Genomic DNA, 72,089 nt, shown 5'->3' on the forward strand with positions numbered 1-72,089 from the left:
AAGCTTGTATACTAGTTAGGATTTTACCTAGAAGTGTTTGGCCATCAAAACATGAGATTTTAAAGCATAAAAGAGGGTCTACGGCCCAAGCACATGCTTAGGCCGTAAACACCCTTCTTCCATGTAAAAATGCCCCAAAAACTCATCCAATGCATGTTAGACTTGAGATATGATTTTTAGGAAATGCCATTTCGAGTTTAGGACCATTAAACACCACATTTTGAGGGGTAATTTAGATTTTATGGCCCAAGCATAAGCTAGGACCGTAAACTCCCCCAAACAACACCAAATGAGGGTTTAAACCCCCAAATTGGCCCTAGACCTTCACTATAAAAATTAAGGGATTGAATTAGGAGCCTTGGCATCAATTTTGGAGAGTGAATAAGAGTTCACGGACAAGCCAAGAGGCTTACGGACGTAAACTCCCAAGGAGTGGCCTTTGATCCGTAGACTCCAAGGGAGTAAACTCTTGGACTCCCCTGTAACCCCCTTTTGGTCTTGTACAATCCCCGAGAGCCACTTCCAATCCATAAGACCCCGAATCAATGTTAGGATATGTAAATGTTTTAATAAAAAGCATAAAATGACTAATATCTTGTAAAACACATATCTCATATGATAATAGGGTCCTAAACGGTGTACAAGTCCTTAATTGACACCAAACGCTCAACCGGCACTTCCACCCGATTTAACCGATTTCCTCAATTTCAGGTGAGTTCATACCCCTTTAATGAACCTTTCAAATGTTTTTATATGTTTTACAGGGGGATACAAGTTAAATATACATGTTTATGAAGAATAATCAGATGTGATTCACGGCCTGTAGTTCAAATCACATGTGATTTATCAGTATGCCTTATAAAAGAACTTTGCGTTTTCAAAACTACTTTGAATAAATAAACTATTTTCTAAATGTTTTCTTTGGACAAGATTTTTATTAAATAAATTTTCTTATCAAATGTAACCACACTAATATATTTATATAAGTAAGACTTGAAGGACTTAGGACCGATAGCTCGCCTTATTTCATGTTCTTGTTTGATTGTGGCCTTAGGGTAGTTGTTATCCGTCTAAATGTCATTGATTTCTTAGTTATATATCATGTATATTGGTGTTGGATACAGGTATTTTCATTCCATTCGATGCCTATACTACACAATTGCCAAGAACCATATGCACTAAGTTAACTATAATAGGTATAGTTAAGGCCGCTACTATTCGTTACTGCCACTATATTACATACTATAATACATACTATTACGAGATGATACATGAATAAGAGAACACACTATGAACTATATAAAAGACTACTACACTATAATACAAGGGAAAGCACTAATCAGGAAGATAACACACTAACTCTCTACAAGATACTCTACTCGCTACATACTATGCCCACAGTTTTCCAATAGGAAGACGATGCTACATGTATAAATTTATACGGGGCAGAACCTATTACATCCCGACTGTTAACATCAATCTGAGTTGGGTAAGCCCAGGGATGGCACTACTTCACTACACTTGTATGACCGGGGAAGGTAATGGGGTCCTCTATTACTCCCACTATCAGTCGCATATAAGTAATACACTATATCCACACTAAAATACTAAAACTAAAGTGTAAATTAATATCGCGAAGTAAATAAGTATCTATTACTAATGGGAGTTTGCACCACTAATGCTGACAACAGGCATAACCTTTTTCATAGTTACACGACGAATTGGTAAATTACTAATATACTCTTACAATAAACGGTTTTCAATAATGAAACTTACATGCAACTTAAAGGTTTTCACTCACGATGTACTTTCTGGAAAATATAGGATTTTCTAGGGTTTTTCTACTACTTTCAAACTGTAAATTTTAGCTTTACACACTATACGTTCTAATGCATTTTATACAAAATTCACACTAAATACTTATGAACTCACCAGCTTATTGCTGATACTCGTTTTCAAAATAACTTGTATCATCAGGTCAAAGATACACAGGTACAGGTGTAGCATTTTGGAGAAGATGGAGCATACAAGATCCATCTCTTATTTTTGTATTACTTTTGTTGTCTATTGAAACTTCACAGAACACACTTGTAATTAAACTCACTATGTAATGAAATGGTTGTATGTTCCTTGTTTTTACTATTATGCAATTGTGATGATACTGTGCATGACGTCCTCCACCCTGAAATGTATTTCGCCGTTATCGGTTTTGGGGTGTGATAGATTGCTATCAGAGCATTGTTTATACTGAATCAAGTATATCAACCTATAAAAGATATATGAACTATAAACACTTCGGGACTAAAATGCTCTGACCAAATTATATACTGTTAAGTATCTAAAAGATTTAACTAAGTGTATATATATACACACACCTCTATAAAATACAGAAGTCAGTATCGCACTAGAACAGAACAAAAGTATTAAGCTTGTTGGACAGCAAAAATGGACTTAGAGACATATAGACACATCTGGGGGGATGTAGCCTGATTAACTACATTTTCCTCGGAGTGACTAGCATGTGCCTAAGTTTGGTTGTGGTGTTGCAACAAGTCTAAAATTTACCAACACTACCACAATAACGTTACAATAAGAATACTATAGGAGTATTTTGTGCCTCTAAAATATACATATTTGATAAATAAAAGGGTCGTTACTGGTAGGAAAATAGTTGCTAAGTGGATACACCACAGTTACATGTGACTAGGGCGCTATAGACTCAGAATCTGTAGCCTTTGCTTCATTCCATGTTCTTGTTTGATTGGGGCTCTGAAGTTAGGGTTGCTTATTCGAAGGACTATCTTGCTTCGGTTACATGTAATTGGTATGCACTACGCAAGTATTGGGTTAACTAATAATGATTCATCTTATAAGTATCCTAGATTAGTATGACAATTAACCTATCTTTCCCCCTTTTCTCGCGTAGATATCATGGCTGGTTTCCACCATCCCGGCGACCCATATTATCCAAACCAGGGCAATGAAGGATGGCTCGAGGAGGAGTCAGACGATGATCACCTGATCCCTTTGGATGATCATCATGCCGAAGGCTTCTCAGATAGCTCCAACTCTGAACCAGAAGTTAACAACCTACCTCCTGGAACTTCGAACCCCAACCCCCGTCCGGCATTTTAGGGTCCCACTCCCTTGTGGGAAATATCCCTGAACCAATGGAGCGAGGAGCAGGGCCATCCTTTACCTTACAATGGAGACCGAAGCTTCTACAACATAAGCGAAGGAGGATCAGTGTACCAAGTTCTACCCATCATGGTCCGAAGGATCGCCATGAATGTTGAGCAGGGTCAAGCAGCCATTGGTCGAGTTGTAGAAGTGGATGCCAACTCGAATCTCAACACTGTTCACATCCACCAACTCGAAGAAGCCATGGACAGGACAAGGAGGACCAATGAGGCTCCGCAACATCAGCTAGCTGCATCCCGAGCTGAAGTTAGGGAACTCCGAGCACGTCAAAGGATGCATGATCGACAACTCCAGGAAGTTATGCGTCAACTAGCGGATCTGAGGGTTCGCCCAACAAGTAACCATCGCCAGTAGAAGACGTCTATTTACCTCACTCTTTTGTCTAAAGGACTAGTCTTTCCTCTTTATGATTCCATAGATCTGTTGTCTGTAAACATTCCTAGCTTTAAAAGTACTCCAACTAGACCTCTAAACTTCCAACATTTTCCATACGGTTGGATGTAAGACCTACTGTTAGGTCAATTTTCATGAACTCGTATTACATCATTAATACCAGTAATTGGCAGTTAACTACTCTATTATTATAACTCTCATTCTGATCTTGGATTATGTTGATTTAATCCATGAAACACTCTATTCATATTCGCAATCGACTCCTACTATTGTTGTCATTTCTATGATCTTCCAGTGAAAGATGCCTCCACGAAAGCATCCAAGCAGAGGAAGACCAGCAACTCAAACCCCTCCTCTACCTCCTCCTCCTCTGCAGTTCGATCCAGTGCTGTTCAAAATGGTTGTAACTGTAGTTGTGACAGCAGCCATGGCTCAAGTGAACTCTGGTGATGCGAGTGGTGGCAACTCTATATTTGGCGAAGTCCATCAATGAGTGCAGGGATGAACTTATAAGGACTTCATGAACTGTAAACCTACCTTCTTCGATGGTACCGTAGGAATTCTGGCATTGTCTCAATGGTTCGAAAGAATCGCAACTGTCTTTGAAATGTGCTCTTGCCCTAAAGAGAGCAAAATCAAATTCGCAACTGACATGGTGGAACGGCCATGTCAGTGCACTCTCCTTGGTAACAGCCAATTCCATAGGCTGGGACACTCTAAAAGATCTCATGAGATGGGAGTACTGCCCTAGGGGCGAAATTCAGAAACTTGAGGAGGAACTCTGGAACCTCAAGATGAAAGGGACCGACATAATAGCTTACACGGCCAGGTTCTGCGACTTGGCGGATATGGGTCCCAACATGATCCCATCCGAAAGCAAAAAGATCGAATGATACATTTGGGGTCTAATGCCCCCGTATCGAGGAAACGTTCTAGCCTCACGCCCTACCACCTTCGACAACGCCAAGGAATTGGCCCAAATTTTAATCAATCACGAAGTCTCTTCCACTCCAACAACAGAAACCACAACTCCCACTGCACCACCCGACTCATCTGACAGAAAGAGGAAACGATGGGATAAGAAGAAGGGCAAGAAAACTCAAACCTCCTCCAGGGATCAGCAAATTGTGGCGGTCCATGCTGCCACTACTCCAGCCACTCCCGCACCGCCAAAAGCTTATAGTGGGAATCTGCCCAAATGTCCAAAGTGTCCTTACCACCACAACGGCCCCTGCCGTGAATTGCAGTGTTCCAACTGCGGTCGGAAGGGCCATACGGTGCGATTCTACAGGGCCGCTCCCAAACCTATTTTGCAAGTTCCCGGTTCGGGAGTGACCCCGACGTGTTACGGCTGCGGTGAAGCTGGTCACTTCAAGAAAAACTGTCCGAAGGCTACAAATGTTGGGGGAACCGAAAGACTACTCGCTATTGGTCACAATGAAGCAGTGGCAGATCCCACAATAGTCACGGGTACGTTCCTTCTCAACAACTCTTATACCTATGTCTTATTCGATAGTGGTGCAGAAAGAAGCTTCGTAAACCCAAAACTTTAAACACTTACTCAAACAATCCCCTCAACCACTAAAAGAAACATTCTTCATAGAAATGGCTAACGGGAAGACCGAAAGCTCTAACGAAATCTATATAGGTTGTACCCTCACGTTAGACGATCACTCGTTTCCAATCGATCTCATACCAATCTCAATCAAGAGTTTCGATGTCATTGTTGGTATGGACTGGTTGAGTCTTCTTCGCGCTGATATCCTATGTTTCAACAAAGCCATTCACCTGAAACTTCTGAATCACGAAACTCTAATGATCTATGGTGAGAAACCCGGTACGAGCCTTCGTATCATCTCCAGTATACAGGCTCGGAAATACTTACGTAAGGAATATCGCGCCTTTCTTGCTCACATCGACGACATAAGTCAGAAAGTGAAAAATCCAAAAGACATCCCCATTGTATGCGATTTCCCTGACGTCTTTCCAGAGGATCTTCCTGGTCTACCTCCCAAGCGTCAGGTTGAGTTCAGAATCGACCTAGTCTGAGGAGCTACCCCCGTAGCTAAGTCGCCCTATCATTTAGCGCCTGCCGAGATGCAAGAACTATCCAGTCAACTTAACGAGCTGCTCAGCAAGGGCTTTATAAGACCAAGCTTCTCACCTTGCGGAGCTCCGGTCTTGTTCGTAAAGAAGAAGGACTGATCGTTCCGTATGTGCATCGATTATAGGGAACTCAACAAACTCAAGGTCAAAAATCGCTACCCTCTCCCTCGTATCGACGACCTATTCGACCAACTGCAAGGAGCGAGTTACTTCTCCAAGATTGATCTTAGGTCCAGGTATCACCAGTTATGGGTACTTGAGGAAGACGTTCTGAAGATAGCCTTTCGAACCCGTTACGGGCACTACGAGTTTGTGGTGATGCCCTTTGGACTGACTAACACCCCTGCATTATTTATGGACTTGATGAATAGGGTATGTCGTCCATATCTAGATCAGTTCGTCATCGTCTTTATTGACGATATACTCGTCTATTCTCAGAGCGAGAAAGAACATAGGGATCATTTGCGACGAGTCCTGGAAACCCTACGATCAGAGAATTTATATGCGAAGTTCTCTAAGTGTGAATTTTGGATTCGAAGAGTTGAATTCTTAGGACACGTGGTTAGTGAAGACGGTATCCACGTGGATCCCTCCAAAATTAAAGCTATTGAGAACTGGTCAGCACCAAAGACGCCTACAGAAATTCATCAATTTTTAGGCCTCGCTGGCTACTACCGCAGATTCATCCAAAACTTCTCTCGGATTGCGAAACCTCTCACCATGTTGACACAGAAGTGCGTATCATTCAATTGGGAAGAGAAACAAGAGAAGGCATTCCAGACTCTAAAGCGAGCCCTATGCACCACACCGGTATTATCCCTTCCCAAAGGAACGGAAGATTTTGTTGTATACTGCGATGCATCAAATGAGGGGCTCGGTTGTGTCTTGATGCAACGAGGTAAGGTCATCACCTATGCCTCAAGATAGCTAAAGACGCCTGAGGTGAACTACACTACTCACGACCTCGAGTTGGGAGCGGTCGTCTTCGAACTAAAGATCTGGAGACACTACTTGTATGGGACAAGGAACATGGTTTACACTGATCATAAAAGCCTCCAACACATACTGAACCAGAAAGAGCTCAATATGAGGCAACGCCGATGGGTCGAGCTACTCAACGATTACGATTGCGAAATTCGATATCAGCCGCGAAAAGCCAATGTAGTAGCAGACGCACTGAGTAGAAAAGAGTCTTCTGGCCAAAGATTCAAGTCACTAACAATGACTATCCATTCACATCTATCTGCACAGATTAAGGCGGCTCAGCTAGAAGCCTTAAAGCCTGAGAATGTTACGGGTGAATCCCTACGTGGGATGGATAAGAACTTGGAGGTTAAGGGTGACGGAGCCTACTATCTCATGGACCGGATCTGGACTCCACGCCAAGGAGGTTGTAGAGATTTGGTCATGAAGGAAGCACACAACACTCGATACTCTGTCCACCCAGGTTCGAATAAGATGTATCTGGATCTCAAAAAGCTATACTGGTGGCCTAACATGAAAGCAGACATTGCTACCTTCGTGAGTAAGTTCCTTACTTGCGCGAAGGTCAAGGTCGAATACCAGAAGCCATCGGGTCTCCTCCAACAACCGGAGATACCAGAATGAAAGTGGGAGCGGATCACAATGGATTTCATAACCAAACTACCCAAGACCGCGGGTGGCTTGGATTCCATTTGGGTCATCGTCTACAGATTGACCAAGTCTGCACACTTCCTACCCATTAAGGAAACAGACAAGATGGAGAAACTCACAAGAACATACATTAAGGAAATAGTACGACTACATGGCGTCCCTATATCTATTATCTCAGATAGAGATAGTAGGTTTACCTCAAGATTTTGGCAATCACTACAAAAGGCACTAGGGACGAGGTTGGATATGAGTACAGCCTACCATCCGCAGACTGACGGACAAAGTGAGAGAATGATCCAAACCTTAGAAGATATGTTGCGAGCTTGCGTGATTGACTTCGGTAAATCGTGGGATACACACCTACCCATTGTGGAGTTTTCCTACAATAATAGTTATCATACGAGCATCAAGGCAGCTCCATTCGAAGCCCTCTACGGCCAGAAGTGCAGATCCCCTCTATGCTGGGCTGAGGTGGGTGACACTCAGTTAGCTAGAGGACGAGTTCCTGATAGCGCTCTCACTAGTCCGGAGATCATTCAAGAAATGACCGAGAAGATAGTACAGATTCGCGAACGATTAAAATCCGCTAGAGATCGACAGAAAAGCTACGCTGACAAACGAAGAAAACCCTTGGAATTCCAGGTGGGAGACCGAGTCCTTTTGAAGGTCTCACCCTGGAAGGGCACTATATGCTTCGGAAAGCGTGGTAAGCTAAACCCAAGGTACATAGGGCCTTTTGAGATTCTCGCTAGAATCGGCCCTGTAGCTTACAAACTCAACCTACCCCACGAACTAGGTAACATACATCCTACCTTCCACGTCTCAAACTTGATGAAATGCCTGTTCGATGAGACTCTGGTTATTCCGCTTGACGATATAGAGGTCAATGAGAGCCTCAATTTCGTGGAAGAGCCTGAGGAGATTGTGGATCAGGAAGTAAAACGAACGAAACAAAGCCGCATCCCAATTGTGAAGGTTCGGTGGAACGCCAAGCAGGGACCGGAATTCACTTGGGAGCGCGAGGATCAAATGAAACTCAAATATCCCCATCTTTTCGCATAGTAGTTCTGTAATAACTTGACTGTTGGAATTCTAAATTTCGGGACGAAATTCCCCTAACGGGGGGATGATCTGACAACCCAACGTTAATTCCGTTATATAATTCCGTTTCCACTAACGGAATATGTCATTTATAAAAGTTTCGTAATTTGGAGTTGTGAAATAAATGATTATTTAAGTATTTATTTATAATTCATGTCATTATCATTTTAGTGAAAATAAATATAATTCGTTAATGTTAGTTACATTTAACGAAACAAAGTTATAGTATTTTTCAACCACTTAACGCGGGTAAAATTTTTAAACCCCTTTAAACTTGAGCATTGGGTAGTCGTGTACCAGTTGAAATACTCGATGCCTATAAAAGGAAGTGTAACACCCCTTTGAACTCTTTTACCACCCAAACACACTCTCTCTCACTACTTTCTCTCTCTAAACCCGATTTCGACTCCAAAACCGCAATTTCCGTCTTCCAAACGTAAGGCTTTCCTCCCTAACTTGTTCTAAACTTGCATCAATGCATATCTAGCTGAAAAATCGTATGAATGAGGGGTAAACAAGGAGTTTACGGCCTAAGAAGCTCCTTAGGCCGTAAACACCCAAAACATGGCCAAATGCCCAAATTTTCCTTCCTTTAAGCTTGTATACTAGTTAGGGATTTTACCTAGAAGTGTTTGGCCATCAAAACATGAGATTTTAAAGCATAAAAGAAGGTTTACGGCCCAAGCACATGCTTAGGCCGTAAACACCCTTCTTCCAGGTAAAAATGCCCCCAAAACTCATCCAATGCATGTTAGACTTGAGATATAATTTTTAGGAAATGCCATTTCGAATTTAGGACCATTAAACACCACATTTTGAGGGGTAATTTAGAGTTTACGACCCAAGCATAAACGGTGTACAAGTCCTTAATTAACACCAAACGCTCAACCGACACTTCCACCCGATTTACTCGATTTCAAGTGAGTTCATACCCCTTTAATGAACCTTTCAAATGTTTTTATATGTTTTAGGGGGGATACAAGTCAAATATACATGTTTACGAAGAATAATCACATGTGATTCACTACCTGTAGTTCAAATCACATGTGATTTATCACTATGCCTTATAAAAGAACTTTGCGTTTTCAAAACTACTTTGAATAAATAAACTATTTTCTAAATGTTTTCTTTGGACAAGATTTTTATTAAATAAATTTTCTTATAAAATGTAACCACACTAATATATTTATATAAGTAAGACTTGAAGGACTTAGGACCGATAGCTCGCCTTATTTCATGTTCTTGTTTGATTGTGGCCTTAGGGTAGTTGTTATCCGTCCGAATGTCGTTGATTTCTTAGTTATATATCATGTATATTGGTGTTGGATACAAGTATTTTCATTCCATTCGATCCCTATACTACACAATTGCCAAGAACCATATGCACTAAGTTAACTATAATAGGTATAGTTAAGGCCGCTACTATTCGTTACTGCCACTATTTTACATACTATAATACATACTATTACGAGACGATACATGAATAAGAGAACACACTATGAACTATATAAAAGACTACTACACTATAATACAAGGGAAAGCACTAATCAGGAAGATAACACACTAACTCTCTATAAGATACTCTACTCGCTACATACTATGCCCACAGTTTTCCGATAGGAAGACGACGCTACATGTATAGATTTATACGAGGCAGACCCTATTACATCCCGACTGTTAACTTCAATCTGAGCTGGGTAAGCCTAGGGATGGCACTACTTCACTACACTGTGGGTAAGCCTAGCTATTATGGGGTCCTCTATTACTCCCACTATCAGTCGCATACAAGTAATACATTATATCCACACTAAAATACTAAAACTAAAGTGTAAATTAATATCGCGAAGTAAATAAGTATCTATTACTAATGGGAGTTTGCACCACTAATGCTGACAACAGGCATAACCTTTTTCATAGTTACACTACGAATTGGTAAATTACTAATATACTCTTACAATAAACGGTTTTCAATAATGAAACTTACATGCAACTTAAAGGTTTTCACTCACGATGTACTTTCTGGAAAATATAGGATTTTCTAGGGTTTTTCTACTACTTTCAAACTGTAAATTTTAGCTTTACACACTATACGTTCTAATGCATTTTATACAAAATTCACACTAAATACTTATGAACTCACCAGCTTATTGTTGATACTCGTTTTCAAAATAACTTGTATCCTCAGGTCAAAGATACACATCTACAGGTGCAACATTATGGAGAAGATGGAGCATACAAGATCCATCTCTTATTTTTGTATTACTTTTGGTGTCTATTGAAACTTCACAGAACACACTTGTAATTAAACTCACTATGTAATGAAATGGTTGTATGTTCCTTGTTTTTACTATTATGCAATTGTGATGATACTGTGCATGATGTCCTCCACCCTGAAACGTATTCCGCCGTTATTGGTTTTGGGGTGTGACAGTAACACCTGGAAATTTAGGAGAAAATTTGGGTATAAATCACGTTTTTGGGGATTAAACACGGCGTGTTGGAGGTACCAACCTGGCATGTCCAGATAAGAAGAGGCACAGGTTTCATTTTGGGCAACACGATATGTTACTTCTTGAAACACGGTGTGTCGATGGCTAGAATTAAACCCTAACCTTCTGGGTTTGGCTCCCTATTTAAAGGAATGTGGAGGCTAGGGTGTTTTCACCCTCAACCCCCATCGGCCCCTCAAGACTTGAAAGAAACCATAATCATCCTTCGCTCCGCTTTTTGAGTTATTTTGGTGTTTTCAAAACTAAATAAGGAAGAAGGTGGAGGAAGGAAGCAAAGATCCAGCAAGCAAGCCCCCATTCTTTAGTGTGACACTCTTCTAGACATTTTTAAGTATCCAAGAATCACTTTTTATCATTCAAAGTCGTTAGATCTTCCATTTTTTCCCTTTTGCTTCTTGTCCGTGAATGTTGGAATGGTTAGATCTCATAAAGTTTGCAACTTTATGAATCTCTAGGTCAAGGTGACCTAGTAGTATCTTGGATCTAGTCTATAATCAATTTTTGATGCCATGCACAGAGATTAGGCCATAAATCCTCATTTTAACCAAATATGGGTTTAAGACATGCATTGGACATGTATGTCTAAAAAGCACCAACCTTTGGGATGGTTTAGGTGTTTGAATCACTTTTGGAAGGATAGACTTTAGAATTTAAGGATTAAGTGTGCATTGGTTAAGCCCTTGCATTATTAACCTTTATGGTTTGGGGTTTGGACCTTTATGGTAGTCCCCAATGGATAAAGCTAGAAACTTTCTCCTTCTTAATCACATCTTGGTCTAGATCTGAGCTTTTGAGCTCTTGGAGTTGAAGAGGCGGCTGAATGTATCAAGTTGTTGGAACTCAGTCGAACAAGGCATGTTTGCAAGTCAACACGGTGTGTTGGTTGAGGTTTTCCTAACTGTTTGGATGCCGGAAGAACACAGTGTGGCCAAGGGAACACGACATGTTGGATCAACATGGACTGTTAACCTTAATCGTTGACTTTGACCAAGTTTCACCTTGAGGGTATTTTGCGATTTTTATGGAATTGGTCACTTCATGGAAACAGGTATCAGTTAGAGAGTTGTGATTCAAAGTCAGCCCTCATCAGTTATGTTCAGTCTACGAGGTGAGTTCTCTTCATTGTACTTTCGGTTCAAAGGTACAATGGTTGGCCCATTGGTTTGATAACCTGATATTTGTTGATATGATGAGTATGGAATAGATATGCATGATAGTTCTGATATGCTAGTTTGGTAGGTCGATAGGACTACCTACGATACCATCTGGTATGATTATTTGTATCTGTTATATGTTGACATATTATGTTGGGTTGAGGTTGTACTGCTTCGTGACGTAGCCAACAAATATTCACATACCTTTAAAATTAGTGTGTACTACTTGTCTGGTAGGTCGATAGGACAACCTACGATACTAATAAAGGTATGTGAATGTATGACAAACAAATTTGTTTTATTGTAATTGTAAAATTTGGTTGACATAATAATACAAATCTTTTAATTTTCAATTTAATATGATTAATCTGTATAAAATATACTATTAAATGCAAATACTATTTTTTTTTATTATTGGTAGACTTTAAAATAATTATTATAATATAATTATTAGTTAATTTACTTATTATGTTCAATTTAAAACAAAAAAAATATTAAATAAATTTAAAAAATGTATTTAAATATTATTTTTTAAAATAGTTAAAAAAATTTTAAATATTATATTATAAAATATGTATTTATCTATCATATTTTGCATTTGAAACCTCCATGACATTTCAATTTCAACTTAATATAAGTAATCTATTAATTTAAAATATATGATTAAATACAAAACATTATCATATTATTTATAGACTTTAAAATGATTATTATAGTATAGTTATTTGTTAATTTAAATATTATATTAAATACAAAACATAAACAAACATATTAAATAAACTTAAAAATACATTCAAATACTATATCTCAAAATAGTTAAAAAAATTTAATATTAGAAAAATAATTGAGTAGTCAAATTATTAAAAAAATGATAAAATTAGATTTTATTATAATTCATCTTTTTCCAAATAATTGATTTTAGTTAGTTACTAGGAAAAATTACATTACCTAAACTTACAAACAATAGTTCATACATGATCCAAATTTAAAAAAAAATAATAATAATAAAAAAAAATAAATAAATAAATTAAATCAATATATATGTAATTTCTAAACTAAGCAATTATGATGTTAAATTGCAATACTAAATTAAAAACCAGTTTATTTAAATACAAATCACGGATAGATGCTAATGAATTATATAATTCTTATTATAGATATATATTTTATAATAAGTAACAAAATAATTAAAAAATGATTTATAAATGTTCTGTAAGAATCGTTATTATAGCCAATATCTTATTATTTACGATACGTATATATAAAAGATTTAAGTATTCAATTTTATTTTATGCGACTGCGAATATTAACCAAATTTTAATATATATTATCAAAATGTTTATATGGAAAGCAAGTTCTTAGTTGGTATGGGGAATAAACAATTTGTCTTTTGCTTTGGGGGTTTCTCTTGTCTTTGTCTTTCCTGCTGTGTAGATGGACCACGAATACATTTTATTGTTTTCATTTTTTTATGTTTTTTAGTTGGAAAAATGTTCGTGTATATATATATATATATATATATATATATATATATATATATATATATATATATATATATATATATATATATATATATATATATCCGCGCAGTGCGACGGGCGGCTGGCGAGAAGAGATGAATAATTTTGTTTTCCCATTTAGTTTTGTATCAGTGAATAATTTCTTTCTACAATTGCTTTCTTTTTCGAAAAATAACATTACAAAAAAACACACAATTTATCAAAATTGTCATTTACCATTTAAATATATTTTTAATAGTTGTAAATACTTGTATGGTATTTTGGAAAATAATTTCCTTTACGGTTTAGGGTTTTCTGTCTTATGTTTATTGTATGGTCAACGTTAGTGATATAGTTCTTAGTAGATATAGTTCTTAGTAGTGTGATCGTAGGTTGGACATTCACTATGAAGATGACGATTAATAGTTTTCCATCGATGAACATTTTTTTTTCAAAAACATGTCATATTAAACAGATTGTACAATACATCAATAAATAGTAGTTTTGAGAGAGTTGATAGTTAAAATGAGACTATGATTTAGGATTTTGCTGTTGTTGGATTTATAATTTTCGTCAAAGTTAGTATTCCAAACTAGAAAACATCATATTTGGATCAAAACTTTTCTAGTATATACTAAATTTTTGTTTATATGAATGTACGTAAGAGTAATATCATTTAAATATATCTTTAATTAACTAAACAAAAATTTAATTCATGAAAGTGGCAAATCAAACACAAATCAATTTTAAGGATTCTAGTATAAACAAAAACATAATCACTAGAAGAGAATCACAAATCAAACATCAAATCACATGCTTAAAGTCAAGCAATGAACATGTTTTGAACAAGAACTAGAAACTAGGGTTTCTTTGCCACACATGGCTAAGAACAAATCAAACAAGTATAAAGATTGAGTTGGAATGTTTAATGCTTACAAAAATGAAATCAAAAGTGTTTGCAATGATTAGGCCTTCTCAAAAGCTCCTAAAATTATCCCAAAATCACCCAAGATCCCCTTAGTTGCTCCAGAAACCATCTCTTCTAAAAATGATGTATTCACCTATTTTAGTTAATGTTCACGTGCATGCCATAAGGCCATACTTTTTTAGCATGACCATGCCTTTTTCCCATGTATTTTTGGCATGGCCATTTGTCTTGACCATGTGTTTTTGGCATGACCCATGCTTTTTGCTAAAACTCCAACAAGTATTCAATGTTGGCTCCATTTTCAGTCTAGCTTCACCATGAGTCATGTTGCTTAACTATAAGATGATAAAGGACAAACACGACCCGTGTTGGTATGACAAGAACCGCGTTTCAAACGTAGCCCTTTGTTATGATGACAATGCAACAATGACTTAGGTTATCTCTTCATGCTTTCCTCCATGGAATGACCGGCTCATCTTCTCTTCATGCTCCAAAGCTCCAAGCATCCAAGCTCCATGTACCATAATGCCTACAATATAAATCAAAAATGGTGAAGTACCAGGTATTCTTAATGAAATATGCAGTTACCCAAATAATTAACTAAATACAAGAATTGTGAAGTAGAATGCTATGAAAGAACGAAAATAATCATGCAAAATAGGTGCATAAAATGCACCTATCATGAATGGACAAGGGTTTAGGTAAGAAATTAAAGAATATAGGAACACCCATTGACTAGTAGAGTAAAAAATGAAATAACAACCTTGATTATCAATATGTTATGAGGATAAACAAATGAACAAAACACTGAAAATCACATACATTGTATAATACCCCGAACCGCCCAGCCATTGGATTTGGTAAGGGGACCTGAAAGGTTTACCCTTGATTTGATAGTGAACGCGAGAGGAGAGAGATCTTGTTGTAGGCAGCAGCATTGTGGTGGTAAATTAATTAGAAAACAGAGGAAAAGGAGAAGATTAATACCTCCACTAAAATCAAGTCCAATAGTCGCATGTTTGGCAAGAAGAAATGATAATATATTTGTCGATATCTAGTCTTACAGTTACATGTCGACAAGAAGAATTGGATGTCGGATAGGGTTCGATTTTGCAGGGAGAAGGACTGATGGACGAGAAGTGGTAGCCTTTCCAACGAAGAAAACTTGGATGTCAGTTTGAGGTTATTAAGGTTTCGGGGGGGGGGGGGGGGGGGGGGGGGGGGGGGGGAAGAGGTCGTGGGCTTTTCAGACAAGAGATGGTAAGGAGGTGAGAGGTCTTCAAGATAAAAGTGTGGGGTAATGGGGTTTTAGGTAATATTAATTTTTATATATTAAATAATAATAATATAAATATACTAATGATAAAAGAAAAGTTTAAATAAATAATAATCGTATAAAGGTCATTTAATGCATGTTAGAGACTACAAGTGGAAGAATAATGTACCATAAAGATCCTCCAATTTAAAAAATAAATAAATAAATAAATAAATAAGTTAAGTACCAAACACATAAATTACCCCAAACCAATTATTATTACAACATATAAACTAAACAAAATAAAAAATAATAAAATAAAATAAAAAACTCTTTATCTGTTTTCTCTCCTCCTTCTCCTCCCCCCCCCCCCCCCCCCCCATGTGATATTTGTGGTGACCATTAACTTTCACCCTTGATAATAACTAGTAGGAATTACATGCGCCTTTGGCGCCGGGGTGGATCAAGTTTGCTTAAATATTCATAAATTTCTATTTTGTCACTTTTCACTGATAACACGGTTTCAATTTAAAAATGGCGGTGTGTTAACAAATTATAATTTAAAAATATATTAATTATGACATTATACTTCCAATTTTCTTCTTATTAGTGTATTTATACTTTTAAAGATCTATTGAATTATAGCATTGAAACTAATTTTGTATTTAATGACAATGGTATGAGTATTGATCAAAATTTTGAAGGTACAATGTTGAAATAGGAAGAATGGAAAGCATCATGTTCTTCCTTGTCAGAGCTCTCTGAATACATTCCATAGAAAAAAAAACGTACTAGCATGTTGCAGCATATCCATGTGGTAGTATTAAAACCTTGTAAAAAGAAAAGAAAAATAGGCTAAAAATTATGGAACTTCATTGTCGTTCATAGTTCTAGTGAAGTTGATGCATAAGTGTGCATTCAACATCTAAAAAGAAAAACTCTTTCAAACAATACAAATTTGGAAGTTACAAAAAAGAAATAATGTCCAAGAAAAACTAAAAATTAATATCACATGGTTTCCTTGGTTCTTACCTGGAGACTCGAGCAGTTGTACATCCGTGTCATGGAGATCATGGTCACAAGGCCAACTACTTTTGTTATATTATCTATTTATGCAAAAGTTGGTAACCAAGTTTAGAGTCAGTTTATGACATAAAACCTAAAAGTAAAGCTGACCAAAATATAATATATCTAATAGTTTCTATTCAGTTTTAGAAAATGTACCATGGAACTCATGTGAAAATGCTAATTTGGTACACAATGTATGTTCATTTCCACCAACAATCTGAAACAAAGTAGTGATATAAATACGATTATGAGGATACAAACAACATTCTTTTCCAATGGGTATCTTCAAGCAAACAAAATTAAACTCCTTAAATTCTTAAAATTCAAATAAACAAACATGTTATGATAAGAGAATGCAAACTTTGAAAGCTAAATTTGCAAATGGATGAAAAATTTTAGTTAGTGGAGAAATATGGCTGAAATTGATAAGAATACTTTACCATTTATTGATTTCAAACCCAGATTTCAAATAGGCATTTTATCGAACACCCGGTGAGCTTCCTCCATTTCTTCAAATTTGTCTAATAATCATGAACACACATAGTTGTTCCTGATTTCTCATCCCGTCAAACACCTACAAATATGAATCAAAATCCATGTAAAGAAATGATGGTTTTTGCAGGTGAAAGATTAAACGGGAAGTTCTTATTGAGGGAGATAACAGATGTCATACATGTGGTCGAATTTAAATAGAAATATGAAAAAGATGATGAGAGACATAGCAATACGATAATCAAAAAATGGATTCTCACGTCTCAGAATATATTTTCCTTGCTTAAAAACAACTTGATTAACTAAGATATGCAATCAACTAATCGATTGTTGATAACAATAATAAATTGAAAGATTAAGTAAATTAGATGTAATAGTTTAGAAATTGAAACACCTAGAGATGTGTATTAAACCCATTTCAACTTTTCAAGATGGAGCATAGCTATTTGGGGAAGAAATAAGTAGAAATCACATTTCAGCAGCCACCTCGTGGAACGCCGCAATTACACTCTTAGGGGACCAGCAATGTCGATGTTGAGCCGCTTCACTTGTTGCAACACTTAACCTCTACCTCAACCATTATTGATTCCTTATGTGAGTGAATGCGACACAAAGAAACACAGACATACCAACAACATCGGAGGCAACTCCTTGAAAAAGCCGCTAATTTTTTGAAAGCTAGAAAAGAAATAAATGAATAATTGAAAACGAATATTAAATTGATTCCTAGAGAAAAAATGGAAACTGATAAGAGAAGCAGTAGACGAAACATGGAAACAATAAGCAAACAGGAAACCGGTGACGCTGTCGACGCCCTGCTCCAAAGAACCACCGTCTTCACTATTTGCAACGTAACAGATCCGGATGGGAACTGAAGGGTTTCGAGGGAGAGAGCCAGTGGATAATGGATTTAATCCATATGTATGGTGGTGAAGCAGATGATTGGATGAGAAAAATGGTGGAGGAAGTAGACGTAAACCACATGTATTGTAGGGACCAAAATGTAAACTTTTAAAATACGTGTGCCCAAAATCTGAAGGTCAAAAAGAATAGTAAAAATGCTAAAGGAAGTAAGCGTAAAATTCAAAAAAGGGAGTGGCAATTGTGGTAAATCGGCAGAAAGCTATGGCCAAATTCCAAATTACAATACGTTCATGTGTCCCCAACCCTTTTAAGAATATATATATATATATATATATATATATATATATATATATATATATATATATATATATATATATATATATATATATATATATATATATATATATATTTGTGTGTGTGCGCGCGTGTATAACTCTATAACCTTCTTTTGGCATATCGAAAAATAATCTCACATCTAAGCACAATTTTATTTCAAATAAAATTTTTTCTTTAAGAACTTTATCACCAAGTCGACGCTTGTAGGTAATTCTTCTTTAGATTCTCAATTCTTCATCGTCATATCTGGCCTTTTCTGAAAGTCTAAATAATTGTTTGAAATTCATGTTGTCATATTTAACTACATACAAAACACATTCCATTGGTTTAGAGACAAATAACATCTTTGAAACACAATGAATACCTTCAAAGTAAGTATCTTGTTGAGGCTAATTTGATTTTGCAACCTTATACATCCCGGTAACTTCAACATCATGTTACATAAGTAATCACTATATATATATATATATATATATATATATATAGGAGTAGGATCAAATGAGAACACCTAAAAGGTTGAGGACGCGATAACAAATCTGGACCATCTATGTTTTAAGATGTGTGGCTATAATTAATTGTTATTTTTCTAACTATTAATAAATTTAAATTTTAAATTTTAAATTAAAAAAATTATAAAGGCTATTAAGGTAAATAAACATTACCCTAATTTTGTAAACTCCTATAATTACTCTATGTCTCTTTATTTGGTTGACCTAATCTCATAGAATTAGTCATCTCACTGCCTCATCTCATAGAACATATCAGAGCCGAAGGAGGCCATAGAATCAGCAGAGAAACATTTTAAACGATCTCTCTCTCTCTCTATCTCTCTCTCTCTCTCTCTCTCTCTCTCTCTCTCTCTCCATTGAATCGCGCCGGTAGTCGGAGGAGGAGCCGCCAGAGAAACATTCCACAAAGCGAACTTCGCCTGCTGCGCCTCTCATTCCTTCAATTCCAACATCAATGGCCGACTTCACTTCAGGTATATATCACCTTCCATCATTCACATCTGGGTTATTGCTATCTACCTCTAACATCTTTACTTTCATCGGAATCAGGAACTGAAATCGATATCACTAAGTACCAACACAGTTCAAGTCGAAAGGTTCTTATTGGGCTCATCACAGTTTCGTCTGTGATGGCAATCATCATAGTGTCCATCATGTGTTTGTGGATATGCCAAAGAAAGAATATACACAAATCTGGGAAAATCGGTACCACAAAATTAGGTAAGACGATGTAAAACTTAATAGGTTTTGACAATTTCTACAGATTCTAAACAGATTTGTTGTTTTAATTTCAAGATTCTTTGAGAGGGCTTCCATTGAGTTCATTTGTTAGAAGAACTAATGGTGTTTTCAAAACCAAAATCGAAAAGGGATCAGTGGTTGTTATGGATTATAACGTGTTAGAATCAACAACAAATAACTTCGGTGAAAGCGAGATATTAGGCGTAGGTGGATTTGGATGCGTGTATAAAGCTCGACTTGATGATAATTTACATGTAGCAGTTAAAGGATTAGATGGTATTAGTCAAGACGCCATTAAAGAATTCCAGGTTAATTATCATTATCTTAAAGATTCAGACTTTAATTAATCTTTTAATTCTTGTAATTTTGTGATTAGGGTTTTCTTTTTTGCAGACGGAGGTTGATCTATTGAGTAAAATTCATCACCTTATTGGGATATTGTGTTCATGATGAAACCAAGCTTCTTGTTTATGAACTGATGCATAATGGATCTTTAGAAACTCAATTCCAAATCAAATTCGGTGTTTTAAAAATTGAGTTTCATATTCAAAGAAGGAATCAGAATTGATTTTCGATTTGAATTGTCAAACCATAGAAAGTCAAAACTGGGATCGCCATCTTAATCGGATTCATGCTAAGGGTATTTTGGGTAAGATTCCTGGTACGTCCCCTGTTCATGAAGCATCTCATGTTACAATTCTTATTCCTATGAAGATTTTGAAGCATTCTGGTAGTGGTAATGATGAAGTAATGAATGAGGGTTTAAATGATGATGTGAAGATGGGATCAGATACTGGGACTGATTTGAAAATGAACCAGGGAGTTAGTTTTTCGGATCTTAAATGGGATAATGAGCCGATGATTGTTGATAATGATTCCAAATAAAAAACATCCCAATGATTACTATTGTCAATGATGTTAGCAAAAAGTCTTATGCTTGAATTGTTGAAGCTTCTAGCTCCGTGGTTGATCTTAACATCAAAGTTATTCCTAAAGTTGATGGGAAACCAAATGGTAAAGCTGAGCTAAAGGAGAATGAAAAATTGTATTGTGTTCTATATTAATGTTAAAATGTGTATTTATTTATGAATAGCAATGTATTCATTTGTGCATAGAAGTGCAGTCATGTGTAAATGAATATATTTATATATGATTAGATGTATTCATTTATTCATTTGTGAATAATAGGGAACTCATTTTTTAATAGCAGTGTATTCATTTGTGAATAGCAGTGTAATCATGTGTTAATGAATGTATTTATTTATGATTAGAGGCATTCTTTTTATGAAGAAATGATAATTTTTACACTCTTTTTATTTTTCAGTCGATTAAAAAAAAGGAATTGGATTACTTATAAATTGATGTGTATTCATTTGTGATTGGAGAAGTGTCGGGTTTTTTGAAAAAAAATCATTTGTGAATACAAATGTATTAATTTAGGGTTCGATTTCTATTCATTTTTTTGAAAAAAAAAAAACGTGAAATTAGAAGAAAAAATTGATTTTCTTAATTTTTTTTTTTAGTTTTAAGAAAAATTTTGGTAAAAATGTTTTTTATATTCCATTAATAATAAAAATAAAAAATTGAATATTTATTTCTTTTTTGGTAACTGCTCCTAAATTTAAGAGAATTTGATTGAATTTTATTTTATTTTAATTTAATTAAAATATACAATTAATAATATGCCATTATATATTGATTGGTCCAGAATTGTTCTCGCGTTCTCAACCTTTTAGGTGTTCTCATTTGATCCTTTCCCTATATATATATATATATATATATATATATATATATATATATATATATATATATATATATATATATATATATATATATGTTCAAATGTTTCTAGCACCTATTGTGTGCATGAATACACCAACATGAATTTAGGAATAATTAAATAATTAAAAATTGTAATAAGGTAATTATGTAACTTTAGCATGTTAATTAAAATAAAATCCCATAATTCATGAAAATTACCATAAAAATCTATTTGATCGACTATTTAACCCTAGCCTTTCATATCATGTGTATTCTATTTCTGCATCCTCCCATTTTCTTATTGACGATGTCGACGATGTGAATTGGAATCAAGGTGTGGATTTGAAAGATACACGAAGGAAAGCATAAGGTTGACTCATTGGGGGAAAAGGACTTCGATCCTCATCTGATCGAGAAGGGGGCCCACGGTTGAGAATGACCGCAAGGTCGATGAATGGTCCATCCCCTGTAAGATGCACATCCTCCCCACTTTCAGATGTTTCATGAATCACATACAGATTTTTTGTGATGTGGTGCAATTTCTAATTCTTAATCCAACAACAACCAAATTCTAACCTATCAATTTTGCAACATGTAAGCTTCATCTAACCTATCAATTTTGAAAGAGCATCGATTACAGTCCATACATTTTTCTCATTCTGATAGATTATTGGTATTTCTAGTTTTTTTCCTTCATTCTTTGTGTATCAAATCTTGCCCACCAACTGTTCGCTAAAATGGTTGAATGAAATTTTTTGTCCATTTCCATTGACTCTTCATCACTCTTTTACTTTAATTCAAATTTAGTATATTATAGATTGTCTGCACTCGATTTCTTAATTCAAGTTCAGTATAGTTGCATTTTATTTTTAAATGGGCATACAACTTAGATGATAAAAAATCTACAGGAGATGTTTGATAGGATCTCTTCTTGAGACCATGTTTACCTTTTCATAATTTTTTTTATTTCATTATACTTTAAGCTGCTATTAAGTTCAAATTTATGTCCTTGATTCCCCCTCTTCATTTTCTAGTTTAAAGGCCTGGGAGATTGTCTCAAAAGCAGATTATACTAGTAGGTAAGCCTGAGTTTTTATGTCAATTATATATGTGTGTACACATCTGATATAAAATACATCTTTATAGTTATTCATTCAAAATACATCTTTGTGTTAACATGATCTTTTCCCGTATTTATATTTCAAATATTTTTTTTGTTGGGTATATTCTTGAAAATACAAATTCTTTAAGAATATTCAAAACTATTCTGCAAAAATAGTTTATTCTGTAAGAATATTATTGATGTATTCTGGTATAATTGTAGTTAATTAGTTATATGTTTAATGTGTAGTTGTTACAAGTGTATCACTACAAAATATTTGGTAATAAATTTGTGATAGAAATGACTTGAAGAATGGCTTGAAGACCTGATGGGAAAGGCTCCTTGTATAAAATCATTCTGATGAAATACAATTCTCACAGAATGCCAATCTCACAAAATATTAATCTCATAGAATGCTAGCATATTTTGATGTTGCTTAGAGATCAAACATACACAAGACATCTAGAAACGAAACAAGAAAGTGAATGAGCATTCTTTCAAGAATGCTGATAATTTTTTTGCAAGAGATTTCAGATTGAATGTAGTTTATGCTAATAGTTGTATTCCTTAAGAATGAATATAATTACTTATTCTAAAACGTTTAAATTCCATCTTATATAAAATTTGTATTCATTAAAGTTTATTGGTCTTGATAATATGTGTTTATAATATTATGTTCATAGTTGTCTACCATTTTAATAGAATTACATAGTATCATTCTAACCAAATAACATTTTGATAGAATGAAATTGGTTTATGTTTACAAATTACGTTTGAAATTGAATTAATTTGAAAAACAATCAGATTTTTTAAATCAAAATCATTAATTATCCCATAAATCTCGATTTTTTCTTTTTTAATTTTGTCTCAATTGACTAAAATGCCCTTATACTTAAATTTGTGTGTTTATATGGTACATGTTACCATATTGTAATATCATAGACCGTTAGATCATGACTTTTGATTCTATTCCATCCAATGGTCCAGATCCGTGCATTCTGGCACACAATAGTTAGTAGAAACAAAATAACCTAATCCTATATATATATATATATATATATATATATATATATATATATATATATATATATATATATATATATAGAACCATTATAAATGGTTCTCCAAGGAACCAAATATCTTTTCAAGTTTTAAAGCTTATTATTATTATTATTAGTATTATTATTATTATTATTATTATTATTATTATATATATATATATATATATATATATATATATATATATATATATATATATATATCTAAGTTCATAACTTCTCATTGTGAATGCTAAAAAATAAATTATATATTTTTTCGGATTCACACTGTGAATCTGCACAGATTCATACTGTGAATTTGACAGAAAAAAGTAATTTTTTTATCGAATTTTATATCATTGAAAAAAGAATAAAAAATTATTAATTTCTATGTTTTTCAGTTTTTTATTAATAAAAACTAAACACTAAAAGTTGAAAAAAAAGATTGATTCATGTGTTTCATGGTTAATAATGGTTTTTTATTGAAAAAGTTGAAAAAAAAAAACTATCTTCTAACATTTGTCAATTCCTTTTTTGTATTCATTCTTTATCGTACTGGAAAAGTAAAATGAATAAAATATTAGTATTTTCATAAGAAATTATAATTGATCAAAATATACCTCAAGTGTAACATTCTTCTTCCCCTAACCCACTCTTAACATATTTGTTTTCAAGATTTGTGATAGTACATAACAATTACTATAGTTTTGAAATTCAAATTACCATTTTTTTTGGAGCGTTCATTCTCTTATAATAGATTATATTATATTAATAAATTGTTGTTATTTGAAATAATAATAATAATAATAATAATAATAATAATAATAATAATAATAATAATAATATATGAAATAAAAAATGTTCAAATAAATTATTTACAATTTAGTGAAAAATAAGTATAGTTTAAAATAATTTTAAATCAAAAACTCAATTCAATTTGATTTAAACATAATTTTTTGTATCTTTCGTATCGTATGCTTAAAATTATTATAATATTAGTTACAACTTAGTATAAAAATTATTATTTCAATGATAAATACTTATAATATTGTTTTTATAACATATAATCGTTAATATTTATATTACATTATTTGGCACAAATCAAGATTCTAAAACTCCTACTACAACACAATAATATTTTTTATTTAAATGTAATTATGATTTCAAATTTAATGTAATTTGTCTTTATATTTTCCACTACATTCAAAAGTTTTTTAAACTTATGGTTATTGATATGCAATATTTTTTGTTTTCCATTTATTTATTATCCACATTGTAGCTATATTAGTAATATATAAGTAAGTTTTGATTAAAAATCATATGTTTGAAAAGATTTAAGATTCAGAATGAAATAGTTGAAAAAAAAATTGTCGTATCAATGATTATTTCAACATAAATTTTTTATAACAATGTTTCTATATATAAAATGTATGTTGATTTCTAAATATTCATTTTGAATGATTTAAGACTGTTTAATAAGTTTTGTTTGATTTAAATGTTCTAATGTTGTAGTGTTTTTCATACTATTTGTTATTTGTTTTAAATATACGAACCGATAGACGTTTTATATATAATTTCCACAACTTAAAGTGTTCTATAAAATCATCAAAAGTTGTAGTATTTTTTTTTTTCATACTACTTTGTTTTTTTATACAGAGGAATTAATATATGTTTGATATATAATTTACATAATATAAAACGGTCTATAAAATTATGAATTAATATGGGAAATAACAAATGATATAAATTTATTAAAATTAATAAAACTAATATATTAACTATAGAGTTTCTTTTGCTATTGACATTAGTTTTACATGTATGTATATTAAATTAGAATTTGTTAAATTTTATTATTTTAATTAAATAATTAAATTCGCGCGCAACGCATAGGGATACGACTAGTATATATATATTTGTAGATTTGAATATGTTGTGATGTATCGAGTCCTAGATAAAATCGAAGTCTTGTTAGTGTATCCATATTGAATGCTTTCACAAATTTGATTAGCTATGTATTTTGTCAGGCACTTATGTCATATCATTTTGAGAGTCAAAGTCCTATTATTTTTTTGTATCTTTTGAGTACAATATAAATAATGTAGATTCTTAAGTCAATTGTAACTTTTGTAACTTTGAGCTTTCATTTTCTCTCAAATGAACTTTGGCATCCTCCAGATAATATGATCTTAAACAAGATTATATTTACATCATCGTGTTCAAATTAACTTACATTACGTATTTGATTGATTTCTTAAATTTTCAATTAGTATCAGAGCAGGAATCAACAAATTGATTGAAGAATTTCATTCGCGTTTTCATTTTGTTGACTCATTTTTTCTGATCCAACATTTTATGCAAATGACAATGTAATTCTTTGGTTGATCTCTGAGATTTAGTGATGTTGCAATTATTAATCACTTGTTTGTACTGATTTCATCCTTTTTCAAGCTTTTCTTCAGTTTCTCATCAAATCGATAGAAAATTAGAATGTGAATACAGCGATCAATTATGCTAATGTGATTGGTTCATCCAAAAATATCCTAATGTTGCTTCCGGAATACTATGATTAGTGGAATGATCGAATAGAGGACTATCTCAACGGAATCGACGAAGATCTATGGCGATCAATTAATAAAGGGCCATATCGTGTTAACCGAGTTCAAGCAGTGGGAACTACTGTACAAAGTGAACATATGGTTGCACAACAAATGAATCAAGTAGCTCTTTTGTCTATCTCTCGAAGCCTTTAGTCGTTCCTAGATTTGTACAATCTTTTCTGTGGTTTCACGGATGATTTCTGGGCCGGTGAGAGTATTGTCGGGGACTTGTCCCTTGGCAAGCTGCATGTCGCCCACCTCAACCCAGCATAGATGAGATCTGCACATACGACCATAAAGGGCTTCAAAAGGCGTAGCCTTGATACTGGTGTGATAACTGTTGTTGTAGGAGAATTTAACCAAGGGAAAATGGACGTCCCACGACTTACCAAAATCAATTACACATGCTCTCAACATGTCTTCCAATGTCTGTATGGTCATCACACTCTTCCCGTTTGTGTAAGGATGGTAAGCTGTGGTCATATCCAGTTTAGTTCCAAGAGCTTTCTGCATTGACTGCCAAAATCTCGAGGTGAATCTGGTATCCCGATCGGAGATAATGGACTCAGGCAATCCGTGTAGACGAACTATCTCTTGGATGTAGATTCGGATAAGTCTTTCCATCTTGAAAGTTTCTTTGATTGGCAGGAAGTGGACAGATTTGGTCAATCGGTCGACAATTACCCATTTGGTATCGTACCCACTCAAAGATTTGGGTAATTTAGTGATAAGATCCATAGTAATCCTCTCCCACTTCCACTCAGTTATTTCTGGTTGCTGAAACAAACCTGAGGGATTTTGATATTCGACCTTCACCTTGACGCATGTCAGACACTTGCCCACAAAGGTAACGGTATCTGCTTTCATGTTTGGCTACAAATATAACATCTTGAGATCCAGATACATCTTATCTGAACCTAGGTGAACGGAGTATCTAGTATTGTAAGCTTCGTTCATGACAACCTCCCTATAACCACCAAACTTTGCGGTCCAGATCCGGTCGATGAAATAATAGGCTCCATCTCCCTTGATTTCTAAGTTCTTTTCCATTCCCCTCAAGGCTTCATCCGATATGTTCTCTGGTTTTATGGCTTCCAACTGAGCCTCTCTGATTTGCTCGGATAAATGGGAATGATGGTCATGGTCAGTGCCTTCACTCTACGTCGAGTACTCTTTTCGGCTGAGGGCATCCGCCACCACATTGGCCTTGCTAGGATGGTAGCGTATGTCACACTCATAATCACTGAGTAGCTCACCCATCGCTGTTGCCTCATGTTTAACTCTTTTTGGTCGAAAATCTGTTGTAGGATTTTATGGTGAGTGAAGATAGTGTACTTGGTTCCGTAGAGATAATGTCTCCAAAATTTTAATGCGAAGACCACTGCTCCCAACTCTAGGTCGTGAGTTGTATAGTTAACTTTGTGTGCTTTCAGATTCCTTGAGGCATAAGCAATAACCTTTCATCTCTGCATGAGCACACAACCTATACCCTGATCGGATGCATCTCAGTAGACAACCAAGTCCTCCGTCCCTTCGGGCAGAGACAGGATGGGTGTGGTGCATATGGCCTACTTTAATGCTTGGAACCCAATGTCTTATTTTTCTCCCCAACAAAAAGGTACACCTTTCTGAGTCAAGGTGGTTAGAGGCTTATCAATTCTGGAGAAATTTTGGATAAACCTACGATAATAGCCAATGAGACCCAAGAATTGACGGATTTCTGTGGGCATCTTTGGTGCTGACCAATTTTCTATCGCTTTGATCTTGCAAGGGTCAACGTGTAATCCTTCTTCACTTACCACGTGACCAAGGAATGTCATTTTTTGAATCCAGAATTCGCACTTAGAAAAATTCGCGTATAGATTCTCCACCCTTAGAGTTTCCAACACTAGCCTCAGGTGTTGCCTATGATCTTGCTCGCTCCACAAGTAGACAAGTATATAATCAACGAACATGATTACAAACTTGTCTAGGAAAGGGAAGCACACCCGATTCATTAGATCCATTAATATCGCGGGTACATTGGTTAGATCGAAGGGCATTACTAGAAACTTGTAGTGACCATAACAAGTTTGGAATTCTATCTTGGGAACATCATTCTCATGAACTTACAACTGATGATACCCTGATCTTATGTCTATCATTGAGAACTAACTGGCTCCCTGAAGTTGATCGAAGAGGTCGTTGATTCTGGGTAAAGGATAGCGGTTCTTGATGGTGAGCTTGTTCAGTTCTCGATAATCAATGAACATCCGAAAGGATCCATCCTTCTTTTTCACGAATAAAATCGGGGCTCCCCGAGGTGAGGAACTCAGTCTGATGAATCCTTTGATGAGCAGCTCATTGAGCTGGCTGGATAACTCTTTCATTTCTGTTGGCGCTAGATGGTATGGGGATTTAGCTACGAGGGTAGCTTCAGGGATTAAGTCGATTCGGAACTCGACTTGATGCTCGGGAGGAATTCCCAGAAGCTCTTCGGGAAAGACATCAGGAAAGTTGCAGACTTTAGGGATGCTCTCAAGGTCTTTAGCTTCCTATTTCTCGTTAACTACATGGGCTAAGAACGCATGGCATTCATTTCGTAGATATTTTTGAGCTCTGATGCTCGAAATCATACAGAGGTTTGAGATGAGTTTATCACCATAGATCATGAGGGCTTCACCAGATGCTAGATTGAGGTGAATGGCTTTTTCATAGCAAAGGATATCAGCACAATTGGGGCTCAACCAATCCATGCCAATGATGACATCGGAACTCTTTATGGAAACAAGCATAAGATCTATTGGAAAGGAATGGTCCTTTAGGGTAAGGGTACAGCCAATGAATACGTTGTTAGTGCTCTCTTTCTTACTGTTAGCCATCTCATCGATGAATCTTTCAGTTAAGGGTTGAGGTTTATGTTTGAGAAGATACTTGAATGCATGACTAACAAAACTTCTCTCCACACCAGAATCGAAAAGAATGCATGCATAAGAGTTGTCAAGGAGGATCGTACCCGTAACAACAGTGGGATCAACAACTGCCTCTTCCTGATCTATCAGGGTCTGATCCAGGCACTTGGTGCTTTCAAAAATGGAAGGCTTCGCAGCCAAAACATTTCCTTGCATTGGGGGCATCAATCCCCAAATGTACCTCACTATTTTCTTGCTTTCCGAGGTGACCATTCTCGGACAGAGGAGAGCCAGATCCCAAAAGGCAATGTCAGAACCCTTCATCTTCAGGTTCAAAAGCTCTTGTTCCAACTTCTGCATCTCGCCCCTTGGGCAGTACTCTACGAGCATGCGTTCCTTTAAACTTTCCCAACCCATGGCGTTTGCTATTGGTAGGGTTAGGGATTTGACGCGAACGTTCCACCAGGTCAATGCTCTATCAGTGAAGGTGCAGGCGATGAACTTCACCTTGTTTGCTCGGACATGTGTAGATCTCGAAGACCGATTCGATCTTCTCAATCCATCGAGTTAGGGAAATGACACCTCCATTTTTGTCGAAGGATTTAGGCTTTCCATTCGTGAAATCTTTGTAGGACACTCCTTCTGGTGTCCCTCATTGCCATCAAAATTGAGGGGATGGGTACCACTTCCCGATCCGCTAGAGCCACCAACATTAATCTGCAACATTGTTGCAACCACAGCAGTTGTAACTGCTGCCTGGAACATGGCAGGATCGAACTGAGGAGGTGGTGTTGTTGGGTCTGTTGGGGGATTGTCGTTCTTTCTGTTGGGTCTCTTCTGCGGAGGCATCTTATTCTAAAAATATAATCAGAAAGAAGAGGATGGTAAGTCCCCTGGATTTTTGAATCAAGAGATGTGAAACGAGATATATCACAGCCTAATAGATAAAGTGTTCTACTAAGCGATAACAAGGGAATGTTACTAATATAAGTAAACTATCGCTAAGAAGGAACGTGTAGCAACACTTGAAATGAATCTCCACATTGAATTTGACTCTAACTAAAATACTCCTATAGTATTTTAAGTTGTACGTTTTGTTCTATCGGTATCTTTTTATATATAGGTTGGTAACTTTTAGGCCTGCTGTAACACCACAGTCACTCTCAAACACATGTTGGTCATGACTCGAATAAATATAGTTGATCAGGGTATATTGACCCTAGACATGACTACATAACTACCCAAGTTTAACCGTAGTATCCAACATCCAAATACTTTTATTTTGTTCTACTTATGATATTGTTTCTGGTATGTAGGTATACTTGTATACTTCTTGTAAAATAATTGTATTTCAATAGTATACTTTTAGTTCAGAGCACTTAGGCTCCTTAGCATTTATAGTTGTATACATTGTAAGGTTTGGTATACTAATTTTACTATAAACAATAGCTCTGATACCAATCTATCACACCCCAAATGGAAACGACGGAAACGTTCGGGGGTGGAGGACGTCATGTGTAGTATCACAACAATTTCATCATAGTACTCAAAGTAAACACAATCATTACAATATAATATGAATATTTACATCTGTTGTTTCATTGTTTATATACATCAAAAGTAGCAAAAATATAAAGACGAGACTCCGAATGCTTCGTCTTAACAAAAGCCAGCAAGAGTACCTGTCTATTTCTTCCCTAAGAATACAATCAATTTTGAAAAAGTATCAGCATAAAGCTGGTGTGATACAACCCGAAAATTTCATTTTGTACGATTGGTAATTTTTTTTGTTATATTTGATTTCGTCACTTTTAACGCCGTTTAAGGATTCGTTTAATTGTTCTAAGCCTAAGTACAACCGGAAACAAGGTTAGGAATGAGTCAGCATGTTGTAAAGAATCAAAACCGGGCCATACACCCTCTTGAGAGGTGTGTACGGCCGCACACTCCCCTCTCTATATATAGGGGAGGACCCCCTTCATTCATTCCTTTCTTTTGGCTGCCCTCTACTTTCTCTCTCTAAAAATGTCATCCAAGAACACTCTAAGGGGCTAAAAATGTGAAGAACTCCATCATATAGCTTGTTATTCAGGTAAAAACACCTAAATCTAAGCCTGAAACTCTTCATGTTCTTCGTGTTCTTCATCCTTTGAAGGAGTGCGGCCACACACCTTCATAAGGTGGCAGCACACACATTAAAACTCTCCAAAGTGAAGAGTTTGACCTCCATTTACTAGTTGAACTTGGTTTTAGCACCTAAAACAGCTCAAAATCAACATTTCGAACACAAATGAGGAGTGTACGGTCGCACACTCCTGTGTACGGCTGCACACACCCTTTGTACGGCTGTACACTCCTGTGTGAAGCTGCACACACAGTCTGGCTGCACTCCCTGGCTGCACACATATCAAATCCGTGATTTTGTGGCCAAACACCTCCCTTACTTGATCATATAAGAATCCAACACTTAGTTCTAGTGTTTCCAAGTCTTTAGGGTGGTTTTCGATCATGGTTTATCATGGAATACTCAATTTAATATATATATATATATATATATATATATATATATATACACACACACATATGTGCATTATATGTTAATAGGATCCTCTTGCGTACAAAACATCAGTTGACACTTGACCCTCATAACCAATCGAACGTTCGGATCCTACGATAAACTGTGAGTTCATACCCCTACACTTTTCTGAGTTTTCGTGTCTTCAAGTGGGGGGGGGGGAATAGAAGCTAAACATAAAGGTTTTTATAACTTCAAAACTGATGCAATTACAACGATTTTCTATCAAACATTTAGATACAATTATCCCTTTTGTAATATGCGGAGCATAAGGGATGTTTTCTAATCATAATTGCATAATTTTCAAAACCATGTGTGAACGTAACAAACATTCAAACTATAACGGGTATAGTTTTGGATTTCATTACCAGTCTTATAGACTCAAACTTCATACAAAGTCAAACGTATAAACTATGCTAGATTTAGTTTATCCATTACTATGAATACAAAACTAGAGTATCATGCTAAATAATTATTTTTATGTATAATTATTTATACTCTACACCATTAAAAACAATTTCGAACTCAAGAATAACCGAATAATACGTAAGCTAGTTAATACAGGATTGTGAGACTTATCTTCGTTATGCCCCTCGGGGTACCAATAAATCCTCACCGATAGTATTACCAGAGTCTCTTGGAGGGAGAGCGCGAAATTTGTGAATAGATCTATTCGGGAACGACAATCCCACACCTGAACTGTTAGCTACAATTAGGCGGGCACGTCTGGAGTGACAAATTTTTTAATCGTACGACGCCTGAAGAACGTCAAGGAGGTTACCAGTGATATTAACATGGTATAAACTAACCCTTGTTTATGGGATTTCTTTCTTCCATTGTTTTATTTTGAATAATAAAACTACTATACTTACTGGTGATAGCCAGGGTTTTCGAATAGATCTTACATACTGGTGATAACCAGGGTATTCAAACGGAACGATACTTTTCATACAGGAATCAACAAACGTGTTAGAAAATATTGGATTTTCTTGGAAACATGCATACATATTTCAGAACTTGGTAACAACGATTTTCAATACAAAGGATATTTACTTATAATGCAAAGAAACCATTTATACAAACTCAGTGACTAGTTTTCAATACAAAAACATACTTATGAACTCAGCAGCTTTATGTTGATACGTTTTCAAAACCGCTTGTATTCTCAGGGCAAGGATCTACCTTGCTAGCTTTTGAAGAAGACGGAGCATTTTTGGAGTCTTGTCTTTATCTTTTGCTATATGCTATTATGTACAAACTATGTTCTCAAAACAGATGTAAATATTCATATTGTAATGTATTGGTTGTGTTTACTTTGATTGCTATGATACGATTGTTGTGATACTATGTATGACGTCACCCGCCCCCGGACGTTTCCGCCGTTGATTTTCTAACTGTTCGGGTGTGTGATAGATTGGTATCAGATCTATTGTTTATAGTGAACTAAGTATACCGAACCTTACATGGTATACAACTATAAACACTAAGGGGAAGAAGTGCTCTGAACTAAAAGTATACTTTAAAAATATAAATATTTTTACTCTAAGTATACAAGTATGCCTACATACCAGAAACTGTACCTTAAAAAGATCCAAAGAGAAGTATTTGGATTTTGAACACTATGGTTAAACCTAGGCAGTTACGTAATCATGTCTAGGGTCAATATAGCCTGATCAACTATATTCATTCGAGACATGACCAACATGTGCTTGGGAGTGATTGTGTTGTTGCAACAGGCCTAAAACTTACCAAGTATTCCTACCAAAAGAAATTGATAGAACAAAACATTCAACATAAAATACTATAGGAGTATTTTAGTCAAAGCAGAATACATTGTAGAAATTCATTCCAAGTGTTTCTACTCATTTTTTTTCTAGCGATAGTTTACTTGCTGTAGTAACTCATTCCTGTTTCCGCTTAGTAAAACACTTTATCTATCATGTAGAGATATATCTTGTTTCATAGCTCTTGGTTCTAAAGTCAAAGGGACTTATCATCTTCTTCTTCTTCCTGATATAGAACAAGATGGCTCTAAAGAAAAGACCCAACAAAAAGAACAACAATTCCTCAACGGATCCAACGCCACCACCACCTCCCCAGTTCAATCTCGCTATGTTCGAGGCAGCTGTTACTACTGTCGTGATTGCCGCTTTGTCACAAATAAATGCTGGTGGTTCTGGTGGTTCTGTAGTGTTATTCATTCCCAAAATCACGAAGGGAGTCAAGGGCATCAGAAGGAGTGCTCCTATAAATACTTCATGAACGCAAAACCCACATCTTTCGACGGCACTGGAGGTGTTATTGCCTTGACTCGATGGTTTGAGAAGATTGAGTCTATCTTCGAAATATGTTCCTGTTCGGAAGCCAACATTGTGAAATTTTCCGCCTGCACTTTCACCAGCAGAGCATTGACCTGGTGGAATAGTCGGGGTCAAATCCCTAACCCTGCCAGTAGAAAATGATATGGGTTTGGAGAGCTTGAAAGAGCACATGCTTGTTAAGTACTACCCACGGGGAGAAATGCAGAAACTGGAGAACAAACTCTGGAACCTAAAGATGAAGGGTTCCGATATTACTGCCTACACTTATAGGTTTGAAGACCTAGCACTTCTTTGCCCGGGAATGGTCACCCCGAAAAACAAGAAGATAGAGAGATACATTTGGGGATTGATGCCCCCAACTCAAGGGAATGTCTTGGCTGCCAGGCCAATCACTTTCATAATGCCACGTGCCTGGCGCAGACTCTCATAGATCACGGGGTTGATCTGGATAAAGTAACAGCAGCTGCCGAAGCATCGAAAGAAAGTGGCGAGAAAAGAAACTTCTGGAAGCAACGAAAGGTCCATTCTTTGCAGGAGTCTTCCAAGAAACAACATACTATGGCAGTCCACGCTGCCACTACTCTTGCTGCTGCTCCTGCAACTCAAGCACCTACCAATGGATATACTGGTACCCTACCTTGGTGTAGCAAGTGCAGTTACCATCATCACATTCCCGGACCATGTCGTGAAATGCTCTGCAACAACTGTGGCAAGAAGGGTCACATTGCTCGAAACTATAGAACACCAGCCTAACCAACCAATCGGGCATCTGGAGCAGGTGTCGGTCATGCCTGCTATGGTTGTGGCGAGGTCGGCCACTACAAGAGAAATTGCCCTAAGGCAGCAACAACTGGCAACACTGGGAGAGTTCTAGCAATGGGGAAAGAGGAGGTAGTCGATGATCCTACCGTTTTCATGGGTACGTTCTTCCTCAACAACTCTTATGCATGCATTCTATTCTATTCTGGTGCGGAGAGAAGTTTTCTAAATCATGCATTCAAGCATCTCCTCAAACATAAACCTCAATCTTTAACCGAAACATTTACTGTCAAAATGGCTAACGGTGAGAAAGAGAGCACTAACAATATATTCCGTGGTTGTACCCTTACCTTAAATGATCATTCATTTCCCATCGACCTTATGCCAGTTTCCATAAAAATCTTTGATGCCATCATTGGCATGGATTTGTTGATTCCCAATCGTGCTAATATCCTTTGTTTCGAAAAAGCTATTTGTCTCGATCTTTCCTCTGGAGAATCACTCGTTATCTATGGTGATAAACTCAGTTCAAACCTTCGCATTATTTCGTGCATCAAATCCCAAAACCTTTTGCGAAAGGAGTGTCGTGCATTCCTAGCCCAAGTTGTAAATGAGAAACAGGAGGTTAAAGACCTCGAGAGCATCCCCGAAGTCTGAAACTTTCCTGATGTCTTTCCCAAAGAGCTTCCGGGAATTCCTTCTGAGCGCCAAGTTGAGCTTCGCATCGACTTAATCCCTGGAGCTACCCCCATAGCTAACTCCCCATATCGCCTTGCGTGAGTAGAAATGAAAGAGTTATCCAGCCAACTTAATGAGCTACTCAGCAAAGGATTCATCAGACCGAGTTCCTTACCCTGGGGAGCCCCAATTTTACTTGTGAAAAAGAAGGATGGATCTTTTCGGATGTGCATTGACTACCCGAGAGCTGAACAAGCTCACCATCAAAAACCGTTATCCTCATTCTCGGATCGATGACCTCTTCGACCAGCTTCAAGGAGCCAGCTATTTCTCCAAAATAGACCTTAGATCAGGGTACCATCAGCTACCAGTCCACGAGGGTGATGTCCCTTAAACAACATTTCAGACTCTATATGCTCACTACGAATTCGTGGTAATTCCCGTCGGTCTAACCAACACACCAGCAGTGTTCATGGGCGTGATGAACCAGGTGTGTCATCCTTTCTTGGACAAGTTCATTATCGTGTTCATAGACGATATACTTTTCTATTCCAGAAGCAAGGAAGATCACAAACAAAACTTGAGATTAGTGTTGGAAACTCTATGAACGGAAAAGCTATACGCGCAATTCTCCAAATGTGAATTCTAGATTCGAAAAGTAACTTTCTTCGGTCACATGGTAAGTGAGGAAGGCATACATGTGGACCCTTCCAAAATCAAAGCAATAGAGAATTGGTCAGCACCGAAGACACCCACGGAAATCCGTCAATTCTTGGGTCTTGCTGGCTGTTATCACAGATTCATCCAGAATTTCTCCAAGATTGCCAAACCCCTAACTACTCTGACTCAGAAGGGTCTACCCTTTTGTTGGAGTGAAAAGCAAGACACTGCATTTCAAACATTGAAGTGAGCCTTGTGCAGCGCACCTATTATGTCTCTACCCGAAGGGACAGAGGACTTCATTGTCTACTGCGATGCATCCAACCAGGGCTTAGGCTGTGTGCTTATGCAACGAGGAAAGGTTATTGCTTATGCCTCGAGACACCTGAAAGTACACGAAGTCAATCATACAACTCACGACCTGGAGTTGGGAGCAGTGGTCTTCGCATTGAAGATTTGGAGACATTACCTCTAGAGAACAAAGTGCATGATGTTCACTGACCATAAAAGCCTGCAGCACATCTTCAACCAGAAAGACTTAAACATGAGACAACAGCGGTGGGTAGAACTACTCTGTGATTATGAGTGTGAAATACGCTACCATTCTGGCAAGGCCAATGTGGTAGCTGATGCCCTCAGCCGAAAAGAGTACTCAGGTCGCAGTGTGAAAGCAATTACCATGACCATCCATTCCCACTTATCCACAAAAATTAGAGAGGTTCAGTTGGAAGCCTTGAAACCAGAGAACGTGGCGGAGGAAGCCTTGAGAGTAATGGAAAAGAACTTACAGATCAAGGGAGATGGAGTGTATTATTTCATGGATCGAATCTAGACCCCAAAGTTTGGTGGTTACAGAGGAGTCGTCATGAACGAAGCCCACAAAACTAGATATTCCATTCACCCAGGTTCCGACAAGATGTACCTTGACCTCAAGAAGTTATATTGGTGGCCAAACATGAAAGCAAAAATTGCTACCTTCTCGGGCAAGTGTTTGACTTGTGCCAAGGTGAAGGTCGAATATCAGAAGCCCTCAAGTCTACTTCATCAGCCAGAGATACCTGAGTGGAAGTGGTAGTGGATTACCATGGATTTCATTACCAAATTACCCAAAGCTCCGAGTGGGTACGACACCATCTGGGTAATAGTCGATCGATTGACGAAATCCGCTCACTTCTTGCCAATCAAAGAAACTTTCAAGATGAAAAGGCTCACACGAATCTACATCCAGGAAATAGTCCGACTGCACAGAGTGCTTGTATCTATTATCTCTGATCGAGATAGCAGGTTCACTTTGAGATTTTGGCAGTCCCTACAGAAAGCTCTTGGAACTAAGCTGGATATAAGCACAATTTATCATCCTCAGTCATATGGATAGAGTGAGAGAACCATCCAGACCTTGGAAGACATGTTGAGACCATGTTTCATCGACTTCGGTAAATCGTGGGACACCCATTTTCCCTTGGTTGAATTCTCCTACAACAAGAGTTATCATACCAGTATCAAGGCTGAGCCTTTTGAAGCCCTCTATGGCCGCAAATGCAGATCCCCTCTGTGCTGGGCTGAGGTGGGAGGCACGCAACTAGCCAATGGGAAAGTCCCCGATAGCACTCTCACTGGTCCAGAAATCATATGCGAAACCACTGAAAAGATCATACAAATCCGGGAACGACTAAACACGAGATCGACAAATGAGCTACGCCGATAAACTACGAAATCCCTTGGAATTCCAGGTCGGAGACCGTGTTCAGCTAAAGGTCTCGCCTTGGAAAGGCATGATACGCTTTGGAAAACGTGGAAAGCTAAATCGAAGGTACATAGGACCATTTGAAATTCTTGCTAGGATTGGTCCCGTAGCATACAGACTTCGTTTACCGCATGAACTTAGCAACATTCACCTTCTATTCCATGTTTTGAACCTCAAGAAATGCGTGTCTGATGAAACCATTGCGGTCCCTCTTGACAAAACTAAAATTAACGAAAATCTGAACTTCGTGGAAGAACCAATCGAAATCATGGACCGGTAGGTCAAACGAACAAAGCAAAGCAGCATTCCGATAGTGAAGGTTCGCTGGAATGCCAAGCGAGGACCTGAATTCACTTGGGAGCGCGAGGATTCAATGAAACAGAAGTACCCTAATCTTTTTCCAATTCCATGATTTGTATATTTATTCTTGAATTTCGGGACAAAAATTCCCTTTAACGGGGACCGGGGGGGGGATGATGTGACAACCCAAAACTCTCATTATGTACGATTGGTCAATTTTTTTGTTATATTTGATTTCATCACTTTTAACGCCATTTAAAGGTTCGTTTAAGTGTTCTAAGCCTGAGTACAACCGGAAACAAGGTTAGGAATGAGTCAGCATGTCGTAAAGAAGCAAAATCGGGCCATACAACCTCTTGAGAGGTGTGTACGGCCGCACACCCATCCCCGAGTCGCACACTCGCCTCTATATATAGGGGAGGACCCCCTTCATTCATTCCTTTCTTTTGGCTACACTCTACTTTCTCTCTATAAAAATCTCATCCAAGAACATTCTAAGGGCCTCAAAAACATGAACAACTTCATAATCTAGCTTGTTATTCAGGTAAAAACACCTAAATCTAAGCCTGAAACTCTTCATGTTCTTCGTGTTCTTCATCCTTTGAAGGAGTGCCGCCGCACACCTTCATAAGGTGGCCACACACACATTAAAACTCTCCAAGGTGAAGAGATTGGCCTCCATTTACTAGTTGGACTTGGTTTTAGCACCTAAGACACCTCAAAATCGACATTTCAGGCACAAATGAGGAGTGTACGGCCGCACACTCCTATGTACGGCCGCACACACCCTCTGTACGGCCGCACACTCCTATTTGCAGCCACACACACAGTCTGGACGCACTCCCTAGCCGCACAAACATCAAATCCGTGATTTTTTGGCCATACACCTCCCTTACTTGATCATATAAGGATCCAACACTTAGTTCTAGTGTTTCGAAGTCTTTACGGTGATTTTCCATCATGGTTTGTCATGGAATACTCAATCTAATACATATATGGGAAGCATATGTTGATAGGATCCACTTGCGTACAAAACATCAGTTGACACTCGACGCTCATAACCAATTGAACATTCGGATCCTACGATAAATTGTGAGTTCATACCCCTACACTTTTCCGAGTTTTCATTTTTTAGGGGGGAAATAGAAGCTAAACATAAAGGTTTTCATAACTTAAAAACTGATGCAATTACAACGATTTTCTATCAAACATTTACATACAATTATCCCTTTTGTAATATGCGGAGCATAAGGGATGTTTTATAATCATAATTGAATAGTTTTCAAAACCATGCGTGAACGTAACAAACATTCAAACTATAACGGGTATAGTTTGGGATTTCATTACTAGTTTTATAGAATCAAACTTCATACAAAGTCAAACGTATAAACTATGCCAGATTTAGTTTATCCATTACTACGAATACAAAACTAGAGTATCATGCTAAATAATTATTTTTATGTATAACTAATTATAATCTACACCGTTACAAACGATTTCGAACTCAAGAATAACCGAATAATATGTAAATTGGTTAATACATGATTGTGAGACTTATCTTCGTTATGCCCCTCGAGGTACCAATAAATCCTCATCGGTAGCATAACCAGAGTCACCTGGAGGGAGAGCGTGGAATTTGTGAATATATCTATTCGGGACCGACAATCCCACATCTGAACTGTTAGCTACAATTAGGCGGGCACGCTTAGGGTGACAAATTTTGTAATTGTACAATGCTGGAAGAACGTCAAGGAGGTCACCGGTCATATTAGTATGGTTATACGACTCACAATAAGTATAAACTAACGTTTGTTTACAAGATTTCTTTCTTCCATAGTTTTATTTAGAGTAATAACACTACTATACTTACTGGTGATAGCCAAGGTTTTCGAACAGATCTTACATACTGGTGATAACCAGGGTTCTCAAACGGAACGATACTTTTCATACGTGAATCAACAAACATGTTAGAAAATATTGGATTTTCTTGGAAACATGCATACATATTTCAGAACTTGGTAACAACAGTTTTCAATACAAACGATATTTACTTATAATGGAAAGAAACCATTTATACAAACTCAGTGACTAGTTTTCAATACAAAAACATACTTATGAACTCACCAGCTTTATGCTGATACGTTTTCAAAACTACTTGTATTCTCAGGGCAACGATAGACAGGTACCTTGCTATCTTTTGGAGAAGACGGATCATTTTTGGAGTCTCGTCTTTATCTCTTGCTATATGCTATTATGTACAAACTATGTTCTCAAAACAGATGTAAATATTCATATCATAATGTATTGGTTGTGTTTACTTTGATTGCTATAATACGATTGTTGTGATACTACGTATGACGTCACCTGCCCCGGGACGTTTCCGCCGTTGTTTTTCAAACGGTTCGGGGGTGTGACATGGTGAGTTCATAAGAATTTTTTTGTAGTAAAAACCTATTAATGAATCTGAAAAATGTATGCATGATTCCCAAGAAAATCCAATATTTTCTAACATGTTTGTTTGTTACTATATGTATAGTATGTTTTGTTTGAAAACCCTGGCTACCACCAATATGTATAGTAGTTTTATTACTTAAAATAAAACGATGTATTGTATCCCTGGAAACTCTCCAGTGTCATGTGTAGTAGTTCTGTTATTTAAAATAAAACTAGTGAAAAATGAAATCCCATAAACAAAGGTTAGTTTATACTATTGTGAGTTCGTATAACCATGCTTGATATGATTGATGACCTTAGTGATGTTTCGTTAGGCGTCGTATTGTATGATATTTGTCACCCTAGCCATGCCTGCCTAACTGTAGCTAGCAATTTAGGTGTGGGATTGTCAGTTCCGAATAGATCTATTCACAAATCACACGCTCTCCCCCAGGAGACTCTAGCTATACTAGATGTTGAGGATTTAACCTATACCCTGAAGATTACAATGAAGACATGTCTCACAATCTTGTATTAACTAGTTTACGTGTTGTTCTGTGTCGTGTTCTCTTAATTGAAATCGTTTGTATACTTGGTAGAGTATAAATAATTATACTTAAATAATTACTTAGCGTTATACTCTTGTTATTTGAATGTAGTACTGAATATCATAAACTAAATTTGTCATACTTTATATGTTTGATCAAGTGAGTAGTTCGTATCGGTAAAACTGGTAATGAATTCCCTAAACTATACCTATTATAGTTTTACTGAAATGTTATGCTCGTGAATTATTTTGAAAACTACGCAATTATGTTTAGGAAACATCCCTTATGCTCCGCATAATACGAAAAGGATAAAATATCTATATATTTTATGGAAATCATTGGATTGTATCAATTGCATAAGTTTTAAACTGGTTGAAAGCCCTTCTATTTTAGTTCATAAACCATTCGTGTTTGGCTTGTATTCCCTCCTGAAAACGTATAAAAACCATAAAAGTATAGGGGTATGAACTTACTGTTTGCTGAGTGAAAACGTCAAACCATAAACGAAGATCCTCGAGTTGTTGTATCTGGTACTTAACGGAATCCTAATATCAAATAAATACATATATGTATCTAGATTAGCGATCTCATTAGATAAAGTGTTAGAAAATCACTTGCTTTTGGTTAAGGAATGTTACCAGGTCTTGGTCGAATCGAGGAAACGAGTTTTTCACCACTTAGGAAGCGTGGTACGACCATCAAGAGTGGTTTCCGGCCAACTGGCAGTTTGCGGCCGTCAACAGGGTTTACGCCCATGAACAGCAGTTACGGCCTTTGAAGATTCGATGAGTGAACGGTCGTAAACAAGTTTACGGCCTTTGAAGATTTAAAGATTTGAAGCATTTATGGCCATAAACTCAAGAACAAGGGTGTTTGAAGATTTGAAGCGCTTACGATTTCTAATGTTTTTCAGAAGAAAAGAGGCGTTGTTGGTGTTTATGGCCAGAAGTTCTAGAAAGAGAAAGAGAGAGTTTTCAGCCAAGAATGTTCAGATAAAGGTGGGGGTCCTGTATTTATAGGTTGAGGGCTATGGTCGGTGGTGGGGTCCACCTGACATTAACCCCAAATGAGTTTACGGTCGTAAACAGGTTTACGGCCGTGAACTCCAGTTAGGCCGTGAACTGATGTTTTTCGAGAAAAATTCGAGTTTCCGCGTGATATCTGGTTCCGACTCGTACGTAATCTATATATGTGTGTGTGTATATATATATATGTATGTATATATATGTATATATATATACATACATACATACATATATATATATATATATATATATATATATATATATATATATATATATATATATTAGAACGTAATAGCTTTTCCCAACCATGGAATTTTCACGGAAATTAAATAAAATTCAAATTTTATTAACGGAGTTTGGTTCAAGATAAAGGGAAAAGTTTCGGGCTATCACACCACAACTTATGTCTGGCTTGCTCCCTGACCCAATCAGTCGTCAGACTAAAATACTCTCAAGCCCTCAGTACGAGTGTTACATACCGCACAATACTCAACTGGTATCTTGATGCACTTGAGCCCTCAGTATGAGTTTGGCATGACCCACATGGCCCTCATCTCAAAATTGGAATGCTCCAGGGTTTGTTGGCTACAGGACGAAGCAGTACAACATCAACCCAACACAATATGTCTACATATAACAAATACTAACGTATACAGATAATCATACAAATGGTATCATACGTAGTCCTATCGACCTACCATACTAGCATTTCACAACTAGCATTCATATCTATTCCATAATCATCATATCAAGAAGTATCATATTATCAAACCAACAGGCCGACCTTGGTGCCTTCAATTCGCAACTACTGTGAGGAGAACTCACCTTGCAGACTGAACATAACTGATAAGTATCGACTCCAAATCTCATCTCTCTAACTGATGCTTGTTTCCACCAAGTGACTAATTCCATCAAAATCCCAAAATACCCTCAAGGTCCATCTTTGTTGCAGTCAACGGTCAAGATCAATAGTCCATGTTGACCCAACACGCCGTGTTCCCCTTGGCCTTGCCATGTTCCGCCAGTATCCAGCCCTTCAGGAAAACCTAAACCAATACGTCTTGTTGACTTGCAAACACACCTTGTTCTTGTTAGTTCCAATAACTTAATACATTTAACTGCCTCTTCGACTCCAAGAGCTCCAAAGATCAAATCTAGACCAAGATGTGATTAAGAAGGATAGAATTTCCAGCTTTATCCATTGGGGACTACCAAAAAGGTCCACAACCCAAACCATAAAGCTTGATAATGCAAGGGCTTAACCAATACACACTTAATCCACAAAGTCTGAAGTCCATCCTTTCCAGAAGTCATTTAAACACCTAAACCATCCCAAAGGTTGGTGCTTTTTAGACATACATGTCCAATGCATGTCTTAAACCCATATTAGGTCAAAATGAGGATTTATGACCTAATCTCTATGCATGACATCAAAACTTGATTATAAACCAGATCAAGGACACTACTAAGTTCACCTTGGCCTGGAGATTCATAAAGTTGCAAACTTTATGAGATCTAACCATTCCAACATTCAAGAATAAAAAGAAAAAGTGACAAAACCCAAGATCTAACAACTTTGAATGATAAAAATCAAGTCTTGGACACTTACAAAGGTCCAGAAGAGTGTCAAACTGAAGAATGGGGGCTTGCTTGCAGGATCTTTGCTTCCTTCCTCCTCCTTTTTTCATTCTTTGGCTTCAACAACACCAAACTAGCTCAAAAATGGGAGGGAAGGATGATTAGGGTTTCTTTTCGGGCCTGAGGGGCTGATCAGGGTTGAGGTTGAACAAACCTTAGCCTCCACATTCCTTTCAATAGGGAGAAAAACCCAGAAGATTAGGGTTTCATTCCAGCCATCAAGATGCCGTGTTCCAAGAGGTTACACGTCGTGTTGCCCAAAATGAAACCCCACCCATGCCTCTTCTTATCTGGGAACACCGTGTTCAATCCCTAAAAGGTGATTTATACCCAAAGTTTCTCCTCAAATTTATGGGTGTTACAACTCTCCCCCACTTAAATTAGATTTCGTGCTAGAAATCACTCCTTACTATCTCCTTTATGAAACTAAACGATCATGACTGGACTCCCTGAATCCAAAAAATGACTAGGAAGTCAACCTGATCTGATGACTGCCCACCCTTACTGATTTTGAATCCAAAATAGAGGATATCATGAGCCCTAAAGAAGAATGAATCTCACCTTTTCCTTAAGACAACGAGTATCCAACCGCCATACCTGAAATTGAAAACCTTGAACAATGACGGACTCCAAGAGAAACAAAAATAATCAAAATAGACCTTAACATACGATGGTCTTCCATTAATCAAACCCATTCTAAGCCAAATTCTCATACTGACGACGGACAAATCCTTGCTCTTGCTGAAGTTAACTGATAAAGGAGAACCATCACCACTCAGCTCCAAGACTAGGAATCCAATACCTTATCTGAAAAGAACCCAAACATATAAATTGCGAATTTTCCACTAATCCCAATTCCATAAGATGAACTAAAAGCCTTTAATTAACGCGTGACTCCTTGACACACCATTCTAAGCACTACTCCTATGAGCAAAGATGAGAATTCCAAGAATTCCACATTTACCTCCAATCCTTAACAATTCAGGTGTATAACCATCAAGCACAACACTTGATACATTAATGAAGAACTTTTGATTTGAGACCTCATGACTGATTCCCAACCTTGATAATCAACCCCACATATCAGTTTGCGAGAAAACGGGGTTATAATACAAACATTCCGAGAGATTTTTTGATATACGCCCGATACTCCTAACAACATTTAATTGTTCCCTTTATCCAAACCAACTAATTGTGTGTCTCCCGAATGTGGGATTAGGTGTCTAAGCCTATAACTGTGATTGATATGTACTTAATCCAAGAGTAGCATGGTCCGTTTGGGTTGCATATCACCAGGACAATTTGACAGGATGGACGTTTGAGAAGAGGATATTCATGATTTATTAATATATTATAAGTTCGAATATATTAATATGAAATCATATTATTTAACTAGTATTGATCAAGAATTAATTTGGAATTATTTTTGTGATCAAAAGAGACTAATAAAATATGAGGGGTTGATTTGGTAAAATCATTCATTCTTATGGTGTGGGCCAATAATACATGATTCCTTAGGTTGGGCTAAACCCATGTGACAACCCATGGATGCTCAATGGAGGTTTAAACCCATGGAGCCTAAAGAATATGGAAGGTCATGCACACTAGGGTTTACATGGTGTAACCCTAATCATGTCACATTATATAAGAAGCCCCTTAGCATCCAAAATGATACACTTGTGTTCTTGGAGATCATTAAACTGATTTGGAGTTAAGATAATCTCTCAAAAGTCATCCTTTATCCTAGGTGTGTTGTGATTCCATTTGAGGTGCAACACTTGGGGCACTAAGTTCTTAAAGGCCACACTCAAGAAAACTACAAGCTACAACAAAGAGGTAATTCTATAACTCATTTTTATGTTGTTTAAGTTAAATGCATGCTAGTTGTAGGCTTGATGCTTTGGAAACCATATTGCATGTAAAATTAGAGAAAACATAGATCAAAAGCATTTACGATTGTATGTGTACCATAGGATGTTGTAGTATACTAAAACCCATCAGTGGTATGAGAGCCCAAGATTGTTTTCTATTATATTTGATGCAAACGTAATTTTCAAAATTAAGAAATCGACTTTATGCATTCTGGACAGTGAACTGTCCGATTCCACTGGGGACTCGCCGAGTCCACTCAGAAAAAATCCAACTCAACGAGTCCAGTTCATGTACTCGCCGAGTTGGTTCTCTAGTTGGCAGTTTTTCGAGTTTTTTTTGGCCTGTTTTGGATTAGAATCATTGCCACAAAATGTTTTAGTTCACAAAATCTGATTTTTTTTGTTATGGTAATGATGATTCTCTTACAAATAAAAGATAATTGTCAAAGTTTCATGATTTGCATTAATTTTTATGATTAGGCTAATTTCTTGAAATTTGTTTGATACGAGTTATCTTAACTTATGAGTTTAATTAGATCATAGACAAATTGTTTGGTTTTGTTAGTTAGAATTTCGATCTAAATATTTTTGATGAAATCCATAACTCGTCCTCAAGTTATGGAAAGTGAAAAGTCTCATGTTTCAAATTTCATTTTAAATGGTTTTACGTCTTCCATAACTTGTCCTCAAGTTATGGAACTTGAAGAGTCTTTTACATAAATGTTTTATAAACTGCATAACTTGTCCTCAAGTTATGAAATGTTAAGAGTCTTTTCATAAAATCTATATTAATCTCATAAGTTATGGATACCAAAGGTTTTTGAATAGTTCAAAACTTGCCCTCAAGTTTTGGAATTTGTAAATGCAAAGTCTCACTTTGAAACATTTAGTTCCAAACCCTAGAATTTTAATAGTTTAAAATTCAGACCTTATACTATTATAATATTATAGGTTCAGTATATATATATATATATATATATATATATATATATATATATATATATAAGAGTAAAGTTAGTCTTACCATTAGTATGCCTCATTCACGAAGTCGGTCTATAAGGGGGTATAAGGTTACTTCTTATAAAATGGCAGTTTAATCAGTGTCCACTCTCACCCACCGCTTCCTTGACTGGTGGAGGGTCATTAGCCGAACGGTTTTGACAGGACATTTAAATTCTCATTAAAAGTATAATGAAATACTACGTAACTGAAGACTTAAAAATTCCTAATCTTAGTTACTTAGGAAAATATGAATTTGGTGCTAACCCATGAAATTGCACTTTGCACCTTCTTAAGTCGTTTGTGGAGCATGTGTGGTTAACCGGCACACTAATCTTGGTCTGACTGTGCGTGGCAAAGGGTATCTAGATGCTAATCATAGATCAAAGGAGCATGTTTGGTTAACCGGCACTTTGATTAGGTGGTTGTAATATTGAGTGTACTAAGCTAATTTGCATGGTTATTCAAACCTTGTTTGTGATCCTCGGTATGCCAGTCACAAACTTGAAGGGCACAATCAAGATTTAAACATGCTATTGAAAAGTTCAATGAAACTCAAAGGATCTATGAATTTCAACCCATTTAAGACTTAATTATCAATTTATTTTTTCATGGTGGAAATTTGTAAATCGTCATTTACCTACCTTCAAATATTTTGCAATAGGATTACAACATCCCACTTCCAAATTTTAAAATATTGTGTTGGGTCCTAGCCTTAATATCTCATTTGGGTGTTATATTAAGGACTTAAATCAACTAACTTGAATTTCTCCCATGTAGATGTCTAGTTCAGACAGCTATGGTCTTCCCAAATCTTTTGGAACAAGCTTTCCTCTTGAAGATGATATTCCACATGGCAATCAAGGTGAAAAATTAATCCCTTTGTCGTGCATTAGTGGAAAGGGAAATCATACTTCACTTCCTCCACCTTCTCCAATTATTCTCCCTAACCCACAAGTTAAAAGACTTGAAAAGTTCAAGATCACTCAAACCCTTTTCGTTAGCAAACACAAGGATGGAAAGTATGTGTGTGCACATGTCTTGGATATGAAGTCACACATTAACAGGCTGTGAATGTTGGGTGTCGTGTTCCAAAGGAAGTTGCCTATTGACTGGGTTCTTCTGTCACTTCCCGAGTCATATAGTCAGTTGTCACACCCCCAAACCAGACGGCGGAAACGTCTGAGGGCTTGCGTAACTTAAATTGAATATCATCACAATTAATATACATGAATCATAACGTAAACATCACCATGCATCATTACATTACAACTACCATTGTTCACATCAAGTACATTGTTTAATCATTACATATCCTTAATATAAATTGTTTGATAGTTTTTCCAAAAGCATAATACCCTAACACACTTGGTGTTACTCCTCGACTTACCTGTTACCTAAGAATACAAGTTATTTTGATACGGTCAACATATGGAATGTTGGTGAGTTCATAAGCAAGTTTGATATGAAAATGTTTTATATAGTTTGTAAGAAAACAACCCAGAAAATCCGATATTTTCTGAAAAGACAATTGTTGATATAAAAGTGTGAAGATCCATAAATATATGCATGATGATTTCAAAACGTGTATAAGTGAAAAAGCTTTGTATTAAAAGCACCAGTGAAAATGTTGATCTCCCCCGGCAAACCCGGTGTTTTTCGATAACAAAATATCGTATAACTGTTTGAATTGTTATTCCATCACAACGGATGATTTTGATTTGCCTTGATTACTTGAATAGTATTGGATTTATTTATGTGAGTCATTATAACCATGCATGATAATGACTAGTTCGTCTGTCTTGGCACTCTGGAGAACGTCGGAATTGATCATAAGATTTTGTCACCCTAGACTGTCCGAGTCTAACTGTAGTGAACAGCTGAGGTGTGGGGGAGTCACCCCCATATAGATCTATACACAAACTCTCGCTCTCCCTCCAGGAGACTTTGATTATAACTACAGGCTACGACTGAAACTCGTTGGTGGCACCCGTTATTACTCACTAAATCCGAATGAATTTGATTACTGTTTGTAGAGACTAGAAGTTGTAAAAGTCGAAATGTTTGTTTCTTTTGTTTCGCATGATAGTTATTTTACTAAGTCTTCTTTTGTGCAAACCTTATAGTTCATGACTTAGTATATTTTTTTACACTCAGGTTTCCTATAAATAGGGACTGAGGTTAGAAGTAGAGAAACTGAATGCACCAGTGATTCATTAATCATTCGCAATTTCTCTCTTCTTATTGTAATCAGTTATTCATCAATATAAGATCTGATTAATATTTACTTCCTGTGTTCATACTTTTCATTCATACAAATCATGATTGCATTCTAAATCTCGATAACTATTCACATCAATTGGTTTCAGAGCAGGATTTCAAACTGCATTGATCTGATTTTCGTTTTAGAATCATTTATTTTTTGAGTAGTAACATTACTCAAAATTTTCCGCGCTTCTTGGTTCTGAAAATCTCTCTTGATCTTCAGATTTAAATCGATTCTGCATTTAAATTGTTTAGTCGAGTGATCGATTAGCAATCAGTGATCAATTTGCTTGATCATTTCACAATTACATCAAGTTTTTCAAGCTTTCTAAAAATTTCTCATGTTCATCAATAGAGAACTTCAACATGAACACCATGACTTCTTTCTCTCACTTACTTGGTTCTTCAACCAAATTTCCAATGTTAATCCCTGAATAATATGATGAGTGGGCTGATAGGATGGAGGATTACTTAAATGGAATTGATGAAGAACTTTGGAATTGTATTAGTGGCCACGTTATACCTCCTACAAATGTTCAAACAATTGGATCATCTGCTTCTTCAATTGATGTTGTTGAATAACATAATCGCATGAAAAGAATGAGAAAAGATGTATGAGGGACCTAAGAGGTGCTTTGCCTCCTGTGGTTTACAATTACATTCGTAGTTGTAAAAACAGCCAAGGAAATTTGGATCACATTGAAAGAGAAATATCAAGGAAGTGAGAAGACAAAGATCAAGTCTGTTAAGCAATGTCTTGTTGAATAACAGAATCACATGAAAAGATCAAGTCTGAAGTTGCTCAGACAATGATTGATTTTATCAAAAAGATTGAGATGAGTCTTAAGAAGAGTTTTCGAAGAATTAAAAGTGACAATGGTTCTGACTTTAAAAATCAAACACTGGATTCTTTTCTCATAGGCAAAGGCATTTCGCATAATTTCTCATCACCATATACTCCACAACAAAATGGTGTTGATGAAAGAAGAAATAGGTCTCTATGTGAAGCTGCCAGAACCATGTTAACATATGCGAACTTACCTCAATATTTTTGTGCTGAAGCTGTCTTGACTGCATGTTTTACTCAGAATCGATCATTCATTCATCGAAGATTCAATGTTACTCCATATGAAATACTCAACAATCGAAAAACATTATAACAGCCCGAAATCTAGGTACGCTTCTATTTAACCCTTCATCTTTGATTTGTTGCCATTTAGGGTTTGCATGTTAGGCGAGTACACTGGGCGTACAAGGAGTATGATGCGCGTACTCGCGCGCTTCATTTGAACTCGTTCACCCTCGGGTACGTTGGGCGCACCCAAGGTTACGCTGGGCGTAACCGGTCCAGACCTAAAAACCGTAAATTATTTTGGAGGGCTATAACAGGAATGTGTGGCTGGACTCCTCAGCCACCATCCCTCATAAAGAAACCCTAAAGAGAGTGTCCCTTCGTTCCTAGGCCATTTTTGAGTATTCTAAGCTTGGTGGTTCCATTTCAAGGTAGCAAAGGAGAAGAAGAGTTCATTCGGAAGGCTAGAAGTGGTGTTCAAGTGTGGATCCGAGCTTTGCAAAGGTTGAAGCCTCATTCTAAGGTAAAAGGTTCAGATCTTGACATACAGTTCTTGTGATATGCTTTAAGTACCATTTTCTAGGGTTTTAGTCCCAAAGGTGGAGACTTTTTGAGCAAATGGTCTCCATAAGCTTACATCCATCATATTTCTGGTCTATTTGAGTTGTAGACTCATAAAAATGTAATCTTAGACGTGAATGTTTCACCATACATGAGATCTACATCCATGAGTTGGAATAGAATGATGTTAAGGAGTGTAGGAGCCTTTACAGCCATGCCAAGGCTTAAAGGTTTCGACTTTATGGGTAAAGATGCATAAATAAAGTCGGATCTAGAAGTTGGAGCAATGGCTTAACCGATTAAGACCAAAAATGATGAATGTTTAAGTCGGATGGTTACGTTGGGGGTAACTCCTAGTACGCGCATCGTACTGCATGGAGACCCCGATCCATGGGTTGGCGATGTACGCCTCGCGTACTCAAAAGGTTGACTTTTGTTGACTTTTAGGGTTTTGGTCAACATGAAGACTTTGAGTCAAGGAAAGGTAAAATGGTCTTTTACCTTCGGAGGAATGATGATATGGGGTAAAGTCTAGTTGTGGAAGTCTTTAATAATTAAATGATATTTATTATGATTAGGCGAGGTAGAGTCGTCATTGGGATTTGGAGATAGCAAGTAGATGAGATTCTAGACTTTCCACGAGGTGAGTTTTCTCACTATACTGTACCCGGAAGGGTTTTTATTGTGTGACCGGAAGGTCGGATATATTATGAGTTATATGCATTGTATACGAAAAGTTGATCGTTAATATGTGCTAAATATGGTATGCTTGATATGGGCCGGAAGGCGTATATGTTATGGGTCGGAAGGCGTTGTGATGAGGACCGTAAGGTTGACGCAGGTAGGACCGGAAGGTTTACCGAGTCGGGACGGAAGTCCCCTGAGACACATGGACCGGAAGGTCATGGCCTGCAAAGGCGTATGTGCGTAAGTAGTATTTTGGGGAACTCACTTAGCATTTATGCTTACAGTTGTTGTGTTATGTGTTTCAGGTACTAGCGAGGACCGTGGGAAGGCGCCGGCGTGATTGTACACACTGACGGAGGAACTGTTTTTATGATCATGGGATGTATTTTGTTATGACAACATTGTTACACATTTGAATTTGGAATATTAAACAATGGTTTTGATGTTTGCAAAAATGAAAATTTTGTTTTAAAATTTACGTTGTGACAAGTTGGTATCAGAGCCTTGGTTTGAGGGATTCGGATGCACCTTCGGGCGTAACTGAACTCAAACCGGGGATTTGAGGGAAATTTTCAATTAATAAAAGCATAAAAATTTTATAAGAGATTCCGTAATAACCAAAGGAGAAGCAGTGTGTACGGTCAGCCAACGCCCGAATGGTAAAATCCCTAAAATACCCTTACAATATGTGTTATGAAATATGTTATGATATGATACGCATGCTAGTAGACTAGGTATTCATATTAGGACTAGAGTGGCCTGATTTGTGATGCCTTAGTCTAGGGGAACCTGCTGCTATGAGATGCTTTGAGAGCGAGTAGGTAGCCAGTGCATAGCAAGGATAGAGTACTCATGATCCGAGGTCCGGGGAGGAGGACTTGGGGTGAATGCTGATGCGGTGTAGTTGGTAGTATTGGGCCTGTACTACTGAAGACACCGGGTCAGTGGGCAACCAAGTAAGAATCCTTGGGTATCGGACACCGAGTACGGTTGCGTTATCGAGTGCGATTATGCTCGATGGAGTCTCTGATATTTTTATGTTGTATTTCAGTGGCATTATGGTTGGACCATGCCACAGACCTGGTAGGAGCGGTGTCAGTGACGAGGAGCTTCGTCAGATGATTCATGAGGAGGTGGATGCGGTGATCCGGGCCGAGATTCCGGAGATGTTTGGATCTATCAAGACCACACTGATGGAGACTTTTGATGAGCGGTACGCCGCGGTGAGTGAGGCCGCAGTCGCTGCAGCTACCGCAGCTGTGGCCGCTGCCAGACCACAGGGAGGTGACTCGTTGCTATTTCGGGAGTTCAGCAACACGAAGCCACCCGAGTTTGACGGGATGTAGGACCCGATCGCTGCGATGAGATGGATTGCCGATATTGACGGATGCTTCTACACTTGTTCATGTCCGGAGCATATGAGGGTACGATTCGCTTTGAACCAGCTCCGCCTGGGAGCAAAGGATTGGTGGAAGTTCGTGATGGCGAACTTCACTCTTGCGGAGATTTCAGCCGTGACTTGGGAGAGATTTACTTCTATGTTCAGAGATGAGTATGTTCCCCCGGTGGAGAGGGAACGGTTGGTTCAGGAATTCTTGACCCTCAAGCAGGGTAATCATTCGGTTACTGTGATCACTCGGAAGTTTCATGAGAGGGAGATGTTTTGCCTTGAGCAGGTGTCCACTGAGTAGGCTCGGATGAGCCGATATTTGGGTGTACTGAGGAGGGATATTCGGGAGTTCATATCGAACTCGTCATACCAGACCTTTGCTGAGCTCCAAGCAAATGTCAGGAAGAGAGAGGGGGGCAGAAGGGCCGCACTTGCAGAAAGTGCGGCAAGGGTCATGAGGGGGCATGTCAATCAGGTGCTTGCTACAAGTGTGGAAAGTGCGGCAAGGGTCATGAGGGGGCATGTCGATCAGGTGCTTGCTACAAGTGTGGAAAGGAGGGGCACATTGCTAGGGATTCCCCCAAGGGATTTATGGTTTGCTTTCATTGCAACCAGACCGGCCATCGGAAGGCCGAGTGCCCTCAGCTTCACCGGGGATCTGCGCCTACTGCTAGGGTTACCGAGACTTGGCCGATGAAAGCCGAGGCTCCGAAGGCTCGTGGGAGAGCTTTTCAGTTGACTGCAGAGGAGGTCCGCGCGATGCTTGATGTCGTAGCTGGTATGTATTCTTTCGTGTATTTACTTTATGCTGAGATATTGTGCTTATATTATGATGTGCGTAGGTACTTTTCTTGTGAATTTTGTACCTGCCTTGGTATTATTTGACTCGGGTGTGAGTCGGTCTTTTGTATCTTTGGCTTTTAGCCAGCACATCGGTATTGATCGGGAGGTGATGAGTCGACCCCTGCGGGTTTCCATAGCTGATGAGAAGGCGGTATACGCCACTAACATGATTTGAGGATGTGTGCTCGAGATTTTTGGTGTCAAGTTCCTTATAGACTTGGTTCCTATAACGATGGGGGATGTCTGCGTCATCGTGGGCATGGACTGGTTGAGTAAGTTTGGGGCAATCATTGACTGCGAGAGACAGCTGGTGACTATACGAGACCCTAGTGGGGGAGTGCTTACTGTGTATGGCGAAGGGACCCAGTGTCGGTCAGCGTTTGGTTCAGCTGCCAGGGCGAGACAGAGTTTGCAGCAGGGCTGCAGTGGATTCATAGCCTATGTGATGGACACTCGAGTGGCCGCGGGGAGGCCAAATTCAGTTGACGATGTTCCATTAGTATGCGAGTTTTCGGATGTGTTCCCCGAAGAATTACCAGGTGTGCCTCCGGAAAGGCAAGTGGAGTTCCGTATTGATCTGGTTCCGGGAGCGGCATCCATCGCCAAGGCGCCTTATCGCCTCGCTCCACCAGAAATGCAGGAGTTATCCTCGTAGCTTCAGGAGCTGTTGGGAAAGTGGTTTATTCAACCGATTAGCTCACCATGGGGAGTACCAATTCTATTTATCAAGAAAAAGGATGGTTCACACCGGATGTGTATCGATTACCGGGAGTTGAACAAGTTGACGGTTAAAAACCGGTATCCGTTACCTAGGATCGATGATATGTTCGATCAGTTGCAGGGGCATCTTGGTTCTCTAAGATAGACTTGAGGTCGGGTTATCATTAGATGAGGGTTTGGGATGAAGATATTCAGAAGACTGCATTCAGAACTCGTTATGGACATTACGAGTTTGTGGTGATGCCTTTTGGGCTCACCAATGCCTCGGCTGCGTTCATGGATCTTATGAACAGGGTGTGCAGGCCGATGCTGGATCGGTCGGTGATCGTATTCATTGATGATATTTTGGTATATTCGAGGTCTAGGGAGCAGCATGAGGAGCATTTGAGGGAAATTCTTGGAGTATTGAGATCGGAGAGGCTGTATGCCAAATTCTCCAAGTGTGATTTCTAGTTACGAAAGGTCCAGTTCCTAGGGCACCTTGTTAACCGGAAAGGGATATTGGTCGATCCGGCCAAGATCGAGGCGGTGATGTGATGGGAAGTGTCGAGATCGCCCACTGAGATCAGGAGCTTTCTGGGATTGGCCAGCTATTATTGAAGGTTTATCAAAGATTTCTCCATGATCGTCGTGCCACTTACTAAGATGACGCGGAAGGATGTTGTATTTTCATGGGGACCGGAGCAGCAGTCCTCATTCGAGACCCTTCGTCAGAAATTGTGCGAGGCCCCGGTGCTTGCACTCCCGGAAGAGATGGAGGATTTTGTGGTATACTGTGATGCATCTATATCTAGATTAGGGGCAGTGCTTATGCAGAGGGGACACGTTATAGCGTATGCTTTGAGGCAGCTGAAGCCTCATGAGTCGAGATCTCCCACCCACGACCTGGAATTGGGGGCTGTGGTGTTTGCCCTCAAGATCTGGCGGCACTATCTTTATGGGGTTCGGTGTACCATATACATGGACCACAAGAGTCTGAAGTACTTGATGGATCAGCCAAATCTGAATATGCGTCAGAGGAGATGGTTGGATATGGTAAAGGATTATGATTGTGAGATCCTGTACCACCCGGGCAAGGCTAACGTAATGGCCGATGTGTTGAGCCGTAGGGCGGAAAGCACCCCGATCCGAGACGTTTGTATGAGGTTGACGGTGATGACTCCGGTTTTGGATACTATCCGATGAGCCCAGGTTGAGGCTGCGAGACCAGAAAACCAGAAGAAGGAGCGGGTTTTCGGTCAGGTATCGAAATTCGTTACGGATGGTCGGGGACTTATGACATTTCAGGGTCGGATTTGGGTACCGTTTGTGGGCGGTGCGCGTACTATTTTGATAAGGGAAGCGCATCGATCAAAATTCTCGATCCATCCCGGGGCTACTAAGATGTATTTGGACCTAAAGAAGGGGTATTGGTGGCCCTGTATGAAGAGGGATGTTGCATGGTTCATCGAGAGGTACCTGACTGGTCGTCAGGTTAAGGCCGAGCACCAGCGTCCACACGGTAAATTGCAGCCGCTGGAGATTCCCGAATGGAAGTGGGTACAAATTACCATGGATTTTATCACCAAATTGCCGAGGACTGCGAGGGGGGTCGATGCAATTTAGGTGATTGTGGATAGATTGACGAAGAGCGCTCATTTTCTAGCCATTAGTGAGAGCTCTTCTGCGGAGAAGTTGGCAGAGTTATATGTTAGGGAGGTGGTATCGTGGCATGGGGTTCCGATGTCGATCGTTTCAGATCGGGATGTACGATTTACTTCCAGGTTTTGGAAGAAGTTTTATGAGGAGCTGGGTACGAGGCTGCATTTTAGTACCATATACCACCCGCAGACGGACGGACAGAGCGAGCGGACGATTCAGACGCTTGAGGATATGCTCCGATCATGTGTTTTGGATTTTAGAGGGAGTTGGGATACCTATTTACCCTTAGCAGAGTTTTCGTACAACAACAACCATCATTCGAGCATTGGTATGCCACCCTTTAAGCTGTTGTATGGGAGGAGGTGTCGCACCCCCATCTGTTGTGGAGAGGTGGGGAAACGGGTAATGGGTAGCACGGAGATTGTACTCCAGACGACCAAACAGATACAGCAGGTCAGACAAAGATTGTTGACCGCGCAGAGTCACCAGAAGAGTTATGTGGACAAGCGTCGGTCCGAGCTCGAGTTTGAGGTTGGTGATCTTGTGCTCCTAAAGGTCTCTCCTTGGAAAGGAGTGATACGATTTAGGAAGAGGGGCATGTTGGGACCCCGGTATATTGGACCTTTCAGGGTAATCGCTAGGGTAGGCAGGGTAGCCTACTGGTTGGATCTACCTGCTAAGTTGGGACAGATCCACGACACCTTTCATGTCTCGAAGTTGAGGAAATGTATTACCGATGAGTTGGAAGTGGTGCCATTAGATGATATTCAGGTGGATGCAGGCCTGAACTATGTTGAGAGACCAGTGGCGATTAGGGATCGAAAGGTTAAGGTTCTGAGGAACAAGGAAGTACCCTTGGTACAAGTACAGTGGCAACATTGGAAGGGGTCCGAGCTGATATGGGAGTCCGAGTCTGAGATGCGGGATCAGTATCCGAAATTGTTTTCAGTGTGAGACTTCGGGGAAGAAGTCTGGTTCTAGTGGGGGAGAATTGTAACAGCCCGAAATCCAGGTCTCTATGTGGAGCTGCCAGAGCTATGTTAACATATGCGAACTTACCTCAATATTTTTGTGCTGAAGCTGTCTCGACTGCATGTTTTACTCAGAATCGATCATTCATTCATCGAAGATTCAATGTTACTCCATATGAAATACTCAACAATCGAAAAACATTGTAACAGCCCAAAATCTAGGTACCCTTCTATTTAACCCTTCATCTTTGATTTGTTGCCATTTAGGGTTTGTATGTTAGGCGAGTACGCTGGGCGTACAAGGAGTACACTGTGCGTACTCGCGCGCTTCATTTGAACGCGTTCACCCTCGGGTACGCTGGGCGTAACCGGTCCAGACCTAAAAACCCTAATTTATTTCGGAGGGCTATAAAACGAATGTGTGGCTCGACTCCTCAGCCACCATCCCTCATAAAGAAACCCTAAAGAGAGTGTCCCTTCGTTCCTAGGCCATTTTTGAGTATTCTAAGCTTGGTGGTGCCATTTCAAGGTAGCAAAGGAGAAGAAGAGTTCATTGGGAAGGCTAGAAGTGGTGTTCAAGTGTGGATCCGAGCTTTGCAAAGGTTGAAGCTTCATTCTAAGGTAAAAAGTTTGGATCTTGACATATATTTCTTGTGAAATGCTTTAAGTACCATTTTCTAGGGTTTTAGTCCCAAAGGTGGAGTCTTTTTGAGCAAATGGTCTCCATAAGCTTAGATCCATCATATTTCTGGTCTATTTGAGTTGTAGACTCATGAAAATGGAATCTTGGACGTGAATGTTTCACCATGCATGAGATCTAGATCCATGAGTTGGAATAGAATGATGTTAAGGAGTGTGGGAGCCTTTACAGCCATGCCAAGGCTTAAAGGTTTCTACTTTATGGGTAAAGATGCATAAATAAAGCCGGATCTAGAAGTTGGAGCAATGGCTTAACCGATTAAGACCATAAATGATGTATGTTTAAGTCTGATGGCTACGTTGGGCGTAACTCCCAGTACGCGCAGCGTACTGGGTGGAGACCCCGATCCATGGGTTGGCGATGTACGCCCCCGCGTACTCAAAAGGTTGACTTTTGTTGACTTTTAGGGTTTTGGTCAACATGAAGACTTTGAGTCAAGGAAGGGTAAAATGGTCTTTTACCCTCGGAGGAATGATGATATGGGGTAAAGTCTAGTTGTGGAAGTCTTTAATAATTAAATGATATTTATTATGATTAGGCGAGGTAGAGTCGTAGTTGGGATTTGGAGATAGCAAGTACACGAGATTCTAGACTTTCCACAAGGTGAGTTTTCTCACTATACTGTACCCGGAAGGGTTTTTATTGTGTGACTGAAAGGTTGGATATGTTATGAGTTATATGCATTGTATATGAAAAGTTGATCGTTAATATGTGCTAAGTATGATATGCTTGATATGGGCCGGAAGGCATTATGCTATGGGCCGGAAGGCGTTGTGATGAGGACCGTAAGGTTGACGCAGGTAGGACCGGAAGGTTTACCGAGTCGGGACGGAAGTCCCCTGAGACACATGGACCGGAAGGTCATGGCCTAGAAAGGCGTATGTGCATAAGTAGTATTTTGGGGAACTCACTAAGCATTTATGCTTACAGTTGTTGTGTTATGTGTTTCAGGTACTAGCGAGGACCGTGGGAAGGCGCCGACGTGATTATACACACTGACAGAGGAACTGTTTTTATGATCATGGGATGTATTTTGTTATGATAACATTGTTACACATTTGAATTCGGAATATTAAACGATGGTTTTGATGTTTGTAAAAATGAAAAATTTGTTTTAAAATTTACGTTGTTACAAACCTAATGTAATGTTTTTTTATGTTTTTGGTTGCAGGTGTTTTATAATGAATCTAAAAGATAATTTGACCAAGTTCCAAGCTAAAGCTGATGAAGGCATATTCTTAGGATATTCACAAAATTCAGTTGCATACAGAGTGTTAAACAAGCGAACAAGAAAGGTTGAAGAAACTTTCAACTTAACCTTTGATGATTACTATATTAAACAAACGAATAGTAAATTTGAACATAAATCAATTCTTGTTGATTCAGATACTCAAATTGAAAATTCAGATATCAATGATTTTGATTATGACTTAATTTTTGGAACTCCTGACAGGGAAATTGATGCGTAAGTTCATGCTCCTGATAATCAAACATTAGAATCCTCAAAACAAATTGATGATTCAACAATAACTACAACGTCAATATCTTGCGAAAGTGTACCTGAAGTTCGTATGGAGGGGGAGCATATGATCACCAATGCACAAAGAGAGCAAACTTTCGAGGGGGAGAATGAAAATATGAATCATCAAGTTGAGGGGAAGCATTCGCAATTTCAACAGGAACATCATTTTGAGGGGAAGCATCAAGATGAACATCATGTTGAGGGGGAGCATGATACAACAGAGACAATTAATCTTGATGAAAATGATGAATTTCATGAATTAAATGATAATTTTTCTGTTGCAGGATCTGAAAATGAAGATTTGTACGAAGATGCACCATTGGAATTTAATCCTGATTTTCCACCACTTGAGAAATGGACAAGGAATCATCCCAAAGAACAGGTGATTGGGAATCCACAAGATGGTGTGTTGACAAGAGCTCAAATTCGTGCGAAAAATGAGGTACTGAATGCGAACCAAGAGTTGTGTATGTTTAATGTTTTTATTCCGAAAATAGATCCAAAAACAGTAAAGAATTCTATGGAACACTCAGATTGGGTTGTTGCTATGCAATCTGAACTGGCTGAATTTGAACGAAATAAGGTTTGGAGATTAATTCCTAAACCTTCTGATGTTTCAATTGTCGGATTAAAATGGATTTTTAAAAATAAAATCGACAAAGATGGCAATATTATTCGAAATAAAGCTAGACTAGTTGTTAAAGGATATTCGCAACAAGAAGGAATAGACTATGAAGAAACATTTGCTCCTGTTGCAAGACTCGAAGCAGTTCGTATATTTTTAGCTTATGCAGGTCACAAAGACTTTGATGTTTTTCAAATGGATGTTAAGTGTGCATTCGTAAATGGAGAATTAGAAGAAACAATCTATGTTGAACAACCACCAGGATTTGTAAATGAAGAACATCATGATCATGTCTACATCTTAGAGAAAGCAGTTTATAGGTTAAAACAAGCACCAAGAGCCTAGTACGCAACACTTACCAATTTTTTGAAACACTCTAAATTTAAACAAGGATCAGTTGACCCCACATTATTTCGCAAGAAAGTTGGGAATCATCTTATGCTTGTTCAAATTTATGTTGATGATATTATTTTTGGCTCAACTGACCCAGCATTATCTACTGAATTTGAAAATCTCATGAAAAGTAAATTTGAGATGAGCAAGATGGGAAAAATTAACAATTTTCTTGGTTTGAATATAAGACAGAACATGGATTGAATTTTAATCAACCAAGAAAAATATACAAAGAATCTGCTTGAAAAAGTTTGGAATGACAAATAGCACGAAGCTTAAAGTACCAATGGCAGTGGGAACAAGACTAACTCCTTCGTTAGATACTCCTGTTGTTGATTTAACACTCTATCAAAGCATGATAGGGTCTTTATTGTATTTAACTGCAAGTAGACCTGATATTATGCTTTCTGTGTTTAATTGTGCTAGGTATCAAGCTAATCCTAGAGAACCTCACTTAACTGCAGTGAAAAATATTTTTCGCTATCTTAAAGGAACAATTTCGTTAGGACTTTAGTATCCTACGAAATCGGGATTCTTCATTCAAGCTTTTTCAAATTCTGATCTAGGAGGATGTACTTTGGATAGAAAAAGTACAAGTGGTGGACGTCAACTATTGGATGGAAAATTGGTTAGTTGGCACTCAAAGAAGCAAACGTGTGTTGCTATATCAACTGCTGAGGCTGAATGCATTTCAGCTGCTGCTTGCACTTCGCAAATCATTTGGATTCAAAGTTAACTACGTGATTATGCAATAAACATGAAAAAGATTCCCTTGTATTGTGATTCTCAAAGTGCAATTCGCATTTGTCATAATCCAGTACAACACTCAAAGAAAAAACACATAACTCTTAGATATCATTCTATCAAAGATCATGTGGAAGATGGGAATATTGAAATACATTTTGTTAAAACCACTGAACAACTTGCTGATATTTTTATTAAACCTCTTGATGAAAAATCTTTTGTAAGAATTTTAGCAGGTTTGGGGATCATTGATGTAAATTCAGTTTCAAAATCAATAACTCAAGAATGAAAGGTCCATTCAGCAGCTCTAAGACAAAACCATTCAGAAGTTACTTTGCGTTAAGAGGCTTCGCATTGCTTCGCATTCTCACATCTGATAACTAAGGTTTCATTTAATATTTTTTTAAGAAAATTGAAAAATCAAAAATATTTTCTTTTGTTTTATTTTCATTTTCAAAAATTCAAAAATCCAAAAAGATTTTATTTTGTTATGTCTTTATTTTTCGAAAAATTCAAAAACCACAAATTTTTTTTTTCTTTGTTCTTTAAGTTTTGTGTGTTTTTAGTTTTTGTCAAGAGCAGAATGCGAATAGGTCATGCTTATATATGTTTCTATGGGAAGGTATCATTTTTTCAACTTTGTACTAGTTAGGATGTCCCTAGAAGCATGCTGCAGCATGTTGACCCAAGCCTCATATGACTCTATGTGTGAGAAATGAAAGCCTTAATGAAATTATCTCATGAAAATTTCTTCCCAATTAGGCTTGTATTCGCATTAGTCAAAAGAGCTACGTTACTCTTCTCATATGAGAAAAAGAGTTTTTTGTTTGTTCCACAAATAACAGAGGTACATTCGATCTTATAGCCAATCTTTTTCATCACAAAATTCTTAACACAAATCACACACAAAGACGTATGTCCGAGAGGTCTCTGATCAAACCAATCAAGACCTAGATATACAAAAATTATGTGTTAATGATCTGACATCATGAGTCCGTGATGAAGGTAAAACCCAAACATCTTACAACTTAAGGAATTGACGGGGAACATTGTTCCAGATATTGACGAAACTTTTGTTTCAGTACCAAAATTTGAAACTCCAAATCATATTCATTTCGCTTGCGTGGTCTTGATCAAACATTCGAAACCCACGATGTTTGTTATCCAACAAGATCCAATTCATTAATTTTATTTATGAATATGATTTCCATGTGAGTTTCATTTGAATGTTCTAGTCATGATAAACATTTTCAAAGCTGACTTGTCACTGACTACACTGGTCATACAAGTAATTTTTGTTACAATTAATCATCTTATGTTTAGGATGACATGTAACGAAAATCTAAACCAACCAAAGAATCCATTTTAAAAAGAAGCCCTTTGATACTTATCAAAAAGTATTCGATTGTAATTCACATGAACATACAAAAGCTGTTGATCATGTTTCTTGATGATTAACGAAGTAACCTTTGCCTGGGGTTTAACTGGTCTCGTGTCAAATTGCATTTTTGACATCACAATACTCCAAAAAAATTTATCTTGATTCTTATCTTATTTCTTTGGAACACTGCACTCACGAAATCCTTGAGGTTCTAAGTAATACCAACTTAGACTGCAGATTTCGCAAGTCTGGCATATGACTTCGCTTTTCATCCCAAAAGTGAAAGAGCCTTGCCTCCATGCGAAGGGTTCTAACGGTTACAATTCAATAAAGGGAATATTGACAGACTGTGTATACGTGACGAATGGTATTCTGCGCGGTTTTCTAGGCGATGTAACGGCTGCTTTTTCACACATGGCTAACTTTTCGCAGTAATGGTCCGATTTTCAAGGTGCCACATCGGATATCATTAAATGCATCCCCCTTCAAATTCAAATCAATTAGGGTTATGTATAAAAGGGGGTTAAAGAAGGTGGTATACGGTTACGCAATCAAACACAAAAATTCCCAAATTCTCTGATTCTTTCTTCTCTTTGAACCCTAACAATGGTTGCTACTCAATCCAACACCGATGAAGTTATTTCACAGTCTCTTATTAAGATTCAAAGCACAAACTACCAAGTTGATCCTAATGTTTCATCCTACCCAGAAGAATTGAAGATGTTGGTTGTTGCTCTAAAAAGGTCACCATTATCAACTGCAATGTTCAATTCTTTTCCTGTTCCTATGTCTTCGTTGTCAATGGCAGCATCAACTGCGTCATACAACTATACAACTGATGTAATCACCTTCAACTTGGTGAATAACAAGACAGTTCATCTTACCAAGAATATGTTCATCAACTTCTTGAACATTCCAAATAACCCACCATTCTTTAAGCCAACAAATTCACAGATTATCTTCATGTTCAATGAGATGGGTCATCCACCCACTCTTGAAAAGATAAGTGATTTTAGAAAATCAAGCCTACCATGCATTTGGAACTTCTTATTTGGAATCTTTCTTAGGTGTTTGACTAGGAGAAGTGTTGGCTTAGACAGGGGAAGAATGGAGGTTTATGCCATGGTGATGGGTCTTTATTATGATTTAAGTGTGGATTATGGAACTCAGCTTTGGAAGGAGTTCAACAAATGTCTAGAAAATACAAGTGTTGAGAAGGGGATTTCTTGTGCTAGGTACTGGAGTTTAATTTTAGAAAAAGTATACGCAAAAGAAGGCATTCAAGTTCCTGAAGACGGAGAAGTTGCAGAATTTTCTTTGTGCCAATTTCCAAAAGTTGTTGAAGATGATCAAAATATCTTTACAAGTGTCGCAAGAATTCCTGATGCGATGCTTTGCAAAGTTTCTTCTACTCACAAAGTATTGGTTCGGTACATGAAAACGTTTGATCATAATGTGCGAACCGAAGTGTTGCTTGAAGTTACTGCTGAGTCCTCAAAGAAAAAGAAGCAAACTCAAAAGAAAGACAAACAAGAATCTTCCAAAATGTCGAAGGATGAAGGGGCTGAGAAAGAGGTGGTTTCTCCTAAAAAGACGAAGGAAACTATACCAACAAAATCAGGGGTATTAAAGAAGCTTCGCAAATTATCACAAACGACAACTACTTCACCTAATATTCACAAACTGAGGTGAGTAGTAAGGGGGCTATTTTTAGAGACGTTCCAGCTCCTGTTTCTCCTGGCTCAAAAAGAAGAAGAGCTGCAGAGGTTGCGAAACATATTACACTAAAGCTCTACAAGAAACGAAAGCTGATTATTCAAAATGAATCATCGGATGATGAAGTGGTTCCAGAAACTCCACCTGTTTCCACAACGGTAACTGTTACCCTTCCAATCATTTCGCAAATTTCCACTACCACATCCACATCACTTGAAGTTGATACACACAATTAGGTTCAAAAGGAAGAACTTATTTCTGATAAGGTTATTAACGTATCTAATACGGACACACCTATCACAAATATTCAACTCACAGAGCAAATTACTTCGTTACCACAATTTCCTCTACCAAATACACAAACAATCACATTATCCATATTTGATCATCCTTTCAAACATCCCTTCACTACATTGTTTCCATCTCAATCACCTGAAACACCACAACCTATACCTTCGCAAGCTCAGTCTGATGAAGAAATCGAAGAAGGAGGTTTTGTAGGAATGTTTGAAGCCATACACTTTGATTCAGAGGAGGAGGAAATACCTGATCATATGCTAATGTCAGGCAAGCAGTTTAAAATATTGAATCGTAAGTTGAATGCCATTATTCAATCACAAGCTGATGCTGGCACAAAGTCATCTATATCGGGCTTGGAGGTTGAATCTATGATCAAAGCTGCAAAGAAGCGTATAATTGTGAAAGTTGATGATTCTGACAAGAATAATGAGCTTCGCATTCAAGCTCAAGGAAAATCTTTTGATGGTGTTATAAAAGATTTGAAAATTGTTACAAAAGAACGACATGTTCTTTTTGTACAAGATGTCAAGAAGGTCAAGGAAGATGTTAACTTCAAAATTGAGGAGTTAAAGGCTGAAATTGCAAAGGAGATTCAAGACATTCATTCGCAAAATTTAGAGGTCCAGAAACGTGTTGATATTATTGCTGAAGTAGTGACCAAGCTTGCCACTGATTATCAACCGTCTGCTCAAATGATCGAAGCCAAGCATCAAGAGAATAAAGAGCAGTTTTAAAAATTAATTCAGTTGGCTACTGAATTAAAAAGTTGTGTTTCGCAGAGTTCTCAACAAACGAGTCTTACTCCATAATTTTTACCTCTCAAAGTTAATACTCTAGAGCAAGCTATCCAAAAGGCGTTGGCCCCGATTACCAACTTTACTTCACTATTGCCAAAAATGTCCCTCCTGCTTTCACAGGGGTGCAAGGGGGAGAAATAAAAGGAAGTAAAGTTGAAGATGCGAAAACTGTTGGGAAGATTCATTCCACTCAGCTCAAAACAACTTTGCCAATAATCACGAAACCAATTCCTTCAACAATAGTAACAACAAAGCCAATTCTCAAGGGAATTGTTATTGGTTCAACTGAAGGAGAAAGTTCAAGTGCGAAACCTCAAACAGTGGTTGCTGGAAAAGGCAAAGAGGTGCTTATTGAAAAATCAAAAGACGAAAAGAAAGCTGAGGCAGAAGCTGAAATGGAAAAATTAAGACAAGTACAGAGCATTATGAGGCAAAGAGAAAATGACCCACCAACAATGAACAAGGGTGATCCTGCGAAGATATACTCATATGAAACTATTGAATCTAAAGTCGTGGGAAGTCATCTGTATGAATTTGAGAAAGAGCCCAGAAGAAGTTATGATGTTGCAAATTCAGACAGATGCCAACTTGACTTTCCAATTAATGAGATGATGTTTGTGACAACGCAGTACAAGATCAGTGAAAAATTCAAAAATGTTGATGAATATATTTCGATGAAAATAAGATTTCATGTTGTACTTGCGAAGGATGAAGATGAGGTTTGATCTTTGATGAAGATTAAAAAGGTGCTTACTATTAAGAAGGATGAACTGTTTGAGAACATGCTTCAAAATTTCCGAAACTTTGTTGTTTGAGCAGATAACAAGCCTGTTGATTTTACTATAGCTGACTTCCCATTGATGAATCTAAATGATCTTATTCAAGTGGCACTGATACTGAAAGAAATGGAAGAGAATAAATTTAACGGATATGATACAAATGTGTTCAAATTTGGTTTCGCACATATCAAGAAATTCATAGATAACTACTATGATTGCTTGGCGTTAACAGATGAAGAACTTGCATCAGTTCGTGGAAAACAAGTGACAGTTCCTTGGGAGTCTACTCTGTCTCAAACTGAATTGAAGAAATATTCAGATGGAGAGATATGCCTTAAACCTTTTGGCATGGTTTTTGCAGGAAAAGATACGAAGGGGAAGCCAAAGAAGTTTTTGTTTAAAGTCTCAGAGATTGAAAGATACACAACTTCGCAATATACGAATTTCATAGTTTGTATGAATAATTGCTCGAAGAATAATGAAGCGGACAGGAAGGAACTCTTGGTATTCAGAAATCAGAAGAACAATGAACTCAACTATTCAGCATCTCACAAACTAAATAGTTTCGATTGTTTACAAAGGGGGAGATTGTAGAGACTAGAAGTTGTAAAAGTCGAAATGTTTGTTTCTTTTGTTTCGCATGTTAGTTATTTAACTAAGTCTTCTTTTGTGTGAAGCTTATAGTTCATGACTTAGTATATTTTTTGTACACTCAGGTTTCCTATAAATAGGGACTGAGGTTAGAAGTAGAGAAACTGAATGCACCAGTGATTCATTAATCATTCGCAATTTCTCTCTGCTTATTGTAATCAGTTCTTCATCAATATAAAATCTGATTAATATTTACTTCCTGTGTTCTTACTTTTCATTCATACAAATCATGATTGCATTCTAAATCTCGATAACTATTCACATCACTATTGATTATCGAGTTGTATTTGTTTAATTGAATTGATGGTGAGCCTAACAGACGAGAAGAAGAGGACCGCGATATCCTACAAAACATGTTTGTTATTTAAGGTTGTCGAGTATGCGACGGACGCATGGTTCTAGCTCTCATATGATTTATTTGGACCTTACTAGCAATGCTAATGGCCACCGAGGCCCAATAGCACCTAAAAGCCATTAAGGGTCCCTTAAACATGTAATTGGGTCACAGGATGCCCAATAACATTTATTTTTATCGTTGGACTCAAAAGATATGTTAATGGGTCACGAAGGCCCAATAAGCATGTTTTGAGACTTTCAAGCCCAAGGATTTGAATGTTTACTTGTTTTAGGTATAGTATAATTGTTGGAAAGTTTGACTGAGTAATTGTTAATTCCGTACCGGCGCGAGGCCATTCGGTTATTTATAACGATGTTTGAAATTATACGTATTCTCATCTTTCCATTTTCATGGTTGTAGTTTGGTTTTCTTTTACTTAAGTATCTTAATAATAAATTAATTGGTTTAAAATATTGGGTTTGACCCTTTTCAGCCCTTATAAGAAAAATGTCAATTTTAAGAAAGACATTTTGGGCCCTTAAACCATTTTCGTGACACTTTTGACCCCCTAGACTTATTTAAATGATGTCTTTGGTTGAGAATTTGTTCTTTGGCAGTTTCAGCCCATCCAGAAAAGAATTTTTCAGTTTAAGCCCAAACTTTTCACAATTTTTATAATTTTGGCCTAAAATCCAAAAAGTTTACATTTTTTATCCTTGATTGGAAAATACATCATTTTAACCCCTAAATTAGTTTTATTCACCGTTTTACCCTCTGTTTTTAGAATTTTATCATTTCAACCCCTTGAAAGTTGTGATTTTCACAAGTTTTGGCTCATTGTGCCGAAAAGCCAAAAATTTGGCCAATTAAGCCATAAATTTTACTTGAAACCTTTAAAAGAGTATGATATTCATAAAAACACATATTTTTATTGTTTGACTCTTTTAATCCTTGAGAAAACTGTGAATATCAATTTTTCAACCCAACTTTTGTTTGTTAGACAATTAAAGTCCAAAAATGAGTTTTATGTTACAATATGTATATTTTAATCTTAGAGGGTAATTTTCTTGACTTGTTTTAGTATAATATAACTTAGATCATGTTTATCTTCCTCTTAGAGCCATAGATCTCAAAATTTCTATTCTTTTTGTTACACATTTGCCATATAAACACATGAAATCACACATAACATACACATACACATATATCTACACATTTTACTTGTATTCTCCCCCATAAAACATATGAAAACCGAAAATCGAAGGGTATGAACTCATCTTTGCTGGTTGATTTCGATTTGAAGAAGAGATGGAAGAATTTTGATGTTATTTTCGGCCCTAGAAAGCTTTCTTGGGTTGATTTCGATCTTAGAGGTTTCTAGGAGGATGATCATGATTTTATATGAGTTAAGAAGAGATTTTTGATAAAACAAAGAGTCTAGATTATGGATCCAAGCATCAACTTACCTAAGATGATGATTTTTGTGGAATAACCTCCTTGGAATGCTTCTAATTCCCAAAAATTAAAGAGAAGATGTAAGAGTGTTCTTGTGAGTGTTTGAGAGAATTTGGAAGAGTGTGGGTGTGTGTGATGGGTTCTCAGCCGAGAGTAATAGAAAGAAGAAGAGAGAGAGTTGAGATGACCATTATAGATGCATGTTGGTCCATGCATGGAAGTATGTGGTGTATTAATTAGGTGGCATCCTTAAAAGTCAACTCTACCCCCCTTTTCTTTTGTAGTTGGGCCAAATTCTTGGACTTTGGAGGAAGGAAGTAGTTTATCTTGTGCTATTGCTTGATTTTATTCGAAACCATGAGCCCATTAAGTAGGTTTTCGGCCCATTAGGCCTTTTAGAGTAATTCACGGCCCAATATTTATCAAATTATGAGTTTTATGGCCCATTAGGGCTATTTAGTTTTGTTATGGCCTATTAGGGTATTTTATTTCATTCTAGGCCCATTATGGCCCAAAATGTTAAAATAAATAAAAGTGGGTCCAATTAGGGCCCATTTAAGGGTCCTAAGCCCAAAATAGTCAAATTAGAAGCTTATTGGTCCATTAGGCCCAATAAGGAATTCCTAGTGCAAAATGGACTTAAACCGGGATTTTTAGGGTTTCCAACTTTATTTGGCTATTTGAAGTGTTTGTATAGAGCGTTTGATGAAATTTTTGTTGTCATTGAATAAGCATCATGCATGCTTTCAAATTGTAATCACCATGTTATTGTTGTTCAATGTTTACAAAGCATCAAAATTCCTAGTTGTGACATCAGTTCATTAAGGACCACTATGTGACAGACCACAACATGACCCTTATTGATCTTACATATTTTCTTGTTGCTACTGGATCAACAATGATTTGGCGCAATGGTCAAACAAATTTGACTGGAAGATCTACCTCTCAAGCTGACATGGGCAATGACATGGATATCCCATAAATGATTCCTTCTCCTAAAGGAAAGGAATTGGCCATGATCAAAAGTTTTGATCGTAAGGGAAAGGCCAAATCTGAGATTGTTCCATATAACATTCCCAATAAGCCTATTTGTTTCTATTGCCAAGGAAAGGGACATTGGAATCGAAGCTGCCCTGACTACTTGAGAGCTTTAGTCAGATTGTATGGTTCTGCTTCAGGTTACTCCACTATCTAACTCTATTAAGTTCCTAATTGTTGATTCTTAATACATGATGTGACAAGGTTACATTTTGATGTTTTGTAGGATCATGCAAAAGGAAGGACGCTTAAAGGAAGAGTATGATGAATCTGGTCATGAAGATGGATTTCAATCGCATGGTTCGATGATCGGATTTTTGAGCTGCTGCTTAAAAGTTATGATAGATTGCTAGGAAATTGTAATAACATAGTTTTCATTTGTAATTACATTGTAAGGAAAAGTTTTCCGCATTTTATAAATAAATAATTTTTTGTTTTATTTTGTTATATCTCGTTACAATGACATTTGTGAAAATTGATGTTTGTATGTTTCTATGTTAGCAATATGAATTTGATTCTTTCGTTTGTGGTAGTGTCAAACTTTACCAAATAAGGAAAGATTCTCATCACCCAAGTGTCGGTTGGATAGAAACTTGGAATCATGTAACTTGTATTGTATGATGAATGAGAACTTCATCTTTGGGAAATTAAGACTAATTCCTTGTTCACATGATATGTGAGTCCAATGAAGGACTAGGGGATCAGGTACACTGGGTTTGTACTGGTGAGGTCCACCTTAAAGAAAGATAGGACTATTTGTCATGAGTTACTAAAGTTTGGGATATGGTTATGCTTGCAAGTCTAAGTATTATTCTGAACATTGGAAAAGTTTCAATGTGTGGTAGAACGAACAAGAATCAAATTAGGTACAAAGATAAAAGTTTCTCCAATCTGAAAAGATGGGAGAGTACTTTAGTATTAATCGCGATTTCCAATAGCAACATGTAACCGCTATTGAAATTTCAACCGCGATAACTGCTTAGTGTATATATATATATATATATATATATATATATATATATATATATATATATATATATATATAAAAACGTTTTTTTTCTCGTTTCGTCAAAATCAAATTTACAACCTTCATTCACATACATTCTAAACGCTGCCATTGACGTCGGTCTTCAAGCATTACTTTTGGCTGGAAGAAGGAATCGACTCCACCATCACACCTATTCTCTCCACCACTTTGCATGTGGTGTCGATTCAACACGTGCTTCCCGTGCTTCTCTAATACATCATGTTTGCAACAATTGCATCTAATATGCTTCCCTCATCTTCAAAACCCATGGAACCTAGGAATCGACAAATTTTAATTCATCGGTCACTTGCATGTTCTTCCTCTCTTAATTTCTCTCCTACTTCAGTGAAGCCCTACCCTCCGACTCTACCAATACCATCACCGCCCCCATATGGGGCATCGCTTCCAGAAAACGACGCATCCAATCTTAGCGACCTCTCATACGATTTTTGAACGCTCCTTTCTTTCTCCATCTTCTTCTTCCATTTTCATTTACAGATTCATTTTCCGAGATCGTTTTTTCATAAGTGAAACCCTCTCCTCTTATGTCGACATATTCATCTTGATACCACAAGTATGGGCTTTGTTAAAGATGTACAAAAAATCACACTTCAACGTTTATGGCCCACCACAACATTTCGATTTCATCTTTTGTAAGTGTTCTTCCTTGCTTTAATTCCTCTTCCTGTTTCTCAAGTTATCCCCTTGATTTGGTACTTCTGATAGAAAACATGATGATTTTCTTGGAAGTGCAAACGATTTCAAGGCTCAAGCAACCTTATCTTCACAAAATCCTTTTTGAAGGTATGTGTTTGATAATTTGTTACCAATATTTTTAATGTAACCTGATAAACATTATTCTTCATTGTTTCTACTCATCTCCACCTTAATGTTATGATCCAAACCGATATCATCATTTTTGGTATTCTACAACCAAATTTGTTTTTAACTTGTGAATTGTGTAAAAATCTCGTTCTAATCCCGTTCATTGTTTTGTTTATATTTTGAAAATGGGTTAGTGTTTGATATTATAATAAGTGTTTTATATGAATGCATATAAGGTGTTCGATGAAATGTCTTTTGGGATTGGACAATATGAGTGAGTATGGAAGGGAAACATTTTGCTACACCATCTGTGAGGTTCTTGTGTTAATGATTGAAGATAATGTGTTGCTGAGACTAAAGATGGTATAAAACTCTTTTCTATTTTTTAGTCCTAACAAGATATTTATTGTGAGTTATGTGAATATATGATCCTATTTCATCTTTTTATTATTCACCCAAAATCTCTCAATCACACAGTAACTTATATATGCATATTTTTAATCACTATATATTGGCTAATGTCTTAAGATTATACTTTGAATTTATCAAAATTATACTTCATCTAGAAACATTGAGAGGAGATATGCTAGGTAAGAGTTGGCTTATAACATATATCTAGTAGCCCCATGATAATTTTCTCGTGTATTGGTAAATTAGATACAATTAGAAAACTTAGCTAAAAAGAAATATAGTTCAATTTGGTCAAAATCATGAAGCATAGAAAAAAGTCATTTCAATCACCTGTGTATTTTGTTCAAATTCTTATTCATACTTCTCTATTTGGAAATCAAGTAGCTCTAACTACCAAAACACATTTGACTAAAAAGATAGGTTTTGATCGAGACAACTCTATTTTTATTGCAAGTTATTGCCTACAACAAAATAGATCTCAATGCATTTGGCGGACTACACTACATG

The 72,089-nt window shown here is 37.3% G+C and overlaps 1 protein-coding gene and 1 long non-coding RNA gene across 9 annotated transcripts; one reads left to right on the forward strand and one right to left on the reverse strand.

Moving 5' to 3' along the window:
- Positions 1-14,394: 14,394 nt before the first annotated feature.
- LOC145037405 (uncharacterized) lies at positions 14,395-18,311 on the reverse strand. Of its 8 annotated transcripts, none has more exons than XR_013678824.1 (6): positions 17,737-18,311; positions 17,291-17,424; positions 17,007-17,067; positions 16,815-16,888; positions 15,350-16,612; positions 14,395-15,056 (listed from the first exon to the last, which is right to left on the reverse strand). It is a non-coding gene; the product is annotated as an uncharacterized LOC145037405 (long non-coding RNA). The 8 variants fall into 8 exon arrangements; XR_013678825.1 differs by having other exon boundaries at positions 14,395-16,612; positions 17,737-18,020; positions 18,113-18,299; XR_013678822.1 differs by having other exon boundaries at positions 14,395-15,445; positions 16,575-16,612; positions 17,737-18,298.
- A 1,066-nt stretch (positions 18,312-19,377) lies between these two features.
- Positions 19,378-21,059, forward strand: LOC145034009 (putative receptor-like protein kinase At1g80640). The gene is made up of 3 exons (XM_078982454.1): positions 19,378-19,771; positions 19,847-20,100; positions 20,186-21,059. Exons 1-3 carry the CDS (start codon positions 19,681-19,683, stop codon positions 20,240-20,242), a joined length of 402 nt encoding a protein of 133 aa, XP_078838580.1. The 5' UTR covers positions 19,378-19,680; the 3' UTR covers positions 20,243-21,059.
- Positions 21,060-72,089: the final 51,030 nt, after the last annotated feature.

This window comes from Lactuca saligna, chromosome 3 (assembly GCF_052625555.1).
Source record: "Lactuca saligna cultivar CGN05327 chromosome 3, ASM5262555v1, whole genome shotgun sequence".
Classification (NCBI taxonomy): Eukaryota; Viridiplantae; Streptophyta; class Magnoliopsida; order Asterales; family Asteraceae; genus Lactuca; species Lactuca saligna.

Coding starts and splice junctions, on each gene's coding strand:
- LOC145034009 (XM_078982454.1), top strand. CDS start 19,681: ATGGCAATCATCATAGTGTCCATCATGTGTTTGTGGATATGCCAAAGA. Junction 19,772..19,846: donor AATCGGTACCACAAAATTAG/GTAAGACGATGT, acceptor TTTAATTTCAAG/ATTCTTTGAGAGGGCTTCCA. Junction 20,101..20,185: donor ACGCCATTAAAGAATTCCAG/GTTAATTATCAT, acceptor TCTTTTTTGCAG/ACGGAGGTTGATCTATTGAG.